Source organism: Hibiscus syriacus, unplaced genomic scaffold (genome assembly GCF_006381635.1).
Source record: "Hibiscus syriacus cultivar Baekdansim isolate YM2019G1 unplaced genomic scaffold, ASM638163v2 tig00111131_pilon, whole genome shotgun sequence".
Taxonomy (NCBI): Eukaryota; Viridiplantae; Streptophyta; class Magnoliopsida; order Malvales; family Malvaceae; genus Hibiscus; species Hibiscus syriacus.
The window spans coordinates 448,502-520,590 of record NW_024062991.1 but is presented as its reverse complement, the minus strand read 5'-3'; the positions used below and the strand labels follow the sequence as shown (position 1 = coordinate 520,590).

The 72,089-nt window shown below is 34.6% G+C and overlaps 2 protein-coding genes and 1 pseudogene across 3 annotated transcripts; 1 reads left to right on the top strand and 2 right to left on the bottom strand.

Moving 5' to 3' along the window:
* Positions 1–32,864: 32,864 nt before the first annotated feature.
* On the bottom strand, positions 32,865–37,073 carry LOC120154446 (annotated as a pseudogene).
* Positions 37,074–38,921: 1,848 nt separating this feature from the next.
* LOC120154447 (SKP1-interacting partner 15-like) lies at positions 38,922–40,921 on the top strand. Of its 2 annotated transcripts, none has more exons than XM_039166203.1 (2): positions 38,922–40,315; positions 40,903–40,921. In XM_039166203.1, exon 1 carries the CDS (start codon positions 39,029–39,031, stop codon positions 40,136–40,138), a length of 1,110 nt encoding a protein of 369 aa, XP_039022134.1. In that variant the 5' UTR covers positions 38,922–39,028; the 3' UTR covers positions 40,139–40,315; positions 40,903–40,921. The 2 variants fall into 2 exon arrangements, with proteins under 2 accessions (XP_039022134.1, XP_039022133.1); XM_039166202.1 differs by lacking the exon at positions 40,903–40,921 and adding an exon at positions 40,395–40,863.
* Positions 40,922–42,398: 1,477 nt separating this feature from the next.
* Positions 42,399–46,594, bottom strand: LOC120154466 (transcription factor VIP1-like). Its single transcript, XM_039166214.1, has 5 exons — positions 46,589–46,594; positions 45,331–46,010; positions 44,894–45,026; positions 43,277–43,361; positions 42,399–42,943 (listed from the first exon to the last, which is right to left on the bottom strand). Exons 1-5 carry the CDS (start codon positions 46,592–46,594, stop codon positions 42,714–42,716), a joined length of 1,134 nt encoding a protein of 377 aa, XP_039022145.1. The 3' UTR covers positions 42,399–42,713.
* Positions 46,595–72,089: the final 25,495 nt, after the last annotated feature.

The window sequence follows — 72,089 nt, the reverse complement described above, 5'->3', positions numbered from 1 at the left end:
CCGAACATGATAGTTCTCGAAGTGAAGCGAGAGATGATTGGCCCACTGAGAGTAGTAATTCACCTGCCCTGGCCAGGTAAGGTGAAGAACAGGCACCTTCTGGAATACCTGTACGTGAACAATATATTTTCTTCAGGACGTTAAACACTTTTCTGACACGTTTCCAACCTCCTGCTCCATCAACACCCAGAGTAAATGTAGCAAAAGAGTTGAGAGGATTAGGAGCTCCCGAATTTAAGGGAGAAGCCGAAGAAGGTCCAGTTGTGGCGGATCTTTTGGTTAAATGATTTGATAATCATGCTAGATGGTCTTCATTGCTCTGAAGTGGAGAAGATTGATGGAGCGGTGTCTTTATTAAGGGGACAAGTGAGGATATGGTGGACGAACGTTACTATGAGAATGTCAAGTGACCAGTTGACTTGGTATCTGCTCTTGGATGAATTTAAGCACAAGTATATTGGAGATCAGTTTATTTTGACAAATGAAGCAGGAGTTTATCAACTTGAAACAAATGAATCGCTCAGTATATGAATACGAGTGTGAGTTTAATAAGCTGAGTCGATTTGTAACTGAACTTATTCCTACAGATAAATACGCTTGTGAATGTTTTGTGGAGGGTTTGCGCCCTAGATTGAAAGAGATATTAATAGTAATGAACTTGTCCTCGTTCCAGGAGGTGATTAATCATGCTAAAGCTCTTGAGAGAGCTCAGAATGAGAGATTTGAGGACTCAAGAGTTCAGACATCTAAGAGGACTGGTGCTTCTTCAAGCACAACACCACCAAAAAGAAGAAGAGATTCGAGATTCTAACCTCAAGCTAGATCAGAATCAATTGCATCCTATGCTAGAGGAGCAAGTCAGATGAGAGCTCGACAGACGCAATCAGTGGGATCCGGTACTGGGAGAGCCACTCAAAGTCAAGCGAGACAATGTCAGCATTGTAGGAAAAATCATTTTGGAACATGTCGAATGGCTTCCAGAGTTTGTTTTCGATGCAGAGATGCCAACCATTATATCCGGGATTGTCCGTTAATGGTTGGTGAGACTGTACCATCTGAAAGAAATGTTTCTGCCTCACAACGAGGATGAGAAAGAGGTAGAGGAAGGAATCAGTCTGAATTCTCTGCACAACTTGAAATTCGCTCAACTGCACAGGTATAGAATTTAAAGAAAAGTGAAGATCGTGATGATCCTGATGTTATAGCAGGTACTTTCCAGTTGTATGATAAATTAGTATTGATGTTGATTGATCTGGGTTCCAATTATTCCTATATTAGCAGTAAATTAGTAAAAGAACTAAGAATTCCGTTAGAAGCTACAAGTAATGAGGTGATAGTAACTAACCCTTTAGGGCACAGTGCTCGGGTAAATAAGATCTGTAAGGGATGTCCCATAAGGATTCAGGGAATTGAATTTCCTGCTAATCTTATGGAACTACCTTTTGATGAATTCTAAGTAATTCTAGGAATGAATTTATTGTTTCGTTATTATGGGAACGTTGATTGTAGATTGAAAAAGATAACCCTAAAGAGTCCAAAAGAGATAGAAGTGAATGTAATCAGTGAAAGAACTAATCCTTTAGCAAATGTAATATCAGCAATGGTAACAAAGAAGTTGATGCTACAAGGATATCAAGGATTTATTGCAAATGTGGTAGATACAATAGTTAAAGAGAAAGGGTTAGATGAGATTCTGATAGTCAGAGAATTCCCTGATGTTTTCTCTATGGAATTGCCAGGATTACCTCCAGATAGAGAGGTAGAATTTCAAATTGAAGTAATATCGAGAACAGCTCCTATTGCAATGGCACCTTATCGTATGGCTCCGAAAGAATTGCAGGAATTGGAGAAGCAATTACAAGAGTTGCTAGAGAAGGGATTTATTTGACCAAATGTGTCACCTTGGGGAGCTTCATTGTTATTTGTTAAGAAGAATGATGGTTCAATGCGTCTCTGCATTGATTATCGACTGCTCAATAAGGTGACAATCAAGAACAAGTATCCCCTTCCTAGAATTGATGACTTGTTCAATCAATTAAAAGGAGCTTCGGTATTTTTGAAAATTAACTTACGTTCTAGTTATTAGCAATTGAAGATTCAAGAGAAAGACATTCCGAAAACAACCTTTAGAATGAGATATAGAAATTTTGAGTTCATTGTGATGTCATTTGGAGTAACGAATGCACCTACTGCTTTCATAAACCTCATGAACATGACTTTTTAGCCCTATTTGAACCAGTTTGTTTTTTTCTTTATTGATGACATACTGGTGTACTCGAAATTCCATGAAGAGCATAGCGCATATCTGAGGATAGTTTTGCAAATTCTTAGGGATAAGAAGCTTTAAGCTAAACTGTCCAAATATGAATTTTGGCTAAATGAAGTAATTTTCTTGAGGTATGTGATCTCTGCAGATGGGATTAGGGTGGACCCTCAAAAGATAAAAGCTATAATGGATTGGGAAGTTCTAAAGAATATGTCTGAAGTTCGGAGTTTTCTTAGACTTACTGGTTATTATCGAAGATTCGTTAAGAATTTTTCAATGATAGTGTTACTTTTAACAAAGCTGATGAGAAAGAGTGTGCCATTTATTTGGACTTCGGAGTGCCAAGAAAGTTTTGAAACGTTAAAGAGAATTTTGACAGAAGCTCATATATTGGTTCAACCTGAATTTGGAAAGAATTTCGTGGTATACAGTGACACGTCCCATAATGGATTAGGATGTGTATTAATGCAAGAAGGGAAAGTGGTAGCGTATGCATCAAGATAATTAAAACCACATGAAAAGAATTATCCAACTCATGACTTAGAAATGGCTGTTGTAGTGTTTGCTCTCAAGATTTGGCATCACTACCTCTACGGAGAACGTTGTTACTTGTATACAGATCATAAGAGCTTGAAGTATTTGATGACTCAAAAAGAGCTTAATTTGAGGCAAAGGAGATAGGTCGAGTTTTTAAAAGATTATGATGTGATAATTGACTACCATCCGGAAAGGCTAACGTGGTAGCAGATGCTTTGAGCAGGAAAATGTTTGTAGCTTTATGAGCAATGGACGCAAGATTATCTTTAACTGGAGACGGTGGTATATGTGCAGAGTTAAAATTTAAACAAACGTGGTTGGATCGAATTGTAGAATTACAAAGTAAAGATGAAATGTGTTTGAAAAGAATAAAGCAAGTAAAGAATAAAGAAATTAAGGATTTTTAGGTTAAGTTGGATGGGAAATTGTATTATAAAGGAAGAATTGTGATACCAGACGATGAGGAATTGAAGAAATATCTATTGACAGAGGCTCATTACAATCCGTTGACGATACATCCGGGTGGAACCAAGATGTACATGGATTTAAAAGATCGGTATTGGTGGTCAAGAATGAAAAGAAGTATCATCAAATTTGTGTCTAAGTGTTTGGTATATCAACAAGTCAAAGCTGAGCATCAAGTTCCATTAGGATTATTGCAACCGTTTTCCATTCCACAATGAAAGTGGGAAAAATGTGATGATTGATTTTGTTTCGGGGTTACCCGTGACTCCGAACAAAAGAGATTCAATTTGGGTAATTATTGATCGATTGACTAAGTCAACACATTTCCTTCCGGTTAGAACATATTTCTCAATGGAAAAGTATGCAGAACTGTACATTAGAGAAATTATTAGATTGCATGGAGTGCCTGTTTCTATAGTTTTGGATCGAGACCCTCAATTTACTTCAAGATTTTGGAAATCCCTACATGGAGCGTTAGGAACTCGCCTAAACTTCAGTACGTCTTTTCATCCTCAGACTGACGGACAATCAGAGAGGACTAATCAGATCTTGGAAGATATGTTGAGATCATGTGTAATTGTGTTCAAAGGGTCGTGGGAGAAATATTTACCATTGGCAGAATTCGCTTACAACAATAGTTATCAGTCCAGTATCAAGATGGCACCCTATGAGGCATTATATGGGAGGAAATGTTGTACTCCATTAAACTAGTATGAGCTTAAAGACCGAAGTGTTCTTGGTCCGGAATTGATTCAAGATGTGGAAGAAAAAGTTCGAGAAATTCAGAACAATCTCAAAGTGGCATTTGATCGACAAAAGTCCTATTCTGATCTTAAAAGAAAAGATATTGAATTTGAAGTTGGAGATAAAGTTTTCCTTAAAGTATCTCCCTAGAAGAAAGTATTACGGTTTCGACGTAAATGAAAGCTTAGTCCTCGGTTTATTGGACCTTATAATATTGTAAAGAAAGTAGACATATGGCATATCAATTAGCTTTGCCACCTGAGATGGAAAAGATACATGATGTATTTCATGTTTCAATGCTTTGAAGATATATATCTGATCCATCTCATATTGTGACACTGGAAGAGATCGAAGTTCGATCTAACCTGACTTATGAAGAGGAACATGTTCGAATATTAGCTCACGAAGTAAAACAACTAAAAAATATTACTATTCCATTGGTCAAAGTATTGTGGAGGAATCACAAGGTAGAGGAAGCCACGTGGGAATGTGAAGAGGATATTCGACATCAGTACCTCATTTGTTAGTGTAATGAAAATTCGAGGATGAATTTTCTTAAAGGGGAAGATTTGTAACATCCTTAATATCGGGTTAGTGATTAAAGTGTAAGATTTTAAAATTCAATGGCCAAATTAGATAAATTGAAAAATGAAGGAATTAATTGAAAGATGTTGGTGTAGGATGAATTAACAAACGAATGAGAAGTAAAATGGTAAATGGGTCTTTGAACAAGGAAAATAATTAAATAATAATTATTGGTATTATAATACCAAACAAAATTTCCAAACAATTCTTTCTTCATCTTCTTCTTCTCCAACGTAAAGCACCCAAGCAAAGGTGAGTTGATTTTCTTTTGGTTAATCCTTAAAATTCAAGTATGGTTTTGGTTAAGGAAGACTTAAGAAACATGATGGAGATGAAAAGGGTTATAGAAACTCACAGATTTATAAGTTATGAAGGATTAAAGATAAGAAGTGGATAAGTGAAATTTTGAATAAGAGGGTTTAAATGAATTTGGAGGTTGAATTTGGCTTATCATATATGAGAATAAGAAGTTATAAGTGTAAGAAATAAGTTTGGATAACATGAAAATTTTGGTATGATTCTTAGTTTTAAGAATTTGGATGAAATATGGATGATTATAAAGTGTTGGAATGATAGAAATTAGTTAAAGTTGTTATAGATGAGTTTAGTAGCATAATAAGGGTTGTATACATGAAAATTTGGGTGAAGTGTAGATGATTTTCGGGTAAAACCAGTTTATTCTAGACAGGTGCATCGGTACACTATGAATGGGTACCGATGCACAAAGACCAATTTTGAAGGTGCATCAATACATTAAGAGGTGCATCGATGCATGGGAATTTCAAACCTAATTTGTGTACTGATACACTCATAGTGCATATGTACACTCCTAAAGGAAAAAGTGAATTTTTGGCTTATTAAATTAATTTAAGTTAATAGCATCGAAGTATAAGGTTTTGGCTTCTGATAATCATCTTGAAAATTATATGTATGTAGATATCGAGTCTAAACGAGTTTCGGAACAAGTGCAAGTAAGATTGATCAAGGGAAAGGCAAAGAGATCTAGGTGAGTGCATATGCATAGCATGAATATAGTAGTATATTCAGTTCTAGACTTTTGATAAGTCTAGATGTAATATCTTGATATAGAATTATATTCCATATTATGATACATGACATGAATTCATATTATATGCATTATGTGACAATGTTCTAAGTGAATATGTTTGAAAAGTTACATGAGCTATGTGATAAGATAAGAATTTACATGTCTACGAGATATAAACTATGTGAATAGTGAAAGCCCATGTTATGTAGATGAGAACTATAGGTATAGTTGGCATGCCAAGAGTAGAGGGTCTGCGCGGTCCTTCGGGACAATTCTACGTGGTCCTTCGGGATATATATGTATTCTTTGGAATATGTATGAGGTCTTTTGAGACACCTACTTTATCCTTGGTATATGTATATGATTCTTAAGGAATTTTTATGTGGTCCTTATAGATAAATCTTATATGGCACTACGATGCATTTCTACGAGGCACTTCGGTGCAACTCTACGCGGTCTTTCGGGATAAATTCTACGTGGCACTTCGGTGCAATTTATACGAGCTGTGGTGACATCATTTGTGCACAACCTCACAGTACTCACATACCTCAGGTTCTCAGTATTGTGTCATGGGCTATTGAACTTATTATATGAATTCATGATGATTAATTTGATCAGATTATAGGTAAGATACATGGTTATGCAATTTACATGGATTGAATATATGGTTTCATGATATTGCATTTCATTATGACATTTTCATTATATTTTATTGTCATTATTATTATGCCTCACTAAGTCTATGACTTAGCGTGTAAGCGTTTTACACGTAGGTACTGAAAAATAGAAAGGCCCATTATAAGCTCAATAGAACAACATATCTCCACTTGAAGATCAGATTAGAAGTAAATTACACAGTATGTCTTGTTATGTGATAAATAGATTGGCATGTAAACAATATCGGTAAATTAAGTATGGATGCTCTGATCCAGTTTTGTAATGTTTTAAACGTATTTATGTAAATGATAACTTTATAGTGATGAAAGCCTTAAATTTTTATGAGTTTTATATATTGGGTTGAAATTTACTGTAGCAGTGCATCGATGCACATTTTAATTTGATGTTTTTGTGCATTGATACACTGTAGCAGTGCATCGATACACTGTAGCACTATTCATTACTGTTTACGGTACTATTTAAACAATATCGATACTATTCATACAATATAATACTATTCATAAAATATTTTTACCTTAAACTTTTTATAATGAAACATAAGTCAACAATATATTATCGTATTTTCTTAATATAAGTCTAAATGTTCTGTTATTTTGTAAGAATATTATTTTAAAAAGTTAATGTAACATCTCATACTTGTATCCGCATAGGATACGGGTTGGGGTGATACAAAGAGTAATTCATAATAAGAATCTGACCTATTATGTTACATGTCAATGACATAGAAATATACAGGAAAAAATAATACATCAACCTTTATTAAGACGTTTTCCATCACTCCCACAAGGTAGATCACAAATCAATTAGCCAATTGTATTGTTATTCCTGTTTCCTTCAAAGTCTTGTTAGTAATCATTTTATAAATAGAAAATGACAGAACATTGATTAAAGCTCCTAAGTCACACATTGCACGTTTAATTTTAAAATTAACCATTTTACAAGGTATAGCGAACATACCTTGATCCTTCATTTTTTGTGGGAGCTTTCGTTGAAAAATACAGAGACATGTTCTCCCAAATTTACCTTTTCGTGCCCCATGAATTTCCTCTTTGTAGTGCAAAGTTCTTTTAAAAATTGAGCATACCTTGGTACTTGTCGAATTACTTCAAGAAGAGGTATGTTGACTTGAACTTTTTGGAACACCTCTAAGATCTACCTTTCTTCAGCTCTTTTTTCACGCTTCTTCAACCTTGATGGGAAGGGTGGTGGCGTGATTTCATGAGAAGAAAGAGAAGGATGTGAGTCAGACATACCTTGTATTTCTGAAGGTGGTGTGTCCTCTTATTCTTGATGTGCGACTTTTTCTACTGAAACTTCGGGTGAAATAACTTTTCCACATCGAAGTGTGATGGCACTAAATTCTCTCTCAGATTTAACTCCGTTTAAGAAGGTAGTCTTCCTTGTGATTCTAATTTTCCCACAATTTGAGCTAGTCGACTTACTTGGTTATCTAACTCTTGAAGATGTGTTTCGGTTCAGCTTTGGAATTTTTCCTGGGATGCAATGAACTTTTCTTGTGAAATTGCTAACTTTCCTATGAGTTCCTCCAATGATGATTTTTGTGTTTTCTATTGAGAATGAGGTCTTGGTTGATAAGTTGGTGTTTGATTTGCCGCATAGCTGAAGTTTGGGTGGTCTCACCATCCTGGATTATAAGTATTGTTGTATGGATTGTATTGTCTTTGTGGAGGACTTGGAAAGTTCCCTACTGCATTGATTTCTACATTGCCTCCTTCTTGTATTAGTGGGCAACAATTCGTTGGATGATCTAGCTTTGTACATATCCCACATACTCTTGTTACTCCAGATTTTCCTGAAACAAGTGAATTAACTACTTTAGTTAATTTGTCTAACTTATTTTCAAGGAAAAATGTACTTATCTCATGAACCCGTCTGCTGGGTTCACTTGAAAACTGTAACATCCTCCATACCGGGTTAGTGATTAATTTGTGAGATTTAAAAATTCAGTAACCAAATTGGATAAATTGAAAAGTTCAAAGAATTAATTGAAATGTTTTGTGTAGGATCAATTAACAAAGAAGGAGGAACTAAAGGGGTAAATGAGTCATTTAATAGGGGAAATAATTAAATATTAGATTATGATATTTAAATCCACGTGGAAGGCAAATGGAGAGAACAAAAGTTTCCAGATTTCTCTTCTTCTTCACTTCTTCTTCTCCATCGTGAGACCAAGCTAAAGGTGAGTTTTCTTGTTGATCAAATTCTTGATGAAATTAAGATTTCTTATTGATCCTTAGATGATAACTAAACTTAAGGAAAGCTTAGATTATCTTAAAACCATAAGATGAGGAGTATATGAAGAATTAAAGAAAGGAAGTAGAAAAGTGAAATCTTGGATTAGAGTTCATAATAAGAATTAGAAGTGGGATTTGACTTGTCATAAAGCTAACTAAGAAGTATGAGGTGTTAGAATTCAAATTAGAACATGTTGGAATTTGGGTTAGATTCTTAAATTCTACATGGAAAATTGGATCTCTAAGTTTTAGAAGTATGGAATGGATAATAATTAGTTTAAGTAAGAGTATGCAAGTTAAGGATATAAAAACAGGGGATATATAAAGTGTTGAGAAGATTAAGAAGAGATTTTCGTGCTTAAATGACATTTCTGGGCTATGTGCATCGTTGCACATTCAATGTGCACCGATGCATCAAGGATAAATCCAAGAAATTGTTCAAGGTGTATCGATGCACATGAAGTGCATCGATGCACTCTTTTAAAATACAAACATCGAATGCCATCAATGCATCGATGCATAAGGAGTGCATCGATGCATAAGGAGTGCATCGATGCACCCCCTTAAATATAAACATCGAATAGGATTTATGCATCGATGCATGGTGTAGTGCATCGATGCATACCTCCATTAAAAGATGAAAATGAATTTTCTTTTAGCCTAAGAAATGATAGTTTAGAATATACTAATTAGTATATTGATAAGTATCAATGAATTACAATGTAGATATCGAGCCTAAACGAGTTCTGGAACAATCGACAAGTAGGATCAATCGAGGGAAAGACAAAGTAATCTAGGTGAGTGCATATGCATAGGATGAATATAGTATTATAATCAGTTCTAGACTTATGATAAGTCTAGATTCAATATTTTGATACATGATTACATTCCATATTATGTGACATGAATATGCATGAAAAAGTTATATGAGTTATGTGATAAAAGTATGGAAATGATATGTCTATGTGATAAAGTTATGAAAATAATATGTCTACGTGATACAAATTATGTGAATTGTGAAAGCCCGTGTTATGTAGATGAGAACTATAGGTATAGTTGTCATGCCAAGGGTAGAGGGTCTACGCGGTCCTTCGGGATATATATATATATTCTTTGGAAAATGTGTGAAGTCTTGTGAGACACATACTTGATCCCTAGTATATGTATATGATTCTTAAGGAATGATATGTGGTCCTTATGGACATTATTAGATGGCACTACAGTGCAATTCTACGCGACACTCCGGTGCAATTCTACTTGGCACTTCGGTGCAATTATACGAGCTGTGGTGACATCATAGTGCACAACCTCACAATACTCACATACCTTAGGTTCTCAGTATGGTATCATGGGTTAATGAACTTAATAATGTGAACTTATGAATGTGAATTTGATAAGTCTATGTGTAAGAAACATGGTTATGGTTATTGCATTGTTTACATACATATTATCATTGCAACCCATCTCATTTTGACAACTCTTTTATATTTTATTGTTATTATTATATTACCTCACTAAGTCGATGACTTAGCGTGTGAGTGTTTCACACGTAGGATCCGATAAAGTAGATGATCGAGGTTAAGCAGCTGGACAACATTACTCCTACAACTATCAGATCAGAAGCAACTTAATCAATAGGTCATTTTGTTATGTAAATAGATGTTAGCATCTAACTAAAGGGTTAAGTTGTGTATGCTCTGAGTATTTTGGTAAAAGTGTATTAATATATGTATATTATCATATTTTCTTAATATAAGTTCAAATGTTGTTATTTTGTAAGAAAGGTGTTTTAAAAAGGTAATGTGACACCTCGGACTAGTATCCGGGTCAGATAAGGGTTAGGGGTGTTACAAAAACTGTTGAGAGTTGGCTGCCATGGTTGAAATAAATTCTCTTGTTGTTGTTGGGGTCATGTTGACTAATGCTCCTCCACTGGCGGCATCTACCATTTTCATCTCCATTGGTAAAAGGTCTTCATAAAAGTATTGAATTAACGTTTGCTCACTTAATTCGTGTTGCGGACAACGTGCGCAAAGTTTTTTAAATCGTTCCCGATAGTCATAAAAACTTTCTTCGCTCTTTTGTTGAGTGGAAAAAATGCTCCTTCGTAACTCACTTGCTTTAGCCATTGGAAAGAACCTGTCAAGAAAAATTTGATTCATATCAGCCCATGAATTAACTGAATTTGGAAGTAAATAAAATAACCAATCTTTAGCTAAATCGGCTAAAGAAAAAGGGAAAACTCTCAATTTAATTTAATCTTCGGTGACTCCCTGTGGTTTCATGCTGGTACAAACCATGTGGAATTCCAACAAGTGTTTGTACGAATCTTCAGTGGGAAAACCGTGGAAAGTGGGAAGAAGATGAATATGTAACACCCCCCAACCCGTACCTGACCCGGATACGAGTCCGAGGTGTCACATTGACTTTTCAAAACATGTATATTCATAAAAACTATATGAAATTTTAAACTTTTGTTAACAAAAAAGTCATATTTACATTATTGAGTTCAAAACATTATAGATTTGATCAGAGCATACGTAAATCTACATTTGTTTACATGCCAACACCTTTAATACAACAAAATACCTACTATGCGATTTACTTCTGATCTGATCTCTTGTGAAGGTATGTTGTTATGCCGATCTCAAGTCTGGTCCTCGAGCTTCTTAGTACCTACTTATAAAACACTTACACTCTAAGTCATAGACTTAGTGAGGCATAAACATATAATAAAGAATTTCTATAATAATAAACATATAATCTAGTATCTAATAACAATTATACATATTATATTATAAATCCACACTGTCATATAGGAATTAGTATAAGCAACAATAACATATTAACATGTAAACATGTACACACTCTTTACATCTTTTTATAAGTCCATGCACACTATTGAGAACTCAAGGTATACGAGTACTATGAGGTTGTGCACACATATGCTGTCACCACTGCTCGTATAAAATCCACTAAGTGGCATATGAAATCTGTGTCCCGAATGACCTATCCATATGTTCCAGAGAACATAGGTAACTGTCCATATGTCTCGAAAGACATAGGTAACCCTCGACTCTTGGCATGTCAACTATACCTATAGCTCTCATATCATATAACATGGGCATTCTCTTATAATCACATGTTTCTCCTCTTCTATCACATACCACATGTATGTGTAAACATCTATCTCATATCATATAACATGTATCACATATACATGTAATCACACGTATCATGTCTCATAGTTTATATTATTTCACATATGTTCATGTAACCACTTATATCATATCTTGTTCATATATATTTACATATACATCACATAGCATATAGAATAAAAAATAAACTTATACATGTATTCATGTACATATTTTCATATAATCCGTATATCAATGCCTTATAACTTATCTCACATTTTTACATAATTACTTATATCACATTAATTATATACTATTTCCATGTATTCACTTATATTGAGTTCACTTATCTTATAATACATATTCCTATAATTACTTATGTCAATACCACATAGATTGTATTATAATTTCATATATTCATGTACTTCATTATCACATATCACATGGCTTATAACTCGTTCTTATATCTTCTCATAAACATATGCTCTTATAACTTCTTGTATAATCCCTTATACCATATAATATAACTTATAATTGATTATCTTATGTTCACATATATTTATATCAAATATTTCTTTAGCTTATAGCCTATGTCACATGTTCATTTCATTCCTTATGTCTTTATCACATAGCTTATTTCATATTCTTATATGATCATAAAGATCATTTGTACTGTTTCACATAACTTATCACACTAACATATACTTATACAGATCATGTAACATACGTAGTAACATGTTATCACGTATACTCATGCTATCACGTATACTCATGCACACATATAAATCATAACAAACACATACTTCTATGCATTTTTACTATTGGAAATAGACTTATCGCAAGTCTTATTTCCCATTAAACATCATATACTAAATAATGTGCACTCACCTTGGCCTTGATTGAATTGAATCGATCCTAAGTCTTCGATTGCTCTGGAACAAAGTCACGTTCAATATTTACATAATTATACATTGACACACACACACACACACACTGTAACACCCCAACCCGTACCCGACCTGAATACGAGTCCGAGGTGTCACATTGACTTTTAAAACCTTGACACTTAAAGAAAATTCCCATGAAATTTAAAACTTTATTTAAAACAAAATACTTTAATTTACATAGAAGAGACTACAAAATACAAACTCGATCAGAGTGCTCATAATTAACGACTTATTACATGCCAACACTCTATACACAACAAAATACATACTTTGTCGATTACTTCTGATCTGATCTTCTAGTAAAAATACTATCCTTGCCACTTCTATTCTTGCTCTTCACGTTTCTTGGTACCTACGTGTAAATCACTTACATGCTAAGTCATAGACTTAGTGAGGCAATAAATAAACATGTAACAATAGTTTCATGAATATGCATTCTTACCATTTGATCATGATATTTCAATATGCATGGATATATTTCCTATGACATATATAACCAAGTCATGCACACATGAAACTTACCTTTATGCATCACTTTCACTTTAATTTATATTTCAATTGTCGTTGTTGTTGCCCATGTATATTATTGATAATAGAGGTATGTGAGTATATTGAGGTTGTGCACCAATGCTGTCACCACAGCTCGTATAAATTCCCTCATGGGGCACCGAACATTTGTTCAGTATTCGTCCCGAAGGACTACTATATATGTCCCGTAGGACCACTACGTCCCGAAGGACTACGTCCCGAAGGACTACGTCCCGAAGGACTACAATACCCTCGACTCTTGGCATGCCAACTATACCTATAGCTCTCGTATCATATACTATGGGAATTTACGATGAGTACTTTTCTCATCACTTGTTCTTTCTTTTCTGTCACATACCACATGTATGTGTAACCATGTATTTCATATCATATCACATGTATCATGTATTGCATATTTATATATCATTTCATATATTCACATAACTTATCTCATTTCACATTGATCATGTCTCATAGCATATATCACATATGCATATAATCATGTATATCATATCATATATCTTATGTTTCATGCTCTTATGTCTATGCATATCACATAACATATATAATAACCTATACCCATTTCATGTATTCATGCATATATAAGAATCACAAATCAATTAACATTTTAAGAGTCACTTTTTGCCATAGTAACTCCATCACTAGCTCATCGCAAGCCAATGTTCAATAATATAAGTACAATTAAAATTGCACTCACCTTAGCCTTGCGTTGATTCGATTATAATCCTTTGATTATTCCGGAACTTGTTTAGGCTCAATATCTACATAAATATAACATTTCAAAACAACTATCAGAAGCCTAAACCTTAAACTTGATGTTAACAACTTAAGCCAGATTATTGAACCCAATTTCATTTTTCCTTTATGGGGGAATCGATACCCCCCCAGGGGGGAATCAATACCCCTCGGACATACTGGAAATTTTCTCGTTCTAGAAGGGGAATCGATTCCCCTTCATAGGGTATCGGTTCCCTATGCCAGAAATTGTATTTTAAGCCTGAAAATCATCAATTTTCACTTAATTCTTCTATTTTAAACCCCTATCATGTCATTAAACTCAACAACCATTACTTAAACCAACTTATATCCATGAAAATCATCTATAACTTCAAAATCCTATTCTTCATATGAAATTCAAGAATCATACTCAAATTTCAATATGTTCTATATACAATTCTAACACTTCATATTCCTTAATTAGCATGATGACAAGTCAAATTTAACTTCAAATTCAACTTATCAACTCTATTTCAAGATTTCATATAAAAACTCGTTTTCTTAAATCTTTTTTAACTTCTTCATCTTTTGATTATAAGACAACTTAAGCTTTCCTTAAGCTTAGTTATCATCTAATGATCAAAACCTAACCTTTAATTTAACAAATAACCAACAAATCAGAAAACCCTTACCTTTGCTATGGCTTTCTCTCGTATGGAAGAACAAAGAGGAGAAGAAGAGATATTCTTCTTATCCCTTCCCCCGTATATATCCTCAACATAATACAATTTAATCATTTAATGGTTAAATGACTATTTTGCCCTTTAATTCTTTGGATAATTACTAAAAACTTTCAGGAAATATTTCCGAACAAATCATCGGACTATACAAATATCCTACTTAAATCACCAAACTCTAAAGTTTTATGATTTAGTCACTAACCCGTATTTTGGGATGTTACACACACACACACACACACACACACATATATATATATTAGTATTCCACTTGATATACTCTAATATTTCATTTCTTATACGAAAAGAAAGGTTATTTTCATCTTTTATTTAGAGTAGGTATTGGTACACTCTACAAGGTATCGATACATCCCTTAACATGTGTATCGATACACTACCTATGTATCAGTACACAAATAACATTCGATATTTTCATTTTAAGGGGTGTATCAATACACTTCATGTGTATCGGTACACTCTGAATATTTTCTGGAAATTTTAAAATTTTATTAACACAAAAGTCATATTTACATCATTGAGTTCAAAACATTATAGAGTTGATCAGAGCATACGTAAATCTACATTTGTTTACATGCCAACACCTTTAATGCAACAAAATACCTACTATGCGATTTACTTTTGATCTGATCTCTTGTGAAGGTATATTGTTCTGCCGATCTCAAGTCTGGTCCTCGAGCTTCTTAGTACCTACGTGTAAAACACTTACACTCTAAGTCATAGACTTAGTGAGGCATAAACATATAATAAAGAATTTCTATAATAATAAACATATAATCTAGTATTTAATAAAAATTATACATATTACATTATAAATCCACACTTTCATATAGGAATCAGTATAAACAACAATAACATATTAACATGTAAACATGTACACACTATTTACATCTTTTATAACCCCATGCACATTATTGAGAACTCAAGGTATACAAGTACTATGAGGTTGTGCACACATATACTATCACCACTGCTCGTATAAAATCCACTAAGTGGCATATGAAATCTGTGTCCCGAATGACCTATCCATATGTTCCAGAGAACATAGGTAACTGTCCATATGTCTCGAAAGACATAGGTAACCCTCGACTCTAGGCATGCCAACTATACCTATAGCTCTCATATCATATAACATGAGCATTCTCTTATAATCACATGTTTCTCTTCTTCTATCACATACCACGTGTATGTGTAAACATCTATCTCATATCATATAACATGTATCACATATACATGTAATCACACGTATCATGTCTCATAGTTTATATTATTTTACATATGTTCATGTAACCACTTATATCATATCTTGTTCACATATGTTTACATATACATCACATAGCATATAGAATAACAAATAAACTTATACATGTATTCATGTACATATTTTCATATAATTCGTATATCAATGCCTTATAACTTATCTCACATTTTTACATAATTACTTATATCACATTAATTATATACTATTTCCATGTATTCACTTATATTGAGTTCACTTATCTTATAATACATATTCCTATAATCGCTTATGTCAATACCACATAGCTTGTATTATAATTTCATATATTCATGTACTTCAGTATCACATATCACATGGCTTATAACTTGTTCTTATATATTCTCATAAACATATGCTCTTATACCATATAATATAACTTATACTTGATTATCTTATGTTTACATATATTTATATCAAATAATTCTTTAGCTTATAGCCTATGTCACATGTTCATTTCATTCTTTATGTCTTTATCACATAGTTTATTTTATATTCTTATATGATAATAAAGATCATTTGTACTGTTTCACATAACTTATCACACTAACATATACTTATACAAATCATGTAACATACGTAGTAACATGTTATCACATATACTCAAGCACACATATAAATCATAACAAACACATACTTCTATGCATTTTTACTATTGCAAATAGACTTATCGCAATTCTTATTTCCATTAAACATCATATACTAAATAATGTGCATTCAACTTAGCCTTGTTTTAATTGAATCAATCCTAATTCTTCGATTGCTCTGGAACAAAGTCACGTTCAATATCTACATAATTATACATTGATATATATATATATATCAGTATTCCACTTGATATACTCTAATCTTTCATTTCTTATACTAAAAGAAAGGTTATTTTCATCTCTTATTTAGGGTAGGTATCGGTACACTTAATAGGGTATCGATACATCCCTTAACGTATGTATTGATACACTACCTATGTATCAATACACAAATTACATTCAATGTTTTCATTTTAAGGGGTGAATCGATACACTTCTTGTGTATCGGTACACTCTGAATATTTTCTGGAAATTTACCTTTGATGTATCGGTACATGTTGAATATGTACTGATACACACCAGCTCAGAATCCACATTTAATGCACGAAAATTACTTCATTTTTCAGCTCAACACTTCCTATTTCATTCCTTTACATATTCTTAGCTTACATACACCTACTTAAACCAAATAATACTCATTCAATACCTCTTTAACTTCAAAATCCACTACTCTACATGGAATTCAAGAATCATACTAAATTTTATACTTGTTCCAAATTTAATTCTATCACTTCCTATCTCTTAATTTAACCCTTGACAAGTCAAATTTAGCCTCCAATTTAACTTATTAACTCTTCTTCAAGATTTCATTTAAAAACTCTTTAACTTTACTATCTTCTAATTCTTCATTCTTTGATTTTAAGATGACTTAAGCTTTCCTTAAGCTTAAGTATCATCCAAAGACCATAAAACAACCTTAAATTCAACAATTAAACAACAAACAAAGAACTCACCTTTTGCTTTGACTCCCACGTTTGAAGGAAGAAGAAGGAGAGAAAGGTTGTTCTAGATATTTCCTTTTTTCTTTTCCATTTCACTACACGTGGATATATACCCCCATTTTCTTAATTTTTAATTCATTTCCTCATCAAAAGACTATTTTTCCCTTCCATTCTTCCTTCTTTAAAATTTAATCATATATAAAATTTCTATATAATTCCCTAAACTTTTCAATTATTTCTACTTTAGTCACTAAATTCTAAAATTTTACAATTTGGTCACTAACATGTAGTTTGGGATTTTACAGAATATGTCCCGTATTTAATTGAAACGGAGTCCCGCCACTAGGAAAATTGATGCATAATGGTGTCTTAGTGATAGGAGCTCTGGCTAGCTCTTGGATTGTTTGTTCTTCTTTTGCCATCGGGATGTTGTATGCATCTGGATTTGATTCTGCTTCTAAGCTATGCTCTTGTTTTTCTTGTCTTTCTTTTTTCTCGAAGCGTTTGTGCGTGGATTCTTCGTGCTCGTGCTTCGATCTCTAGATCTAGATCTACTAATTCACCTGGGTTTCTTCTGGTCATAAATCAAAAACTAGAAAAATAAATCAGTGTTTGCCGTTAGTCCCCGACAATGGAGACAATTTGATAACCGTAATTTATTATCAAAATAATTCTGGCTTCTTAATTAAATAGAAAGGATAATGTAGTATAGAGAAGCAGGGTCGATCCACAGGGACTATGGTTTTTGTGATTTAGTAAAATTGTTTCTTGATTTTAGGAAAAGAGAGAATTTCAGGTAAAGTTGAAAAGATTTAATTAAATAAAATAGATAATAATAAATAAAAGGGAAATAATAAAATAATAAATAGTAATAAATATAAATATAAAAAAAGGGTTTGAAATTATTTAAAGAAGTATAATGAGATACAAATTAAATAAACAAATAAACAAAATAAATAAATTGGGATAAAGAAAACTTATAGTGAAAGCAGCCTTAGGCTTCAGCTTCGCCTCAAATTCCTCAGATCATCGAAACATATTTTTTACTTCAAGATTCACGTCGGCTTACAAGGACAATTCTTCGTTGCCAACACGGATTGTGTCGTTTCAACAATAACTGATTACGATCTCAGTTTCCTCTTAGCAAACAATTTTGCTAAGAGTGTTATCGGGAAGTTGAATATGCTTCAATAAGAAAATCCTTCTTCAAACGTTAACCATAACAATATCCGGACCAATGTCGAAATCGTTTTGATTTGAAAAGTAAGCTCAGAAAACAGAGAGAAAATTTGAAGCGATTTAAGCACCTTACAATTCTGACATTTGAAATTGAGCCTTAGCTTCAATCTTCGGCTTGAAAGAAAATTAGCTAAGCATGACCAATGTCATACTTAGCATAATTGAAAATGAAATTCTAAAAGAAAATAGGAGAGGCTGGCGCAAAATAGAGAGAAAGCCAGAGAGAAAAGATGATTTAATTCTCAGAAGTGAGAGATATCTTTCTAGGCTCACCCATAGAGGGTATTTATAGCCTTTAAATTACTAAAAACAAGCTAAAACAATTCCTAAAATAATAACTTAAATCCTAATTAAAACTCTTAAAACTATTTAAACTAAAATACCTAAAACAAATATAAAATAAAATAATATTTAAAATATAATATCCTAAATCCTAATTGAAATAAAAACCTATTTAAACTAAAATACAAAGATAAAATATAATGTTTAAAATATTATCCTAAATTTGAGTTTAATCCAAATTCGAATTCCAGAAACGTGTGGTTTAATTCTTTCGTGCTTCTAGAAACGCTGATTGGATCTTCTAGAAGGTTCTGACGCCATTGCCTCGTATGATGTTTCATGCCCGAATTCATGCCCACTAGTCCAACTTTGATTCTGAAAATAAAAAAATTGCATAATTCTTTTCTTTTAGTGAAATTTCCATAATCTGACGTTCTGTACAGAAAATGAATCAAAATGAACAAATAAGCCACAAAAACCAATGATTAAGGAGTAATTTAAGAGCAAAATGTTAACAAAATTAAGCACTTATCATTATGTTAATTTTTTTTTTCTTTTGAAGTTGGAATTTTTGTATGTTATTTGAGAGATCATACGTGTAACTCATGTTTTTTTTTCTTTCCTTTAAGATAATCTTGGTTCAAACACCAAAATTAGAACAAGAGTTTTCTTTTTCTGTTCTCTTTCACGATGGTAAAATATGGTAGTACTAAAAATAGGGTTTTAGATTTCTGGGATATCTGAATTTGTACAAAAAAAATTAGGTGAGTTTGTAAGGGAATATTTCTTGTCGTGAATTTTATTTTATTTATGTTGGTATCAGGATTCATGTAGTCTTTACGCTTTTGTTCATTAGAAATGAGGGGTAAACTCTGGTTTTGAACTAATTAGATAGATTTTCTGTGCCTAAACAAGAAGCAACATTGGTGAACTTTATGTAGGGTAGTCTTGGATCATTTTCTGATGATATAAACCTATACGAGAAAGAAGATGATGCGACAAGTGCATTAAAGGGACCACTGGTGCTAAAGCCTGAGGTTAATGGTAAAAGCTTAAATCCGGGTAATTTACCTCTATTTCCACAGGTGAGAATTTTTTCCCCATTGTGATTTTAATGTGGAGAAGAATTAATTATTTTGTTTTACTTTCCCCCCGCCCCCATGTTTCTTCAAATCACCATTACACTGAAAAGAAAAGAAATTATATATAAGCTAAAGTTTATGTCAAGTTTTTATGTTTGAATTTACTCTATAATATATTTCTTTATTTTTTGCTATATATAAGTGTATATTTATATAGTTTTTTATAAAGCAAAGGTGGATGAAGCTATCATACACTGGTGAAACGCTAGAAAGTCTAGGTTCCACAAGTGTAATTTCATTTGTTAAATCCATTATTGTTGAATATGAACTTGGTTGGTATGAGTGTTTCTTAATTGTGTTTTTGAGACCATTTTTTACTTTTGCATGTGCAAAGTGCATCATATATAAGGAACAATTATATTATATTCTTTTTGGTATTAAGCTATTAGCTCTTTCATGTTGATTTATTTCTCCTAACTTTAATATTAGAAGTAAAGTAGGTGATGATTTCCCTTAAACTGTATATAAATTATTTCAATGAGAAGTAGTATTGCAGTAAAACTTACTCATCTAAAATTTTGATGCAGCCTAGAACTTTTGATCTCGTGGGTATGATTATCTATGATATAGCTTTATCGAGGAGGAGTTGAAAAGAAAAAGCACTGCAATTAATCTTGTAAATGTGATTTTTTTTTAATTCTCTCATACTACTTTCCAGTTAATGATGTTAAAGTACATTACATTTCACTTGAATGCTTGTAAACTTTGATTTAATTATGTCAAATATTTGTACTTAATCTAATTCGAAATTAAATTTTAAGGTGATTGTTATTGGATATTGCTACATGATATTAAATTTGGATAATAAATAACATAAAATAAGGTGGTTGTTATTGTTGTCGGTAGTTACTAATATTGTTGTTTGTTTATTGCAGATATTATGCCTAGGAGAAATTTAAGTGATTTGCAGATTGTTCGAACTCCTCAAGAGGAGGAAGAAACAAAAGAGTCGATTGGTGTACATAAGTTTCGAATACAGTTGAAGAAACTATAGAAATTGAAGGTAATGTTCGACTCTTTATTTAAATAGTGACTGGTTTTCTTATTGACTTGATTTTGAAAACCTAAACTAAATTATTTCTTATGTAGCTGAAAATGGTCAAAGGCGCAAGAGTAGAGGTCGTACGATAATGAAGGAATTATACCAACTTCCTCTTGGGGACCGCGAGAGAGTTTCAAGTAACGATGTCGGTCAACCTATTGGGACAGAAGCACATGTTCTATCAGGTTACCTAGGCATTATTGCACACAATGCAAGTCTTTTACCGATCAATTATGAGTCATGGCGTGAGATGCCTAACAGTATCAAAAACCAGGTCATGGATTGCATTAAGGTAATAATTTCATTGAAATAAATAATTCATTATAGTTCAATAGTAATATATATTTACTTTCAACACTTGTGTAATTTATAGGAGAAATTTTCTTTTGAGGTCTTAGATGATTATTTGAAGCAAGCGTTAGGAAAGAAATGGAGAGATCACAAAAGTTTCTTAAAAAAGAAATATTTTAAGAACAATCTCAGCCTTGAAGGAAAGCTGCAAAATGTCCTACCTATAATGCTCAGATATTAATGGGAAGATACAATCAAGTTTTGGAGTTCAAAGAAAGGAGATGTATGATGTATTTAAAAATAATATTATGTCACTATATTATTAACTTTATAAGTCATGTGGAGTTCAAATAGTAGGACCGAGAGCACGTTGGTGTTGCTAGCAGACAACAACAAAAGTTTACTCACACTGCTGGATCGAAGAGATTTGCTCATGTAGCTCATGAACATGTATTCTTTTTTTAATTATGATTATTCATATAGTCATTTTAAGTTGGTAGCATATAGTAATTAACATTTTTTCTATTATTTATTACTTTTTTGTAAGTGTTAATTTATATTCTACATTGTAGGAAATCACGTCCGGTAATAGAGTTGGACGAATAAAGCTCTTCGAAATGACACATACAAAAAAAGATGGCTCTCCTATGGCTCCTAAAGCTGCAGAAATTATGGCATATTTACTGGACATAAAACTTGCATAATATTATATTTATAGTATAACATTTTTATTTTAAATAATGTTTGAATTTGTTCTAAATTCTTAACTGATTATCAGGAAACATTAAGCAATAAAAAGGTAGAGTATGAAGCTACGGCTTCATCACATGCTTCTATTAATGCGGACGAGATTGAAAATCAAGTTATTGTTGAAGTTTTCGATCCTAAAAAATATAGTCGAGTTTGCTGTCAGGGATCATTCGTTACTCCAACCAAATATTTTGGATCTAGCTCGTCTCAGTACATGTCATCACACAGCCAGTCTTCTCAACAAGAAGTTAATCGATTAAAACAACAGCTGAGTCAAGTTGATGAAAAACTTGTTCAAATGAAAGCCGAAGCTGAAGCGAGTGAAGCAGAGAGAGAAGCAACATTTCAGAAAAAATATGTAGAACTTCAAATTCAAATTGAAGCTATAAATCAGATGATGCAGCAGAATCAAACGAAGAATTCATCATCCTATGTGTTTTCTTAGGTTAATGCTTTGTTTATGTTATCGAAAAATGTTGAACTACATTATATTTAACTTGAATGTTTGTAAACTTTGATTTATTTATGTTTTTGTGTATTATTACTTAATTTGAATCGTAATTAAATTTAAGATGGTTATAGGATATTGTTACAGGTTAAATTTGGGTAATACAAAATAGGAAGAAGATATGTTGAAAATCATTTTTGATTAGTGACGTTTTAGGGGCAAAACGCCACTAACAGAGTGCATATTTTAAATGACCAAAAATATTGCGGCATTTGTGCCCGAAATGTCGCTAAATATCAAATCTGTTACGGCGTTTGTGACTAAAAATGCCGCTAAATAGCAAACCTGTTACGGAAAAACGCCTATAAATATCAAACCTATTACGGTGTTTCTGCCAAAAAATGCCGCTATATGGCGAACCTGTTGCGACGTTTGTATACTAAAACGCCGTTATATAACCTGACCTTTAGCGACATTTTATTATACAAACATCGCTACATAACCTGACTTTTAGCAGCGTTTATTAGTAGAAAACGCCACTAACAGCTGCGACATTTGTATTAACGACGCTTTTTGCGGCGTTTTGTTTTGTAACGATAATATTTTTAGCGGCACTTTTAAACGTCGTTATAGGACAAAAACGCCGCTATAGACCAGTTCTGTTGTATTTCTTGGGGGCTTGAGCAAAAAGTTCTTTTCCATTGTTGTGTGATCTAGGGGTCTGGGGCAGGATGGATCCAGTACCTTTGGCACTATTGGATGTTTGGTTTCCTAGACATAATCTTTTGTTCCTTCCTCAAAAAAATAGGGTTAAAACAAGAAGCTATAATAGGGTTACTCGAGGTATGGGTCTTACAGTTAACTTTGGTTTTGGTTGCTCTCCTTTGTCTTTTCTTCATAACCATCCAGAGGCCATAAGCAGCCGATTCAGCCAGATGCTTTTTGCGGGAGTCTGCTGCTTGGTGCTCGACTCAGGATCTGTGCTTGACTTTAGGGCAGGGCAATTTTCTTGGATATGGCCATACTTATCACTTGAGAAGCAAATGGTTGGCAATGATTCATAATCAACTATTTCGGTGTTGCCATTGATGATCAATTTGAAGATTAAGGGTTTTTGAAGATCAACAGAAATAGCCATACACGCAAAGCGACCCGTCTGCCGTTGTCCATTTGATAATCTATGCGAATCACTGGTCCGATGCATTCACCAATTTCCTTAATGATGCTTCGTTTGTAGAGGGTGACTGGTAAGCCCGGCAACCTAATCCAAGCGATCACTTTCCGAGGAAAGGGTTGAAAGGTAGAGAAGTCCACGGACCAAGGTTCGATAGTTAGGTAACTCCCAAAGATTGCCCATGGTCCATCCGAGATGACCTTCAAGAAATCCTATTGATTCCTGAAAGTGACCAAAAATAATCATTTTCAATTTCCATAAGGCGAAACGGTTGAACTGGATTCCAAAGATCGTAGAGTTTTCTGCGCAGCGTGTTAGCCGATATGTCTCCAAGCAGTTTGACAACGAAGGATTGAAATCTTTCAAAGAAATCAATTGAAGGGATTCCATTGATCATAGAACGCAATACATCTCCTTCAAGTATTTCTATTTCGTCTTCCTCAATGATTTCCTCCTCATCAGGAACAGTAACAAACTTACCAACCAGTTTCTCTTTTTAGGAGGAAACCCCAGGTTCAGAAGTCGACGGAGGCAAACAGCTTTTAGAAGTATCCATGAGGATTGAAAAATCAAAAACCACATGGGCTGCTAGTTAGCAGCCGGTGGCTTTGAAAAAAAAATATTAAAATCCAATTTTATTGATTTTTTATATGGTCAAATTATAAACTTTAGTCATTAAACTTTAGGGTATTTACAAGATTAAGTCCTTAAGATTTAGCTATAAATACCATATCCCATTTAGCTTCAAAACCATCCCAAAGCATTCTAGCTTTCTTCCAATACTAGAGAGAATTTAGAGAGTTTCTTGAGAGTTGTTTTCTCCTTTTTATCAAGAGAGAATTATCATTGTTTTCTCCTTGATCGATTGAGAGAAGTTGTAATTCCTATTTTCTCAAAGTGAAATTATTCTACCGTTGCCCGTGGTTTTTACCCTATATTATTCAGGGGTTTTCCACGTAAATTTTGTGTCTCTTTTATCTTCATTTTTATTTTCTCAAATTATCAGTTGCGATTTTGCTCTATCCGATAGCCGTCTTCCGCAAGAATTGGTATCCGAGCTAGATTAGAGTGTGTAATATCTTCTTATTGTCTTTGTGGTTGCCACCAAAAGGTGGATCCTCCAACATAAGAAAATAAGAAGTTATTACCCATTCTTTGAAGGTTCCAGAGAACTATTCACGATAGTGAAATAGTGGGAGCTATCCGTAAAAGAAGCTATGGCAACGAAATTTGATATTGAAAAATTCAATGGGAGAAATTTCTCATTGTGGAAATTGAAGATGAAGGCCATCCTAAGGAAAGACGGGTGTCTAGCGGCTATCAATGAAAGGCCGGTGGATTTCGCAGATGACATCAAATGGAACGAGATGGACGGAAATGCTATGGCAAAACTTTCATCTAGCATTAGCAGATGAAGTATTGTCAAGCATCGAGGAGAAAAAGACAACTAAGGAGATATGAGATTATCTCACCAAATTATACGAGGCCACGCCGTTGCACAATAAAAGTTTCCTGAAGAGAAAATTGTACACTCTCCGGATGTCAGAATCTACTTCAGTGACGGAGCACTTAAACACACTGAACACTTTATTTTCTCAGCTTACATCCTTAAGCTGTAAAATAGTAGAACAAGAACGTGCTGAACTTCTACTTCAAAGTCTACTGGATTCGTATGATCAACTCATCATCAACTTGACAAACAGTAATGTCACCAGTCTAGTCTTCGATGACGTTGCAGCTGCTGTTCTACAAGAAAAAAATCGGTGCAACAATAAGGAAAACAGACAAGTAAATCTACAACAAGCAGAAGCGTTGACAACGATGAGAGGGAGATCAACAGAACGTGGCCAAAGCAGCAGTCACAAACATGGTAGATCGAAGTCAAGAAGCAAAAAGAATTTAAAGTGCTACCACTGTGGAAAGAAGGGTCACTTGAAGAAGGATTGTTGGAGTCTAAATAAAAAACTCCAATCCACAAGGCAATACCGAAAACACTTCAGATGATGGAGATGCTCTATGTTGTGAAACGTCAACCACCGTGGAAGGCAGAAAAAGATTTACAGATATATGGATCATTGATTCGGGAGAAACATATCACATGACCTCAAGAAGAGAATGGTTCCATCATTATGAACCTGTCTCAGGAGGATCTGTGTATAGTTGCAATGATCATGCCTTAGAGATCATTGGCGTGGGAACCATCAAATTAAAATGTATGATGGAACAATTAAAGTTGTTCGAGATGTGCGGCGCGTGAAAGGCCTGAAGAAAAATTTATTATCCTACGGATTGTTGGATAATAATGCTAGCAAGATTGAAACACGGAAAGGAATCATGAAGGTGTTCCGTGGAGCGCTTGTGGTGCTGAAAGGTGAAAAGATAGCTGCAAACTTGTACATGCTGAAGGGAGAGACATTGCTAGAAGCAGAAGCCTCTGTTGCCTCATATAGTTCAGATTCTACAATGTTATGGCATAAGAAACTTGGACATATGTCAGAACAAGGAATGAAAGTCCTTGTGGAGCAAAAGCTACTTCCAGGCTTAACAAATGTATCACTTACTTTGTGTGAGCATTGCATAACAAGTAAGCAGCACCGGTTGAAATTCAACACATCAAATTCTAGAGGCAAAAGTATTCTAGAATTGGTTCACTCTGACGTATGGTAAACTCTAGTAACATCCCTAGGTGGAGCAAAATACTTTGTCTCATTTATTGATGACTACTCCAGGAGATGTTGGGTGCACCCTATTAAGAAGAAGTCAGACGTGTTTTCAACTTTCAAAAACTTCAAAGCGCGGGTGGAACTTGATTCTGGAAATAAGATCAAGTGTTTCAGAACAAATAATGAAGAAGAATACACAAGCGAAGAATTTGATGACTTTTGCAGGAAAGAATGCATCAAAAGACAGTTCACAGTGGCGAACACTCCTCAACAAAATGGAGTGGCAGAGCGGATGAACAGAACCTTGTTAGAAAGAACAAGAGCAATGTTGAGAGATGCAGGCCTAGAAAAATCATTCTGGGCAGAAGCAGTCAATACCGCCTGTTATTTGGTGAATCGAGCTCCATCAACTGCAATAGAGCTGAAGACACCAATGGAGATGTGGAATGGTAAACCAGTTGATTATTCAAACCTCCATATATTTGGAAGTATAGTGTACGTGATGTATAACTCCCAAGAAATTTCAAAGTTGGATCCAAAATCCAGGAAATGCAAATTCTTGGGGTATGCTGATGGTGTAAAGAGGTATCGCTTGTGGGATCCCACTGCCCATAAAGTGATCATCAGCAGGGATGTTATCTTTGTAGATGATAAACTACAAAGAAAAGAAGACGATGATAACGCTGAAAAGTCAGAGACTACACAGATACATGTGGAAAAGGAGGTTGAACAAGGAGATTCTTTTGAGGCGGAACCATCATATGATGAACAAGAACCAGAGAGTTCTGAAGCTCCAACAACTCGTCAATCAGATCGTGTGAGAAGACGTCCCAATTGGCACTCAGGTTATATTATAGAAGGTAATATTGCATACTGTCTTTTAACAGAGGACGGTGAGCCATCAACATACCAGGAGGCAATAAACAGCTCAGATGCTTCACTGTGGATGATGGCTATGCAAGAAGAAATTGAAGCCCTTCATAAAAATAATACATGGGACCTTGTGCTGCTACCACAAGGAAGGAAGCCAATTGGTAACAAATGGGTTTTCAAAATCAAGCGAAATGATGACGATCAAGTGGAGAGGTATCGTGCAAGACTGGTGGTCAAAGGATATGCTCAGAAAGAAGGTATTGATTTCAATGAAATTTTTTCTCCTGTGGTTCGACTAACAACAGCTCGAGTAGTCTTGGCAATGTGTGCTACATTGAATTTACATCTGGAACAACTAGATGTTAAAACAACTTTTCTTCATGGAAATCTTGAAGAAGAGATTTATATGCTCCAGCCTGAAGGTTTTGAAGAAGACGAAAAGAAGAACTTGGTTTGCAGGTTGAACAAATCTCTATACGGTCTAAAGCAGGCGCCGAGGTGTTGGTATAAGAGATTTGATTCATTCATTATATGTCTTGGATACAACAGACTTAATGCAGACCCTTGTGCTTATTTCAAGAGGTCTGGTGATAACGATTTTGTTATATTGCTGTTGTATGTGGATGACATGTTGGTTGCAGGACCCAACAAAGATCATATTGAAGAATTGAAGGCACAACTGGCTAGGGAATTTGAAATGAAGGACTTGGGATCAGCAAACAAGATTCTAGGGATGCAAATTCACCGAGACAGAAGTAATAGGAAGATTTGGCTTTCACAAAAGAATTACTTGAAGAAGATCTTGTCAAGATTCAACATGCAAGATTGTTAGCCAATTTATACCCATCTTCCTATTAACTTCAAATTATCCTCCAGTATGAGTCCTAGCAGTGAAGAAGAGAGGATGGAGATGTCTCGAGTGCCGTATGCATCGGCAGTGGGAAGTTTAATGTTTGCTATGATATGCACAAGACCAGACATTGCACAAGAAGTGGGAGTGGTTAGTTGGTACATGGCGAATCCAGGAAAAGAATACAGTGAAGAGGATCCTGAGATACATCAAAGGAACCTCAAATATTGCATTATGTTACGGAGGATCAAACTTACTAATAAATGGTTATGTAGATTCTGACTATGTAGGGGGTTTGGATAAAAGCAAATCTACTACAGGATATGCGTTCAAAGTTGCTGGTGGAGCTGTAAGCTGGGTTTCAAAATTGCAGTCAGTTGTGGCTACGTCCACAACAGAGGCAGAATATGTAGCAGCTACACAAGCCAGTAAAGAAGCAATTTGGTTGAAGATGCTATTGGAGGAGCTTAGGCACAATCAAGAGTATGTCTCTCTATTTTGTGACAGTCAAAGCGCCTTGCATCTAGCAAGGAATCCAGCATTTCATTCAAGGATAAAACACATACGAGTTCAGTACCATTTCATTCGTGAAAAGGTCGAAGAAGGGACAGTAGATATGCAGAAGATTCATACCAAAGACAACATAGCAGATTTCATGATGAAGGCGATCAACGCTGATAAATTTACCTGTTGCCGATCCTCTTGCAGCCTGACGGAAATATAAGCAACATAAAGGTACAAGGTAGAAAGAATGGTGTGAAGATATGATTGTTCCAATCAAATCTTCAAGTGGGATATTGTTGAAAAATCAAAAACCACATGGGCTACTAGTTAGCAGCCGGTGGCTTTGAAAAAAAAATATTAAAAGCCAATTTTGTTGATTTTTTATATGGTCAAATTACAAACTTTAGTCATTAAACTTTAAGGTATTTACAAGATTAAGTCCTTAAGATTTAGCTATAAATACCCTATCCCATTTAGCTTCAAAACCATCCCAAAGCATTCTAGCTTTCTTCCAATACTATAGAGAATTTAGAGAGTTTCTTGAGAGTTGTTTTCTCTTTTTTATCAAGAGAGAATTATCATTGTTTTCTCCTTGATCGATTGAGAGAAGTTGTAATTCCTATTTTCTCATAGTGAAATTATTCTACCGTTGCCCGTGGTTTTTACCCTATATTATTCAGGGGTTTTCCACGTAAATTTTGTGTCTCTTTTATCTTCATTTTTATTTTCTCAAATTATCAGTTGCGATTTTGCTCTATCCGATAGCCGTCTTCCGCAACATCCATGAGGGTTGAGTCAAGAGCATCGCAGTTATCATTTTGATCCAAGGGGGCATCCACGATGAGAGGGCCTCCATCATCCAGTGATTCCTCATTGCGCCGTTGTGGTTTTTTAGGGTTACGAGGATCTCCACTTTGCTTCGTCATACCATTTGTTAATTTTTTGTTTAATTATTAATTACATATATATATTGATTAGTATAAGATAATTATGAGATAATATTTGTTTTTAAAAATTAATAAATTAATAATAAATAGACATACACCAGACACAATTGTTTGGATCTTTTAGGGAACAACAATCTCTTTTACATTTTACTAGTAAGGTCTCTTTGGTGGATTCTTTATATATTTTAGTATAACCTATGTAAATGGTCACTAATGTTTGAGTAAGTTTTTGTTTTCACTATTGATGTTTTAAAATTACAAATTGGTCAATAACGTTATCATTTGTTACAAATTAGATACTCGACGTTAACAATTGTTACTATGCGTGACGGGAAGCTAACATGACATGTTAACTGCTGACTTGGTACCTTTTGACCCCATACCTCCCTTTCCACCTGTGAGAAAAACATGAAACCCGTCAATGCCCTCTTCGATGCATTTCTTTTTCCTCTCCTTCTTTCCGTCATCTTGTCCCTCTCTACCTTTCTTCTTAGGCCTGTAAACGAACCGAACGCACACGAACGGAGGTATGTTCATGTTCGTTCATTTAATAAATAAACGAACATAAACGAACACGAACATAAACGAACAAAAAAATTTGTTCATATTCGTTCATTAAGGAATATAGCTTGTTCATGTTCATTTATGTTCGTTTATTTAAATGAAAAAAAACATAAACGAACGTAAACGAACACAAACGAACGAACATAATAAATGAACATAAACGAACAACACAAACACAAAAAAAAACTTATTCGAACACAACAAATGAAGGTAAAAAAAGTAAACAATAAAAATAACAACTTAAAATTCTTTAATATAACCTGCAATTTTAGAGTTCGGATACGAAAAAAAATGCATAAATCATAAATAAGCTATATGAACATAATAAAGTCTTAGAGTTAATTTGTTCAACAAAACAATCTTCTTGAAATCCAAACAACTTCAATAATCTTCGTAACATATTCAACTTGTCATCTGTTTGAACATGAATGAACGAACATAAATGAACATAAATGAAAATAAATGAACGAACATAAACGAATATATAATCGAACGTTCACGAACGTAAATGAACGAACGAGCCATTTGTTCGTGTTCGTTCATTTAATTAAACAAACACAAAATCTTGTTCATGTTCGTTCATATAAACGAACATAAACGAACTTCCCGCCATACGGTTCATGAACGGTTCACTGAACGTTCAGTTCATTTACAAGCCTATTTCTTCTTACTTGCTTTCTAAGAAGAAGAAAAAAAAAGCACCAGCTTCCTTCTTGGGTGGTGGTTCCTTTTTGGAAGGTTTCTTCAAGAAATTCAAGCTACCAAGAAGTAAAATTTATCCAATTTGCTCGTGTTTAATCAGTCAACCAGCTGGCTCCATCTCTTCCAGTAACATCATCAACAATGGCGATCACCCAGTTGCTCGCGTAACTCGCCAATAAAAACGTCAAGTAAATCAGTGAGTTCCCAATGCTTCTCATTCTGCTGGTTCCATCTCCGAGAAGTCGATAAGGATAAGCTGCAGTGCTAACCACATGACCGACATCGAAGAAACTTCGTCAGTGCCATCTCCGTCGAAGAAATTTTCTAATTACTTTTATTTTTTTCAAATACCCACCACCATCATAATCTCTGTCAAAGAAATTTTCAACTCTACTTAAAAGGATATAGGTGTTTGCATGAAGAGCAATACCATAATGAAGAACATCCTCATTGTTCATGAAGTGTGGCGTGTGGACTAAACTGAGTTTTAATATGCTCTCATCTTGCATTCCAAGGAAAAAGAAATAACTTGGTATCGCCTCTTGGTAAAATGAAAAATCCTCGAATCCCATCAGTGGTTTCATGTCTTTAACTTTGTCATTGCCAAGCATATCCCCTGCAACGTTCAGGAAAAACTCATGCAAGTCCTTATCGTTTACGGTCGGAGGGAAAAGGGGTATCGATTTATCGTAAAATCAATGGTTGCATTGCACCTTTAAACTACAATTTGCACTTTCATAATCTGTCAACTTGACTAAATCAGATTTCGGGGATAGTAAAACCATAACATATATGAACCTTTTTCAAAACTTTCAGTAATTCACAAAGCTTTTCTTGTCCATTTACCTACTCGACCTGCTGCTTAATTTGTATTAATTCTGGGTTTGGGCATGATTTTCTCGATGGCGAGAACCAGGACTCGGTCGTAGAACAACAACCATATGGCGATGGCGATGAGTGTAATGATGTCAGTTAAACCGACGAAGATTTCAAAAAGAGAACCGAATAGGGGGTCCATTTTAGGGCTTGGGTCACTGTGAATGTCCCCTGTTGTTCATGGTAAGGAAGCCAAGGATGTTGGTTAGCCATATTGGGATGATGTTTAAAAGGCATTAACACGCCAAGTTCATAGAGTGGGATTGAAGAGGAAGATTGGTTAAAATGGTGGTCAAAAGGCATCAAGTCAGTTTTCTGTCACTCATAGTAACAACTGTTAACGTCAACTGACCGATTAGTAACAAACAATAACGTCAGTGACTGATTTGTGACTTTTGAAACATCAATAGTAAAAACAAAAATTTACTTAAACATTACTCAAACATTAATGATCATTTACGTAGTTTACCCTATATTTTATCACTCACTGGTAAAAGAAATGTTGTTCTCCTTAAATGATTAAAATAGTTACATCTGCATGATGTGCTTGTCGATAGATTAAGAAAACTTTAGATAGATACTACCTTATAATCACCTAAATTATTAAAAAAAAATAGAATACCAATTTGAAAGATTAAATAACCTTAAATTTCAATATTTACTTTTACGATTGTATCAATCCGAAAAAATTTACTTGTAAGATAATAAGTTACACGACACTCGATGCTAATATTTTCATTTTATTTATGGAGTAGTAATTTTTCCTAACAATTCTTACGGTCACTTTTGGAGGTAAAAGTTACAAAAGCCGTAATCAGTATCCCAAACTGAATATCACTTTTTTCAGGTAGCTACTACATAAACCATCTAGCTAAAGTTAAGTTTGGGATTCAAAATTAAAAGTATCTAAGGATCAGAGTTTCCAGCAAAGATGATTGCAATGCCAACTGCCTTTTTGCAATAATGAATAGGTGTGGTTCAAACACCCAATAAAAAAATCCCTATAAAAACTAATGAAAATCCATCATTCAACAAAAGTTGCTGAAATTTCAAAGAAGCTGAAAACTCACACACACAGCACGCATATATCCAAATAACCATTGGATGAAACTCTATCTATTATTTTCATTTTAAACTGTTGATTATATGATCTGCACAGAGAATATGTTGGAAGAAAATGAAAGGGGAAAAATCATGGTTAAGAGAGATACCTTCTTGATGGCAGGGGGTGATGGGGTAGCAGTTGAATTATCTGTCCAATTTTTTTCACCCCAATGCCACAGCATACTTTCCCAGAAGCATAATTCTTCAAAACATGCTTTTAAACGCTTTCTTTTATCTTAATTTTCCAATGACCATCGGTGTAATTACCTTTCTCGGCCTGCCTCCGATCCCACTCCAGCTGTGCCTTCTGCTTCGATCGAAGGAGACAGTACTTGTGTAAATTTTGTGGCATCGCATCGTGTACCTTCCACCATGTTTTGTGAGCAACATCGCTAGCAAACTCCTGTAGAATATCAGCATTCCAGTTGCAATCATAGTCCCGGAAGCATAGCCACGGTTTGTTTCCCAGATAATGGATGACAAAAAGGATTGGAGGATCGGCTCCAAAGAGGCAAGTTTTCATCTGTTTCTTCTCCTCCTCGTCACCATCCCAGAAGTGCTTCAAGAAGTTCACGTGTTTCGGAATCCGGTGCCACCAAGTAAAGATTTCATTTAGATATCCCTGGTCACCACCATTGTAGGATTCAATCTCATTGATGTGATCCATTAGTAGCTGGAATGTGCAATTTGATGGCTCAACAATCATCACACCCGAATTGAAGAGTGTCGCATTATTTCCTATAGCAGAAATTTCTGGCATTTCGAATAAGAAATCAATATTCCTAAGTATAAGAAGGTCAGCATCAATGAAAATAATCTTGTCATAATCCGTCAACTGCCAAAGACGGAACTTGCTGTAATTCCACTCATTATATGCTTCTGGTTCGGCTTTCGGATTCCTGATTCTTTGGATTGTATAAATTTTCCACTCAGCAGCCTCCAAGCCACCTCTATGATAATCACTGATTGAATCATCAACAAGTATCACAAGGTCCCTAGTTGAACCTGACATGCGGATAATTTGAGCAGCTGTAATGGCCCCACAAACATATACATGAGCAGAGTGCAGGATTGTTGCATATGCTTCGCGGTGTGCTCTCTCCTAATGGAAAGACTCTGTCAAAATATATTCAGTTAGTTTTAATTTAAAGCCTTTCAGACTTGGTAAAACAAGAAATTTCAGATAGCTTAAGCCTTAGTAATCCATTAAAATGCTTTGGACTTTAATTCATCATTCTGAGATGGAAAATATCCAGATCAGAAAGTAAAACATAGAGTGAAATTTAAAAGACTTCAATCTTGTCACAGCTATAAATTCAAGTTAAATTAGCAGTGCTTCTTATCTTAGTGAAAAGATTCTAAATGTCTAAAAGTTGATAGTGATATAAAATTTACCACCAGCTAGCTCCAGTTGTAATGAAGAGTAGAAGAATATGTATGAACAAATATATTGAAGCAACTAGTTTGAAACAAACCTTTAGCCTGAAGAGGAACCGAAAGTTCACATGATCCAACTGGCAGTCGAGCCTTTTCTCTTAACCTATGTAGGTTGGGTGTATACAGCCAAGTATTCCCTTCATGTGCAAAAAGGTCCTTGCAGGTAAAAAGATTTGGAAGCGGGAAGCGGTCAGTCAACAAAAGCACATGCACTGGGTGTAACCCCTTAGCAGATGCAGCAAGCCTCGCAGCTGCTAGCTGAAAGTGTAGATGTGAGACGTCCCTTGACCACTTTCCTGCCTTGTTGCAAGGAAGCTTGACAGCAATAAGATCAATCTGTGGTTTTCCAGGAAACTGAAGACTAGGTAGAGAAGGACATTTAGGAACCTCAAATTCTTCTTCTTCATCTATCCATTCAGGATAGAGGGATTCCCAAGTTACATTGCCTGTCACATGGTCCAATTGCAGAACAACATGCTCGGCATTTGGTAACAGCTGCTTCCATTGATCAGTTTTAGTATTATTGAAGTTCAATAATCCAATTCCCTGATATTCATCCCTGTCAGTCAGTTTCTCAATGACATTTGAGATTTGATCCCTGTTGACATCCAATGTTGATATATAACGTGGATCTGCGGCAGCACCATCTCCTATTGATTTGTCTATAAAACCATGCCTGCATGTGACAAATCCTACTTGAAATATCTGGGAGAAGAATAAGAGTAATCTCCAACATATATGCTATTGAACTCACTTCTCTGGCCTTCCGGTACTGGAAATTTAAGGTGGTCAATCTAAAATCCAAGATATTGGGGTTGTTACCCATGCTAGTTGGATAGCTAGTTAGATACAGTGACATACTCAAATGCATACTCTCATAAATATACACATACTAAATAATACACAGGGTTTGTTTTCAAGCAGAAAATAATTAAAGTACATGAGAGCAAACTATAGGCTAGATATAACAATTAACAGAAAGATACTTTGATGGTAGAAATATACCGAGATGCAAGATTGGATGGAAGATCTGAAATGTAAACTGCAGGAGAGCGAAGGAGAGTGATGAGAGATCCAACGAAAAGTATGACCAGAACGACTTTCAAAGTAGATATCTTACAATTCCAGTTCCTGTACCGAATAGGAACATGGAGAGCCTTCTCAACATCTCTAAAAACTTTTTTTCTTTGGAACCCTCTTCTGTTTGTTTCTTCACTGTGAGAAGGCGGTATGAATCACATCAGTCCATTCCCATAAAGAAATAAAAGAGAGGTGATGTTTTAGAAAACCAAAAAGCCAAAAGTCTTATTGCGGTGTTATTAGAAATTTTCATAACTGAATACAGGTTATAGAATAACGAGGTACAGGATATGATCCTCTAAATAAATGGAAAAGTTTTAAGATAATTCAACATTTTTATTTTGAGTTTATATCCGTATTTGAAACTCGCCAGAGTTCAGAAAAAGTCACTAATGTGTAATAATATAAGCCAAATCTAATGTCAGGATATAAAGTCAAAGTATCAGTAAGCCAATTGTAACTATAAATATGTGAAAGCAAACTCCAAACATTTTCATAGCTCAGGAAAGCTAGTATTGCTTAATACAAGCATACTAATCATGAGCTTTCTCTGGCTTCTACAATCTCACAAATTATTACAAATTGAGAATGCGTTTCAAATTCTAATTCCAAAGAGCTTTACGTCCCATAGCACTAGAATTTCTAGAATCCACTATGCGAAACAAAAAAATCCAAATCTTATTGCATCTTAGTTAATTCAAAAAGCAGTTAGATGATGAACAGTCATAAGGACCTAGGCTTTCTTCAGATGAGAAGTCAAAAGATCATAATAGATTTATTTTTATTAAAACATTTATTTCGCCGAAAATTTCATTCTCCAGCAAAGACTACCAAAAACAATTCACATAAACAAGAAAAAATTATTAAAATAAGAAGAATTAATGTAAAGAGTTTAAAGCTTAACTGGTTAAAAGTCAAAGAGTACGGCCCAAACCTAGCTCTATCTACTTCATATTTGATCTTATTTCCAACAGCTAAAATGCTAAAATAAAGTTCATAAATACCTACCGTACTAGGAAACTTACGCAACTACAACTACAATATTTATGCTGCAAATCAAAGGAACGCTTCAACTAAAAAAATACAAATCACAACCAAATTGAAACAGATCTTACTGCAGTTTTTTCTAGTCAAACAAACACAAGTGCTGAAAAGCTCAGTAAACAAGCAAATCAAAGCAATAATTTACTATAAGATTCCAAGTATTTTAAATTATAACAGTAATCGGAGGCAATTGTGCAAGTCAAAAGAAAAAATAAACAAAAAATACAAACGGCAGCTCAATTTAACAGATCTTACTGCAGTTTTCTTCGCCAAACAAACAGCAGCTCTTAAGAGCTCAACAAACGGCACATCGAAGTAAAGACTTACTAAAAGAAATCAAGCTTTTTTAGATGATAGCAATAATTAAAAGCTTTGATGAAGAAATGAGACAAGAGAGTAACCGACGCGGGGGAAGCGGCAACGCGGTGGCGGGGCTCTTTGGGGCTCAGTGAAGGGCCTCTCATCTTCAGAGATCACCTGAAACTGAAATAATAGCAACAATAATCATTTGCTTATACTCCGAGATTTATATAGCCCTTGACTGAACATGTTTTTCTCTTTGTTGTATGATCCAACGCTGTGAAAAATGGAAATGAGAGAGGCAACGACACTTATTAGTGCTTAGAGAGCGAAAAAAAAAAATATTTTGTTTATTATTTATATATTTTTCTGGTAATAGTAGCTGGCTTTTTGGATTGGTTATTTCAAGACAAAATTAGTCAAAAAGAATCATTAATGTCTGTCTAATCATGTGTATAAGATTTATTAATATATTCATGTTTAGCAAATTATTCATCGACGGTGTTTTCATCTTCCATTAATTCTTAATTACTCGTAAATGAATTTAATTTTTTTTATTAAAATATCATCAAAATAAAAATTAATATAAAACTAACATATATTTTAATTAGCATCTTATTTACCGCAAAAGATTTTGCAAGCGGGTCTTGTAGGAAGTATCTTCTATCTATATAGCGGTAACACAGATACATGTTAGACTAAAATGAAAGAACAAATAACATAGACTATAAATATAAAAAAAAATTATATGAATTTTGTTCAAAAAGAATAAAATAATTGCATAAGTACAAACTAGACAATAATAACACATATGTATTAAGCATTATGTTCGACCACTAAATAAATTCATGTTTAAAAAGTTATATTTAAACTTTTGAAAACATATATATATTTAAATAATATGGGATTTGAGAAATTAATGTAGTTTTCAAATCTCACTTTAGTTAGATATACGAGTATACAATTGTTTAAATATAACTTTTTAAACGTACATTTATTAAGTTATTTGAACATAAGATTAATATATGTGTATTGTTATTGTTATTTGACTCATATTTATACTGTACTTATGTAACTATGTGTTTTTGACAAACATGGAGTGCGTTTATTATTTTTTTAACAAAGTATACATAATTTCTCTTCCATATATTTAGCCCCTATTTTTTAAGAGCGTTGACTCAAATTTGAAAACAAATAGAAAATAAAAATCCTAATATGAAATGATTTTCAAATGGGCGATATTTAGGTAAAAAATAATAGATATTATGTGGTGACATCCTTTATAAATTTTAACTTCTCAAAATAGTTTAAAGTATTTTTTATATTATTTATTGATAATTTAATTGCATACTTTTTAATTATATTTTTAAATCTTATCTCATTAAATTCTAAATATAATTTCTTAATTTGTAACTCTTAAAATAAAGTTGTTACTTCGTTATTGATTACAACCCTAAAAATATGCTACTTGGATTTGTAGAGATTAGGAAAGGATGGAGGATCTTTTTCCATATCATTTTTTTTAATTTTTTTTTCCATATCAATTACTTCACAGCATTGACCTCCCAATAATAATTACTGGTAGGAAACAATTGGCCCTTTCGCTCACTTTTGTTAGTATTCTCCCTTATAATTGATTTATTAAAGTGTATGGCCCTACATTTATTGATGTAATGTATATAATTTAATGCATGTTGAGTTTTAATTTAGTTAATATTATTATAATAAATGAATTTAAATATATAATGTTTTGTTTTAAAGATTCGGAGGTTATGATAATTTAGACATGGTATGTGTGTGGTCCAATAACTCCGTATTCTTTTATAGCATATAGGTGGCTTGATCCTATCAAAGCCGTTTCATTGAACCGAGTATCCGAAAAATTAATTTACGGTCTAGTTCATCATGTCACTCATAATTTCAGTAAATTACATTCATTAATTTTAAAATAATTTTAAATAATTATTTATTCTTTATTTATACATAAAAAATACATAAAAAAATTTACCAGATAAAAAATATTATTAATTAAACCACATGATATATTAGTCGGGTCTACCGGAGACTAACTGACAAGGGCGTAGACTCATTTGCTACCTTTCGGAAAATAAAATAAAACACGGCCTGTTTACGCAACCCCAAACCCCTAGTCTCCTCCCGTTTTTTTTTTAGATCCCGTGATTCCCTGCTTTGCATCATATTCCCCTTCTCTGTTCTGCGTCCACGAAAATGGAGGAGTCGCCGATCAGCCGTCTCCCCGAAGACACTCTCCATCAGATCTTCTCTTCCCTCTCGCTTCGCGAAATCATGATATGCCGCTCCGTTTGCAAGCTCTTTAACCAAACCCTAACCTCACCGTCTTTCGTGCATCTCATCTCCAGCCGATCCCATCTCAACCTCCTCGGTCTCCGTCCCCCACACCACCACCATAATCATCACATCCGCCACACGTCACTCCATTCCTGCATCCACGTCTACGATCCCGATCAGAACCAATGGCTTCGATTCAGCCTCGATTTTCTTCCCTTCCGATCTCATCACCCCGTCGCGTCTTCGCTCGGTCTGGTTTACCTCTGGGCTGATTCACCAGACTCCAACAAGTCGCTCATCGTGTGTAACCCCTTGACTCGTCAATACAGAGTCCTCCCTCAGCTCGGCTCGGCTTGGTCACGCCATGGCTCGGTGCTAGTTGACTCAAGGAACCGAGTCATGGTCTTAACGGAACTCGCTGCTCTTTACTTCTCTTTTTCTCAGAAAACCCAGCAATGGCTCAAATTCTCTTCGAATTTGCCTTCGAAACCTAGAAGCCCCATCGTGATTTCCAACTCCGTTTTCGCCCTATGCGACGTGGGATCGCCGTGGAGAAGTAAGTGGAAATTATTCTCTTGCGCTGTCAAAAACTTGTTAAATTTAAATTTAAATGTGATGAACAATAACTGGGAATGTTTAGAAAGGCATGAATGGGGGGATATTTTTGATATAATGAAAAGACCGTGTTTAGTACCTGGAAACGGGAACAAGATCTTGATGATTGGAGGTTTAAAATCGAGTTATTCCTTTAACCAATCTTGTTTAACGATTTTGATATTGAGATTGGATCTGGAAACAATGGAGTGGGAAGAGGCAACAAGGATGCCGGAGGCAATGCACCGGTGGTTTTATGATAGTAAATTTAAGGTGTTTGGAGGAGGGGATAGGGTTTGCTTTTCCGGGAAGAAAGTTGGGAAGCTGGCTCTTTGGGATTGCTGCAACTGGCGGTGGATTGATGGGGTGCCCGGAAATGGTGATGAGCTTTTCCGGGGATTTACTTATGAAGCTCGGCTTACTACAGTTCCTTAAATTGATGCTCAGCATGTTCTTACATTGTTTACCTCTTTGATTCGTTTCTGTATTTCGTTTGAATCACTGTGAATGGCAATGGATTGAGAGAGGGTGCCTCATGCCTGGAAACGGTGGCAAGCTTTTCTGGGGAATTACTGTTTGAGCTCGGTTACTGTGGTTCCTCAAATATGCACGGTATGTTCTTCCAGTGTTTGCTACTTTGAATCATTGTTGTTTTTTTGTTTATGTTCTTCTCCTGAAATGAATGATTCAGGGTACTGCAAAAACACTGTAACCTGTTTTCCAGACCTAAGAGATTCAAGAGCCAAAAGTGGGAATTATGTTCAATTTGTTCTTAGACAATGCAACTTGTCAATTATGATCAAAACAAAATCCCTAGAATTTTACATTTCTTCTATTACTATTTTCAATGCTTGATTAAGACCTTGAGTGTTTTTTATCTGAAACTAATGGAAGAAGCGAGTCTTACAAGATCACTGTATGAGCCATTGCCAACACTAATGGCTTTCATCGCCATTTACTAATCTGTGCGTTAGTTAGATAGTGCAATTGCTAAGAAGAACATAGCTAAGTGTATATTGGAACGTTTTGTGATTTATGGTTGTTTTGGAATCAAAAGTATGAAGTCATAGTTCCTTTTGATGTTGTAGTTTTTTCAAGGATGTATTATAAGGGCTCCTGCTGTAGAGATCTGAATTAGTTCGAATGGTGCTTTAGATATATTCTTTTTGGCTGAGAGATTGCTCTTCTATTGGTTTCAGGAATAGGGATGGGTGGCTGTGGGAAGTAAGAATTAAAATAGTTGACCTTAGTCAAAGTAATGGTAGAAGGAAAAATTTTGAAGTTTCTAACAACTCTCTACTCTTACTCTCCTCTCTGTATTCCATCTTCTTATCCTCTTTTTTATCCTTCTCTTGTCCTCTGTTTCTTCTCTATTTCCAGGTTCCGTGTTGATTTATATGAGAATAAAGATTCAAATGAATCCAAAATATAAATTACAGTTTAAGTATGAAGTGGAAATTAGCATAAATATCAGTTCCAACACGATTAAAAATCAGTTTTTTTGTACAAGTTCAAGTATACTTGCAAGTTCATACGCAAGAAAGAGGAAAAAATATATTTGTTCATATGATTTGGCCATATTGTTACAATTACTTTTATCTCATTTGTTTTTGAATTTGGTCATTTACCACATTAGGAGGAATTCATAGCATACAAATAAAAGCAAACATAAGGCTTGTTCCTCAAGACAATGCATGGTGAATAGAGAAGTGTCTGCCTTAATAGTATGAAGCTAATAATACAATTATTCTAGAAAAAACTAACCTTCAAGATGCGTTTGGAGGTTGCCTTTAGCATAATTGTTGTGGGCGGGAGAGTATTAATGGTTCTGCTATTTCTTCAAGAATCTTTATCTTGTGAACATTTGTTGTATGGTAAATCATTAATGTTGTCTATATATGATGGGCAGCCATTGTTACCTTTTATTTTAGATACTAGTCACTGTTAGTTTGGTAGAACTTTAATATGATTTAGTAGCATTGGGATGCAAGTGTTGAATATGGATAGATATGCAGTCAGACAAGCCACATCCAGGGACGAAGCTACTCTAAGAGCCCTTCCCATTTTTTTTTTTGGTATAATGGAATTTTTAGGTCATTTTCAATTTAAATATTAGTCAAATAATACCTCTGTTCCTCCTAATTTTTTAGATTTAATTACTTAATAGATTCTCATCTTTTGAGTTAAAACAACTCAAGTCCTCCTGGAATTTTATCTCAGCTCTTTTACGATGGAGTTTTATCTATGCCAAATGTGTTGGGGTACTAGCTGGTATCAAATATTGGTGGTATTTGGAGAGAAGTGAAGAGTTTGGTCAACACAAGTTTGATGTTAATATTTCCTTTTGAAGTAGGTGGAAAGAAAGTGGGTAAGGAGCAAGGACATAAAGGGTCGGGATTAAAGCACATGATTTTACATGTTATTTCGAGTGGGTGCATGTGGCTTGTATTGGGATAAGTAAAGCGATGGTCCAAAATTAGCAAGCTTAGCATGTCCCTAGTACTAATATTCAACCAAACATCTTTCTTTGTTAAACTTTCATTTGGTCCTAACTCAGTGCTGCTATTGTCAATAGTGTATATGCTTCCATATTCTTTGAATCTATAGAAACCATATGTTGTTTTTTTTCTCGTAGGGCCATCCAGTAGCATCCAATAATCACAATGTGCCTCAATGATTCTAGAATTAAGCCAGGTTGAGCTAAAAACGGAAGATATCCTTTATTGTAATATTCAATTCAGAATCTAAGTTACACAAGCATCGATGTTTTTGTTGTAATGAGAAAAAGAGACTGCTGAGTATGAAACTCTATAGTATATTAAGTGAAGATCATACCAGCCCTCATTTCTCTTACCCTTATTATTGGTGGTAATAAAGTCATGAAACCTATGATACAGACCGATCCTAGTAGCACTCTTTCACAACCCTAACCTATGATACATTTACATGTATACTTTGTACAAGATATGCATCTTCTTATGTTTTCTGAGCATTCTCTTCCAACATCAAACTATGCTCCCCGGTTAAAATCCATGAACCAAGGCTGTGGCTGCCCGTCGTTGGTGGATGACTGAGGCATCTGCTGCTGTGGGGTTTGGTGGCCGCTGAAGTGTTGCAGAGATGGTTGGTGAGGGAAAAATTGGGGCAGTCCGCCATTGAAAGGGTTCCCATTAAGAGCTGACATTTGACCGGCTTGTATCTTAAGCCGTTGCACTTCTTCCCTCAGCGCTTCATTTAAAGCTTCAAACCGAAAAATATAAACGCTAATTTTAGCATGCACCTAAATTTGGTGAACTGCATATGAAAATCGTATGGACTTCGGAAGCAAAAATATGACATTATTTCCCAATTAAGTCCCTTACCGATGTTTTCCTCAAAAAAAAAAAAAGTCCTTCACCGATGAATGCATGAATCCCAAATTATGCATCACTTAACTATGAAACGGTAGCGTTTTGATGATTTAACCAATTTCATTATAAACTGACCAAAACAATGTAGTCAAACTCAGTAATCCACCACCAGCAAGTATAATTGCAGTATGTGATGCAAAAATTAGGAAACAGTATGCCATACCGTCTCTAAGCTGAGCTTGTTGCTCCATGGCCTCTAGCCGTAATTTGAGTTCCTTATTCTCAGTAGTCAATCCAGTAGTGTCTCTCTGCATCGTAGGATAAAAATATTAGAATCGGTTCCCTTCACTGTGGAGGCAATAGACAAATGTTAGCCTATTCAGATGCAAAACGGGTGTTTACCATGTTGCAACTTCGGCAGAAATAACTCAATAGAACTCTAGTAATACTAAATACATCATTATGTGCATGATTATGGGTACAAACTTTCACCTGATATGTCCTATGTTAAAGCTACTTCCTATATTACTTGAACTTGAGGGTAAGTGTCGGATAACAGTATGACACAGGTATACCATTATACCTATGCCGCAGAAGTGTCAGATATAGATGTTTGACGAGGATGATTTAGAAAAAAAATGAAGAGTCGTAACAACATATCCGTATCAATTTTCTTTCCTCTGTCTTATTCAAGGATTGATCAATGATTGTTATACAAGGAATTTGTCTCGGAAAAACATGTAAAAATAACAGATAGAAAAAAATCTCAAGAAGGAGCGAAGTGCCCAATTGGACCGAACATGAGTGAAAATGTGAATGTGAGTTATGGGTATCATCAGATTTTTCTTCTATATAGAGGATCTTCTAAGGTCATATCCTGGTACTCGTGTTTCTAGACATAGGTATTTCAAAAAAAAAAAGGAGAAAAAGATTGTTTTTTCAGGTAAAAAGGAAGGAAAAGTTGAAGTAACATAGATGGCAACCTTAATTAGATTAGACAAAAAGTAATATAGGACCTTATATTATATTCACCCATTCTTCCAATGAAGAGAATTCTATGCATCTATACAACGAATAAGTCATTTTAAAGGAAGAAAACAAACCTTGGAAAAAGTTCTCTTAAATTCAAGTAATAAATTAAATAAACTTATTCTGATTGTAACGGTGGTACAACCAATGACGGAACTATTAAAGGACCAAAGGGGCCACGCCCCCATTTTTTTTTTTTAAATAATATATATATATATATATATATATATATATATATATATATATATTATACTAAATTCTTAAGTTGATTCTTAAAAAATACATATAACAAGTTATTAAATTTGGTTATTTCAAAAAACTTGTATACCATTTTAAAATTTAAAAACTACTTAAATATCATTTATTAAAAATAATTAACATTCAATCTTTTTTATTATTTTATTTTTAAATAAATGGAAATCTATTTTTTTTCATTTCTGATTTCAAGATTTATTATTTTTTTTTCCTATTTGGTTGTTCATCTTATATGAGTTGAGTTGAGGACTTCAATCAAATTATTAAGTGTTCGACTTTTAATTTTGTTTTAGTTAAAGATAATTTTTTCAAATATTTTTTAATTTAATTTATAATGTTGAGTTCCGGTTAAACCTATAATTGAATGGGCAAGCATGCGTTTCACGCACATTCGATTCCACTAACAGTTACAATCTTAACATTAAAAAAGAAACATTTGAGTGCATGAACCTGGGAAGCATCAAAAGGATCACATTTTATGGGGAAAACGAAAAAAAGATCACATTCTTTAGATGTGTAGAGTAAGCTAAAGCAGAGAGGCGTAAGGAGTATTTACCTCTAACATTGTGACCTGAGCGGAGAAATTGGTAGCTTCTGTTTGAAGGGTCTGAACTTTCCTCTCCAGCTCACTGGTGTATCGAATCTTCCTCTCCTTTGATCGAGCCGCCGATTGTCTGTTAGCCAGAATCCTATTGTACACAAACCAAACCTAATTTTATATGACTGAGATTTAAGATTTGAAGCTCAATTAGTCAATTCAAGAAAGAAAATATCAAACTCCTCGTGTTTGGTGCTCAAATTAACCTTTTTTTAATATATAAAAAAAAGGTTTAATTAAGCTATTCGAATCAAGTGTAAAGAGAAAATGAAGATTCCTAACAAAAATAGTGTACGGAACCATATTTATTAACTAAAAATAAATTGTATAAAAAATCCAATTAAATTAAAAAAATTAGTAGCAGAAAAGGTAGAATACCATAACCGCAATTCTACCTTTTAGCTCTCTTGGGATCAATAAGGGCAAGCTCAGCGAGTCTATCAGGAGCAATAGCCTTCTTAGCACCGTCAACGGCCATCAAAGGCTCAATCTTAAACGAAGCCGTACCATCCATCGAGTTACTATGCCTATGCCTATGGTGAACCCTCTTCTCTCCGTCCCCTCCTTTCCCGCCAAATTTCTCATCTCCAGCTCCTCCGGAATTTGCGGGCTCAGTCAATCCGAATCCGTCGAAGAAATCAGAATCAAAAGAAAGACTACGGACATGGTAAGATATGCGCTTAGGGTTGCTGCGGGAGGGCTGACCGTTGGAGGAGGAGTCATCGGAGGAATCGGTAGGAACGGGGATGACAGGGGGCGGGGTGGGATTGGAGGTTGACGCCGGGAGGTCAAGGGAGGAAAGATCGACATCGGAAGGGTCGAAGAGGAGAAGATCGTCGAAACGGAAAGTTGTATCGGAGTGGGCACGCCGATGGTGAACTCCACGCGGAGGCATTTGGTCTATCTCCACCGTCGACTTTTGCTCCGCCGTTTGGATAAAGCAAGGCGAAGGATAGTAGGCGTTGGTCGTGGTTGAATTTAAAAGCAGAGCGACATCTGGGTTGCGAGAGAGCTTGGGGCAAAGGGATATTTGGGTGAAGAACAGATAAAACTTGTACAGACAAAGAGTGTTGAACTAATTATTTTTAATAAAATATTAATAATAATTGAAATTATTTTCTATTTATTTATTGGGTTGACTCAATTAAATATAATAATCAAAATTTTGTTAATAATATCATAAAATAATAAACACATTTTGTTAATAATATCATAAAAATTAGGGTAAACTATGCATTTAGTACCTAAACTATAGTTTTGACATGTTTTAATAATTAAACTTTCAATTTTTTCAAAATTATATTTATCATTTAGTTTTCATTTTAGTACCCATCATTAAAAACTTAACGCGTTTAGTACCTAAACAATCAATTTTGGTCTGTTTTAATACCTAAACTTTCATTTTTTTTTAACTTAGTTTTAAATTTTGATCGGGGTGCTAAAATAAAACAAAAATTTAAAACTTTTAACAGCGAGTATTAAAATGAAACAAAAATTAAATTTTAAATATGATTTTGAAAGAATTAAAAGTTAAATTATTAAAACAGACTAAAATCAATAATTTAGATACTAAATACATAATTTATCCTGAAAATAATTATCGTAAGCTCTCTTTCTTTCCTCTTTTGTCATGTTTCCATGCGTATCTTTGACCATCATTTGGATTTACTATTTTCGGGTTTTGGTCATCGAACAGACCATGTCTGCCTTTGAAATTCGGATCCAATCGCCCTATGGAATCAATCAAAATTTTATCTTCCCTGAAATTATTTTAGTTCTTTATTATATATGTAATTTAATTTGATTAATTTAAATTTTTTTAATTTTTAATTTTTTAAATTTTAATATAAATTGTAAATATTTAAATATTAAATTAAAAAACATAAACTAAAATTAAAATAACACATAATTAAATAGATATAGTATTCACCAACAATTAGTTAATCAAATGAAATTTAATATTAAATCTCTTAAGTAAGATTAAGAGTTCAAAATCTAACATTTACAAATAAAATAATTTGAGTTTGAAGGTCATCTCATAATAGATCTTTATAAACTTGATTTAAAACAGTGGATAGACTGGATACAATGATTAAATAAAAAAAATGATCCACCATTTGTCCTACTAAACCAATTAAGAGAATGAATTTATTTTTCAACTAAATGTCGGTTGTGAGTATATTAAAAATAAAACAGCTGGCAATTCAAGAGTTTCTAACATAAAGACACAAAACACAATAGAAAGTCTGAAAAAGGAAACTCAAAAGGCAAAACAAGCTAAAAAAAAAACAAAACACAACCCGACCAAAGCTTCCTCTATCTTGATGAAACCCAGTGGCGAACACAGAGATACTAAAAAGAAATCCCCAATATCGAACTGAAAAGCTTGAAAACATTGTGGAAACCTTACTCTAAGGTAGATCGAACCACCTTCGATCCTTCGCTACTTGCTCCATAACTAAGATCAGAGCTTCCTCGACCCGAAAGGGTTTTCGTTGCCTGCTGTGGAATCTTTCACGAAAAGGTGATCTGCCAAATTCCCAGACCGGTGGGTAAACCGAAACGACACCTCCTGCATGGATGAAGCCAACTATTGGCTATCAAAAACCAAGGTTCGTACTTCAGACCAATCTTTACTTCGACTCTGAAATTTTTGAATTATGGCATGAGAATCACCCTCATATTCGACATGCATGAAACCCAAATCTCTAGAAAAGAATATTGTGTGCACGAAGACCGTCGCTTCAGCAGCCATCGCCGAGGTAACACCACATATTCTCTGTCTTGCAGCCCCTAAAATGTTCCCTGCTTCATCTTTGATAACCACACCTGACCATGCTTCCTGACTGATGTGTGAGAAACTTGCATAGAAATTAGTCTTAACTTTCGAAGGTGAAAGAGGGGACCAACGAACCTCAGTCATTGAAGAGGAAGGTTGGAGTGCCTGGGAGACCTCAACGAACTCCTTGCAATGAGCCTGAACGAAAGCTGCAAGTTGTCTGGTAGGCGTAACTTTACTTTCATGATAAACTTGTTTCTAGAGGATCAAAGTGCCCAAACTATAGCCAACTAGCCAATCACATAAATATAACAATTAATTTAAGATCTCACAATGCTTCTTAACTGGATAGTTGTTAAAAACTAAGATAATCACTCTTTAACTGTCCATTACTGACCAATCACAGGCCAACTATAGCCAAGTACTCTAAGAAACGAATTTAAGATTTTTTAAAAATAAAATATTAATATGAAATAACATAAATATAACAATGAATTGTATATCTGTATAGGTTTAATTGTTACTGTTTGAGAAAGTTGTAGTTCAAATCCTTGTACTTGCTCTGAGTTGAGCCCAAAATCCTGCTATTAAAGCTTTGTTAGGATCAAGGGCATATTTTAATCTTTAATTTGTTTTTGTTATAGATTTGAGTAGTGGAGGTCTCCATGTTAATAAATAAATAAATAGTGAGGGTGCATGAACAATAACAAGATTTGTCACTTTGGTTGCCCAATTAGAGTGAAGAACAAATAACAATACATTCCTTACTGTTGGGATATTCGATGAAGCTCAATTGAACAACCGAATAATTTGTCAAGAGGGGTGAATTGGCTTGAGAGTTTAGGGAGTAAAAAGTATAAAGATAGGAAAATTTGCACAAGGATTTATAGTGGTTCAACTTCTCAACCAAGTCTACATCCACTACCTAAGCTCCTCACTTGGGATTTTCTAACAAATTCACTAATTTGTTCTTTCTTTTTACAAGATAGAGAGATAACCTTTACAACTCCCTAGCTTTTCAAAGACTAAACTAGAACCAATCCCCTTTACAAGGTATAAGAAATGTAAACAAGAAAAACCTCTCCAAAGGAATGTGTTTACAAAGATTTAAGCTCACAAGAAAACAGTTAAAAGATTTGCAATGAGCTCAAAACACTACTATTTACAAGAGAAAGAAAAATACGAGTGAAAAAGCTTTTCTCTTGATCTCAATTGCTTGGATAGGTTTTGGTAACCTTCATCAAGTGTCCTCAATTTGTTTTTATAAGTTGAAATGAGTTTGTGGTCGTTTCTAGCCATCATGGATGTTTTGGAGCAGTTGAGGATTAATTTGTTGCAAAATAAAACTATCCAGGACAGGGAGTATCGGTACTCCTTTAATGAGTATTGGTGCTTCCTTTACAACAACAACAACAACAAAACCCAATTCCCATATGTATGGGGTAAGGGGGAGGTAGGGTAGTAGGCTGCCCCCAACGCCAGGTTGAGAATAACTTCCGTGAAAGACCTCTGGCAGTCAAAAAATTAAAAATATAGATAAAATGCAATGCATGTATAAATAATTACATAAATACATAGCTAAACAGTATTCATATGCAGTCATTAATACCATATGTGCTTCTGTAATGAGGATTAATCCCTGCAAAATAATCCATGCGAAAGAATCTCTGTATATAGACAGAAACATAAGACCCGGCTAAATTTATACAGAGGAAACATGACGAGAATGATACACAGAAGACAACGATATCAAGCCCAGTTCTAATCATTCATAAATACCAGAAAAGTATAAAAAGTAAAAGTCATGGAAATTACTACAAATGCCTTTAAAAGAAGACAAAGATGATACACCCTATAGATTGGACCCACACTACTCGACTACCCTAGTCTTAAGCCTCCATAATTTCCTATCATAGGTCATGTCTTCGGTAAGGCCTAAATCCATCAAATCAGATCTCAAGCAGTCATCCCACTTCCGCCTTGGTCGTCCTTTCCTTCTGGCACCGTCGACTGTAATCGACTCTACCCTCCTGACCGCATCTGACGGTAGTCGCCTAAGAACGTGCCCAAACCACCGTAGTCTTCCCTCCCTCAATTTTTCGGAAACAGACACCACCCCTAAGGACATCCTAATAGCATAGTTTGTCGTCATATCCCACAGAGTCCTACCACATGTCCATCGAAGCATTCTCATTTCAGCGGCCTCTATCCTCCTTACGTGATCCTTCTTGGGTGCCCAACATTCTGATCCATACAACAGCGCTGGTCTTATTGCCATTCTATAAAATTTTCCCTTAAGTTTTAGAGGCACCTTCTTGTCACACAAAACTCCACTAGCGGCCCTCCACTTTAGCCATCCCGCCTTTATACGGTGTGTAATGTCATCATCTACACCCCCATCTTTATGTATCATAGACCCTAAGTACTTGAAACAATCCTTTGAGGGAAGAACGTGTCCTTCTATGCATACTTCTACATCTCATCGTTTTGGTTCCCATTGAAGTTTGAACATAAATACTCTGTCTTTTCAATATTGATCCTTAAACCTTTTTCTTCCAAAGCAGTCTTCCAGGTAGCCAGTCTACTATTCAACTCAGATTTTGTTTCAGCAACGAGGACAATGTCGTCAGCGAAAAGCATACACCAAGGTACACCATCTGGTGTCGCACAATAGATGTCGTCCATAATCAAGGCGAAGATGTAAGGGCTAAGAGCCGACCCCTGGTGGAGTCCGATTTCCACCGGGAATGCCTCGGTGTCACCAACTGTAGTCCTGACGTAAGTAGTAGATCTACAGTACATATCACGAATCGCCCGGATATAAGCAGTTGGTATCCGTCTCGTTTCCAAAGTCTTCCAGATCGTATCGCGAGGAACGCTATCATAATCCTTCTCAAGGTCAATGAACGCCATGTGAAGATCTCTAGACTTTTCCCTATATTTCTCCATAAGCCGTCGAAGTAGATGAATCGCCTCCGTGGTAGACCTGTTTGGCATAAAGCCAAATTGGTTTTCCGAAACCCTAGTAACTTGTCTCAACCTAGCCTCTATCACCCTTTCCCATAGCTTCATGGTATGGCTGAGTAGTTTAATACCTCTGTAGTTACCACAACGTTGGGGATCTCCTTTATTTTTATAGATTGGTATCACCGTAGACTCTATCCACTCCTCTGGCATCTTGGCAGTCTCTAAAATAATATTAAAGATATTGGTCAACCACTTAACTCCCTCATCTCCTAGGGCTAACCACACAGTAATAGGAATTTGATCAGGACCGACAACTTTCTCCCTTCCCATCTTTCTAAGAGCCATTTTGACTTCCTCAAACCCAATCCTACTTGTAGGGCAGTCATTGGCCGTAGTATGATGGTCGGCTGACCCATCAACGATACTATCTCTACATGGAGAGGCACCGTCATTAAATAAGCCAAAGAAGTAACTACCCCAAACCCTCTTAATATCATGATCTTTCGTTAAAAGAACACCATTGTTGTCCTTAATAAACCTAATGTTACCTAGATCCTTTTTCCTAATCTCCCTAGATTTTGCAAGTCTGAAGATGCCATTTTGTCCTTCCTTGGTGTCTAATCTCTTGTACATTTCCTCATATGCCTTATCCTTTGCTTTAGCTACCGTTTTCTTGGCTTCCCGCTTTGCCTCCTGGTATCTTTGTTTAGCTCTCGACCTTTCTTCGTCGTCATTGCATTGAAGAAACTCCTTGAAGCAAGTTTGTTTTGTCTTCACCTTAGTTTGGACTTCGTCGTTCCACCACCACGATTCTTTATGTTCCTTGGCCTTCCCCGTCGACAACCCAAGGGTGTTTTTGCCCACCTCTCTGATGGAATTTGCCATATTTTTCCATAACATATATGCGTTATTTGAGTTTGTAGTTTCAAAACCTGTATTAGACAAAAGATTACTCCTAAATTCATCAGTTGTCGCTCCATATAAGTTCTTCCAGAGGATCCTAGGTTTACCCAGTTTAGCCCTCCTATGAGTGCTCCGCCCGTTGGGTACGCGGAACACCAAAACCAACAATTTGTGTTGTGATGCACATGCCTCTTCAGGGAACACCTTACAGTCAATGCAAGCCCATCGTTCCCGATTTCTAACCAAGATATAGTCGATTTGGGTACAATGTCCCCCGCTATGAAACGTAATCAAGTTCGCATCTCTCTTATTAAATAAAGAGTTAGTGATCACCAAATCCTGAGCAGTAGCAAAATCAAGCAACGTACGCCCCTCATCATTCCTGCTACCATAACCGAAACCCCCATGAACACCGTCATACCCGTCGATTGCACTACCTATATGGCCATTGAAGTCTCCCCCTATGAAAACTCTTTGGTCCTCCGGGATGCTCATAAGTACAATATCTAACTGATCCCAGAAGCAACGTTTCTCCCCCTCCCCTAGTCCAACGTGTGGAGCGTACACTGAAAGGACATTCACCACTTCCGCTTCTATAATAACCTTAATCATCATGATCCTATCCCGGTATCTACAAACTTCAACTACATTTTCCTTGAGACTAGAGGATACCAAGATACCCACCCCATTTCTAGCGTTATCTACTCCTGAATACCACAACTTGTACCCATTACACTCTCTGGCGCGAGCCCCTTTCCACCTAGTCTCCTGAATACATGCAAAATCTATTTTCCTATTACTAAGTACGTCGGTCAGCTCCAGCAGCCTAGCATTTAATGTACCTACATTTAACGAACAAACTCTAAGTCTAGTCTCCTTGACACCACTCCGTTAAGCTCTCCCCCTATACGCCCTATGGGATCTAAAAGAATGACATGACCTCAAGTAATCATCTATAATCGAAGCTATGAGGGACTATGAAAAAGAAATCCAAAGAAGAAAGAAGATGCACCAATAAAACGCTAGAGAATTGAGGGTACTAAGAAGCCTAGTTGGTTACTTAATAGGATTTTAAGATAAATTTACACTATCTTACTATGAGGGACTATTGGTGCTTCCTTTGTTATATTTAAATAAACTAGCCATTAAAGACCGTTGGAATTGACCAGTATCGATACTATGATCATGGTATCAATAGTAATTTGTAAAGTAGTACCGGTACCCCTTTGGGTAACGGTACCTATTTTGCATTCTGGAATTTGAGCAATTTGAAAAACGATTGGTAGTATCGATACTACCTAGAGAGTATCGATACATCTTTTACCTTTGGTTTCGGTACAACATGAACAATATCGGTACTGTTCATGTAGTATCGATACTGTAAGAATAGTATCGGTACTACGTACTCAGAAAAATATTTTGTGTTCAAATTCTAGTTTAATAAACTTTGAATTATTTTTGAAAAATTTTAAACAAATTCAACCAAGTCCAAAAACATTTTGCCTTAATTTGTTGTGACAAAATATTATAAAACATAGTTCAACACTTACCGACCATAATATTTGAAGTGGGTTCAAACAAGAAGGAATAATCATATCGACTTTCATTTTCATTTTAAATAATCAATACTTATTATATAATAGTTCAAATACATCAATTCGGTTATAAGATTACCAAATATTTTTATTTTAAAGCGTGTCTTTATATTTTTCATGTTTTATAGAATAAGTTACACCAAGTGTTACTTATTTATTAGTATGATTACAAATGCTCACCCAATTCCAAAAAATTACCAACGATTCATTTAATTAATCGATTGTTATAAACATATTATTTGATTGTTCTAAATAAAATGGATGTCAGAAAAATATTTTTATTGGATAAAATACATTGCATGCCATTCAATCAATAGTAATATTACAAATGGGTTATGCAATTATTACTAATATAAGAAATATGTCATCCAGTTTTAAAATAGTTCACTTAATTATTTTGAGGGAAAAAAAATCTATTTTAGGTTTTGGACTTCTCAAAGATCGGGGCTTCATTCAACAATTTGAGTGGTGGGGAGGCTTTCGTTAGTGAGAGGAGGAACATATCTTAAGATAGAAATCATCTTATGATGGACGATATAGATTAAAGTTAAAAGATTTTAATCTTGAAGTACTATTTTTATATATTTGAGTAATAAAGTGGACAAAATGAACGAAAATAAGGAAAGGAAGTCAATCAATAAATTCATAATTCCTTCTTTGAATTTAATTTTATAGGTGTGCATATTCTTCAAAATTGATGTGAATCGGTAGAATGGCAAATAGAATCAATGAAATTTGGTTATTTTCTTATTAATGTTTGACGCTGTCCAAAAGAAATTTGATCCCTCCGATAATTTTGTATGGGTCTAATTTTTTTAAAGGAAAATCTTTTAAAAATGTAAAAGATAAATATTATTAGGGTGGCATATTATTAAAAAATACTATATTATATTATTTAATTAATTTAATATGAAAGTAATATTGCAGTATTTGATTGAAAAAATATAAGATTATATGAAATTAAAATGTATTAAATTTACATATTTTCTGTTTAATAAGCTTAATTTTCAGTATTAAATTTAAAATGTTTGTATGAAAATAAATGTTTAGATTATATTCCTTGTTTACTCCAAGAACTTAAAGTTTACTTAATTCTTTTTTGATAGAACGCAATTAGTTTTGTTAATAATAGAAAATATTCATAATTACAACAAAGATTTACAAGTATAAAATATTCATAATTACAATAAAGATTTACAAGTATAACCGTAAACATAAACTAAAATATAATTAGGATATTTTTCTATAATTATTGACACGAAAACCTAACCAAAATAAAGATGCGGACAAATATGACTGCATCAACAAACAAACCACAAAAGATGAAGAAACTATTGAAAAACTACCGACAAATCGTAAATTAGAGTTAAGCGACGTGAAAAAACTATCTACAAATATAAAGCGCGTATCCAAATCAATCCAAGGGTCCAAAGCAGGAAATATTAGCATGATAATATTAGCATGATAATAAATAAGCGTCATCTTGATCAGTCATGACGATATCAAATCCAACCCTAAGAAAAAAGATAAACGAAAATAATAGTCAAACGATCAAAAATTATAAAAAAAATATGTCATAAAAATAAAGATAAACATGTCAAAAAAATAAAATTATTTTTATTAAAAAATTTAAAAGAAATCAGTGCCGCTGCAACTAAACAAAATCAAATAAAAAATTGATTTGATTTATTGAGAAAGGAAGAAAAATGGGGTGGATTCCACATGTCACATTTATTGATAAAAGCTCGACTCTAAAAGACTGTAGTCATTTATGTATGGGTTTGTTCTTGGTGCTGTCCCCCTTGAACAGGTCAAAGATTACCATGTGCCATTCTTTCCAAAAATAAATTTCATTTACTTTAGGCATAATAATAAAATTAATCATTTTACAACACGACCATCGTTCGATTGAAACAAAAAATAAGAAAACAAGCAAGGGCGAATACACCAGACGAGAGTTGTGAAATAGATTCTGTGGCAGAATAAAATTAGATTTTTATGTTAAAAAATAAAAACATTTAAAATTAATTGTCTGTTTGAAACATATATTAAGTTCAACAATATTCCGACCAGCAACCGGCAACACCACCATCAAATGCTTCTGCTAGTCCTCTCTTGGTTGGTAATGGTAATATCAATTTACTCAGACATGATGCAGTGCAGAATAGACACAAATCATTACTATACAAGTTTGTAGACACTCATTTTAGTCCATTTTTTATTTATATATATATATTATAGTTTGGAAATGATTTTTGAAATATATATATATATATATATATATATTATATAGTTTTTTAAAATATTTTGAAAATATATATAATATATAGTTTTTAAAACATTTTGAAAATATACAATATATAGTTTTTAAAACATTTTGAAAACATATATATTATATAGTTTTTAAAACATTATGAAAATATACATAATATATAGTTTTTAAAACATTTTAAAAATATATATGAAAACATATATATATATATATATATATATATATATTATATAGTTTTTAAAAAACATTTTGAAAACATATAATTAATATATAGTTTTAAAACATTTTTGAAAACTATATAATTTTGAAATTCTTTTAAGAAAAATATTTTTAAATATTTTTGAAAATATATATTATATAGGTTTTTGGAAAATGTTTTTTATATATATTATTATTATTATATGGTTATTTATTTTTATTTATTTTTTATTTTTTATTTTTAGTAATTTTATTTTATTTTCATTTTCTTTTCCAGGTCCAACAAGGGTCTAATATGTCCAAAGTGGGCAAGAGCCCAAATCCGTTCAGGTCCAGCATCGGTTAAACGGGCCTGAACCAACCCAGATCCATTAGGGTTGTAAAACCCTAATATATCAAGTCAACAAGTCCAGGGCCGCAGCTGATCTTGAACCATTGGATTTGACCCAATCCAATGGTCCAGATCAAGGGTTCCAAAAGATAGAAAGTCACTGGTCGGCCGAGGATTTCGGCGATGTGCAACACCAAAATCGGAGCTACCCGGACTAAACCATCCGAGATCATCGAGAACAACCCCAGAATATCAGGGATCAACTCCAACCACAATCAGAAATGGCCCCAACGGGAGCCTATAAATATCAAGGCATCAATGACGAGGACAAAACCATCGAAACCAATAAACAGTCGGCCAAGGCGTTCGACCGAAGATCTCGAACTGACCCATCCCGAGATTCCAGCCGGCCATACGAAGAACATAATCCCGTGGCCATCAGAAACAACCCCGTTGGGGGGCTATATAAATACCACTGGAACCAACGATCGAGGGACATCAACAGTAAGCCAACCATCGAACATGATACCAACAGAGAAAACCGAGAACCCAGTACAGAAACGAAACAGCATCAACACTGCCAAAAGAGAGCCACAAAAAAAAACAATACCGAGCAATCAAAGCCAAACAACACACCACAACACCAAAAAGCAAGATATACAACAAGAATTAAACCAAAAAAATAGAACGAAAAAGGAAAGCATTTTTCGTCGGAGTCGAGAGGAGTATGTCGGGAAGGCGAAGGGTTTCGTCGGCGAAGGTAAAATACCGAAGTCTTTGCCCTTAGATCTAAGCCGATAGGGGCTTCGTTGTGAGAATCGAATGGTGGATTTGAGTTTGGGGTGGTGTGAGGGTCATTTCGGTGGGTTCGGCTTCTTTTCCGGCCGCTGGCGATGGCGACCGAAGTGGCAGCGGGCTATTGGGCGATGGTGGGATATCGCCTAGGTGAGAGAGGGTTGAGAGGATTAGGGAGAGCTGAGAGGTGTTATTCTAGGAGAAAGTTGAAAAATGAATGAGTTTGGGTTTTTTTTGGGTTTTATATGCAACCCGTGTACCTAGATTTGGACACGCGTTGTGACCCGACCAGAGCAATGGATTCGCGCGTTTTTAAATTTAAAAGGGACAATTCCCTTTTTGGTCATTTGCTTTATGTAAGCTTTTATTTTTGCCCATTAATTCCATTTATGCCCCGATTTTATTTCAAATTTCACCTGACATTTTATTTTTTATTTCAATTTGATACTTTGCTATTTATTTTTTCTTTTTTTCTTTTTTCTCTTCCACATTTTATTTCTTTATTACTATTTAATAATTCATTCTATTATATATTACCATTATCATTATTATTTACTTCTTATTATTTTTATTTTGCATTTCTTTTTGGTTTATTTAATATTTTTATTTTTAATTTGTATTTTTTTATAATTTTTTCCCTTTCTCTTGATTTATTTAGTATTTATTTATTTATTTATTCTAACATTTTTAATTTTTTAGAGAAATTCTCAATCGATCAAAGTGATCGGTGTCGACTCTACCCCAATTATTCAAGTCGAAGCCCTATTCCGAGCCCACCCGAAAGACGACCACGACAACTTGGCGACTCCACTACAGACAGGTAAGTGAGTCAAGCGAGAATTAATTTTCGGTTGTCTTTTTATACGAAAATAGTAATTTTTAATTTTAATTTATTCATTCGATTCCAATTATTTACCATTTATTATTTTTCAAATAAATAGTTGTATTGATATTTTTTTCAATGATTTCAGATTTTTGAAAACTTTCTATATCTGGCTCTATACTCGAGCTCAGAACCCTTTTTAAGTAGGGGTGAAAGCAACGCCTTCGTGAGAATTTATTCTCCGCACAGGCCTAGCAAGTAACCTTCGGGATTCATAAACCTTATGTCTTCGTGTGAATTTATTCACCGTATAGACATAAGGGAATGTATCATCTCGAGTTTAATTTAGTCCACACAAGCTTGTAATGGGCTTAGGACTAAGGGTCTGGCAAGCCCAAGGGGCACCAACAAGTAGAACTCGGGTACCTTTTTTAGAACCTAAACTGGGAGACTACAGGGAATTAGAACCCACCCCAAAACCTTATTTCAAACCCTAGGATACTTTGATATTATCTCCTATTTTACTTTCTGTTCAAAGAATGTGAACTAGAAATTTATGTGGTTAGGACTTGTTCGAAATTAACTTGTGGGATAGAGACCATGTCCGGGTAGGAATACTAAGCATTTGAGGTAGATATCATGTGGGGTAAGACTTTTATTTTCATGATTGTTTTTTATCTTTACCTCGCTAACTCTTTTCATTTTTGTTCTCTTTTATTTTACTTTCATCTTTTGCATTATTCATTCAAAAGAGGTGTTGATCCACAAAAAACGTGTTCGTTAAATGTAAATAATTTGCATTAATAGACAAAGGGGTTATAATACAAGAGATGAAAAACTCAGAAGTCTAACTATGGATCGGGATTTACACTGTGCACACCAAAAGTCAACTTTTTGAGCTTGCAAAGGTTGCAGGGGCAGACGAGAAAAAGGTTACTTACCTGGAGAGTCCATTCAAAGACAACAAGAACAAGGTGGCAAAGCGATAGCTGAAACTGGAGGCTACTGTTGACGAATTCAAGAAACAAGTAGCTAAACTTCGGATAGTTCCTATCGATGGAGGACTCCAAAGGCGCATTCGTTAGGAACAGACTCAGTAGAGAGTGAAAACCGGAGATGCAACCATTCGGGACTTTTTGGAGCAAGCAGCTCAATACTTGCACAGTTTAGCTAGAGAAGCCGGAACGGTTCGACAGGGCATTCAACCAGTGACAGAAAAAGGCGAAAGATAAATCAACCTGTCAGAAGCTGTTCGAGGTCTATACCTTTAAAATGTTTTTTGTCTCCTAAGACGTAACATTTTTGTCCCCAATAAGGATTATTTATAATAACACACATTTTTGAATCAATGCCTCGAACATTGCATGCATTATGCATTTAAATATATTTTACATTTTGTTATTTTCATTTCTTTACATTTACATTAACTAATAAGAGTTGGACAGACCTCATCCACATAACACTCGTTCAAACAAAAAAGAGCGGGAATTTTACGATGAAAGCAATGACACTCCCGGAGTAAAAATTTGTGTGTCTGAGGGTATTTCAAAAGATGCCATGACAAGTAAAGCAATTGAGAAATGGGGCGCAAGTGCAGATGAAGGCCCTAATCCAACTAATGAGGCATCCTAATGAGGCCTTATTCCATTTTGCAGCATCCTGTTTGATTTTGTTTTTTTTTAACTTTCTAATATTTCTTTTTGTGACTTGCTTTTGAACTTTGACATATTTCTTTCTTTGGATATTTCAATGAATTTAACTTGAAATTCTTTGAATATCAACTGAATCAAAAACTCTGTAAATGATCAGAGTTACAGATCTTTGACAAAGTAACATGATTTAAAAGTGGTAAAACAAGGACTTTGACCTAACGCAGAAGATACGCTCAAACACCGTACCATTCTCTTGCAAATAACCAATATAACCTTCTCCCTTCATAAGGCTTGGTATTTAGATGTGCATAGGAGCGGATAACATGAGACATCTTTTGCGTATGACATTACTATACTCTTTTTTTAGGACGTTTAGTGATGATAATTATCTTCACAGATGGAATAGTCGAGTATGCAAATCTAGTTTAGGTCAGTTGCTTGGAAATTGAACTCTAAAGATGAGATTCTTTGACTTTAAACAATACCTAGACTATAAAAGGTTCTTCTAGACAAACTTAAGAAATTGGATCCGTATACTCAGATTATAATATTATATATGTACAATAAAGCTTGAGTTATCCCTCTAAAGCAATTGGTTAAACGCCCTGACTTTATGGATAAGATTCAGCTAGCCTGATAAAAGTGATTATAAAATACAATAAAGCTTGAGTTGTCCCTCAAGAGAGAAATTGGTTAAACACCCCAGCTTTATGGATAATATTCAACTAGCCTGATAAAAGCGATTATAATATCTATACAATGGTATTAAGTTGTCCCTCTAAAGCAATTGGTTAAACGCCCCAGCTTTATGGATCCAGCTAGCCAGACAATGACCAATTAAATAAGGAGTTTCCGTAAAAGATGGACTAAGGGAGTTAAGGAACACCTGTTATAGTCAATTTCACACGAGCACTCAAGAATTTCATTTTTAGACCGATATTTCTGCACTACCTTTGTTAGACAAGCCTACGAAGCTTGAACAAATAGAATGTTTCAGAGAATCAAAATAAAAGGTCTGGTAAATGATCATGCTAGTTGCAACATTTTGTCCGCATCCAATTAAAATTCCAAGAAAAAGACATATTGCAATGACCGAAAGAATGACATTTTTATGGCTAAAACCTTAGAAAATAGGAGGCCAACCTAAAGCCAACTCATCCCTTTGAACATTTGTCAAAGAGCTATAACTCTGAAAACATGAAAGAGTTATTGATTCTTTTGATATCCTTTGAATTTATGTTTATGATTTGATTCTATTGCATGGCTGAATTGAGGAACAATGTTTTACAGGATTATTCCCTTTTAAAATAAGAGAAAAGAAAAAAAAACATTTTCAAACAAGGCAGTCTCAAATATGGAAAGTTGTAACCCAAGAAGAAAATGGGGCACGATCGATTCCAATGACCAGATTGGAAGACAAAGCACGAGACTCCATCCAAGAGATAAAACATAACTCATTCATGTTGAATGCATCTTAGACATACTTAAGAGCATCACATTCATCATTTTAGCATACATGATTTTTTTACAGCTTTTAGAGTCAATTTTTGACTTCATGATGAAGGATACTTGATTCAAAAGTGCCTTTAAAGAAAGATGGTGGTTGCTTAACTCAGCAGTGAGAAGCTATCGACTTGACACATCGAAAGATTGATAGATCTCAGAATCAATTTCAGATAGGTTCGAGAGCCAATTCATAACGAATCCAATTCAGCTCACTCAACAATGGGTAGCATATTTTCTGAAGATACTAATTTTTCATCAGTTTGTTTTTATTATTGTTATTGTTATTATTATTTTATTTATTACCCAGTGGGTCACATGGCCGCCGTTCATCAGTCAGCCACTGCCTTCGCCTCGACCTTTGCTGCCACACTGCCGCGACGCCAACCAAAGCCTCCAGAGATCCCAACACAGCCCATGTCGCAAGCTACAAGGTGATTCACCACAATAGTTTGGTGACTCACCACAATAGTTTGGTGACTCACCAAAAACCTCCATATTACCCAGTCTGAAAGAGGCTCAGTGGTGGCTATAAGAGCCACCGAACCTGCGAAACGAAAAAGAAAGAGAGAGGAACCCATCAATAATAAACCACTAAAATATCAAAGAAAAAAATAGAGAGATACTTACCGAGGAAGCCACGCCATCACCGAAGTAACTACGTGCCTCTATGTGCCACCAGAATAGTCGAAATACCGAAGGTATTTTCTTAGATATAGTAAAATCGGTGATTTTTAGGATAAAAGAAGGTCAGAATTGAGTTTAGGGTATTCAGATCTAGCTTTTGGGAAATTTTGGTATTTTTCGACCACCGATTGCGGTGCCCGACGACGGAGTTGACGGCGGCAGACAGTTGTCGGCCGATGACCGGCTTCCCTCCTGTGAGGGAAGCTAAAGAGAAGAAAGAGAGTTTTAAAACTCTCTCAGTTAGAGAGAGAGATGAGAAGAAGAAAAATAAAAAAATGGCCTTAAGGCCATATGGTTTAGGGTTAAATACCCCTCCCCGAAAGACGTCGTTCTGGGGAGGGGCTTGGGTGTAATTTGATAAGGGTAAAACCCTTTCCGTAGCCATCTTAAATTTATAAATTTATATTTTAGTCATTGGTTTTAAATTACAAATTTTTTAATTCGGTCTGTGAATTTTATTTTCTTTATAATTTAGTCCTTTACATAATTATATATATTTTAGCTAAAATAACCGAATTAGCCATTATGATTTTAATAATTATTATTTTAATCATGAACAACATGTTTTAATTAGTTTTAATTTGATGTTCGATTTTTATATATATTTAATTTAGTCCCTAAATTAAATAAATGTAAAATAGCATGTTCAGTCCATTTTCTGATATTTTTAAATAAATAAATATCTTACTTTTATAAATTATATCTATTTTTTTATTTTTAGATAAATGTTTTAATATTTATTTATTTTTTTATATTAAGAAAAGAGCTGTCTTAAAGCACCTAGATGTTCTTTTCTGATATTTCTAAATAAATAAATATCTTATTTATATATAAAAATTATTTTTTTCTTAAAATTATACTAATAAATTTGAAATCACAAAATTATGAATTAAATATATCTTTGAATTCTTAAATTTCTAAAAAATAAAGACAATTTATAATGAATAAGTACCAATTTTGGGCGTTATAGGAGTGCTAATCATTCCCTAAACGTAATCGACCACGAATCTTTTTTTACTAAAATCTTTGATTATACGCATATCCGTTTATCTTTTAAATTATGTTTTCTTAAAAACTATTTTAAAATATTGTTTTTAGGTATTCGAACTACCTAGCCCACAAAGGTCGATGACGACTCCCAAAATATTTTTTAAATCAAAATTATTTATTTCTTTATATTATTTTTCCCGCCAGTAAAAATTCGTGCCCGGACGAAAACCGGTTGCGACAACTTGGCGACTCCGCTGGGGAATGGTCAATCTTTAAAACCAATTATAAGTTGTCTCTATTAATTATAAATTAAAAATTCATATATTTAAGTTATAATTCTTTTTAAAAATTTTATATATACTTATTATTTTCATATATTTATATATATTATTTTTTATTAATGTTTTTAGTTTTATTTTCAGTTATTAAATTTTATATTTATTTGTTTGTCAGAGGTTTGAACATTTCTCCTCACACACAACACTTGCATTGCATAACATAAGCTTTATAATCAAGCTTGTCCCTTTTAAGTGTGAGTGAAAGCGACGTCTTCGTGAGAATTTATTCTCTGTGTCAGACTTAGCAAGTAGCTTTCGGGGTTCATATGCTCTATGTCTTCGTGAGAATTTATTGTCCGTGTCAGGCATAGAGAAGTGTATCCCCTCGAATTGAACTCGATCCACTTTAGTCTGTGATGGACTAGGATTGAGGGTTTAGCAGCCCAAAGAGGCTCTAACAAGGACAATTCGGGTACTTTTACTCTTAGAACTAAAACTCTGCATATAATAAACCCTAAAAACTCTTCCGATCTAAAGCCATGCCGAAATTTTGTCCAAAATAGGTATACACAAAGGAGAAATGAATTCTAACTTTTTCCTTTTAATTTATTTATTTATTTTTCTGTTAAATAAATTGCATGTGAATTTAGATTATTTAAATTATGCTATGTAAAAAGCATGTTAAATAGAAATATCTGGGTAGACATTAAATTAAAAAAAATTTCTTCCTTACTATTTGAACTAATTCATTTCTTTTTATGTTTTCTTTTATTTTTGTTTGTATATCATCATGAAGGATTAAATGTATTGACCTTCGAGTTAATCGTCTCATTGGAAAACCTTCATCTATGGATAAAAAGTGTTCAAATCTAATAGTTTCAAACTCAGAAGTAAGACAGTAGGCTGAGGACTTACAGAGACAAGGGGGAGACAGTCTGCAGGATGATTATGTACCCGAGTTGGCAAGTTATGCTCCAGTTTCGCTAAAAAGAAATGATATGCAAGATTTGCGAGGCATTTGGGAGAGTTGGGATTCAAATAGAAAGTTGTAGTTCTACCAGTTTTACGGGGACATCCCATATTTGCTCTATGTCAAAGTTGATGATGGCTTACTTCGAAGTCTAATTCAATTCTGGAATCCCAGTTATAATTGCTTTACATTCAATAAGGAGGACTTTGTTCCTACTATTGAAGAGTATACAACTTTGCTACATATAGAAGGGGCTTTGGAGAATCGAATTTATTCATGGTCAGTTAAAACTCAACCTTTCCGAGTTAAATTAGCAAAGATTGCAGGAGTACGAGAGAGGAATAGGTAGTAGCCCGCACGAAACAAAAGGGCGAGGGAAAAGGCATTACTTGGACCAACATCAAAGAAATTATTCAGAGTCATGCAGATGATAAAGTACGATTTGATCTCTTTGCTTTGGGTATATATGGTATGGTCATCTTCCCGAAAGCATTGGGATACATTGAGGCCGCAGTAGTAGATTTGTTTGAGCAGCTACCAAAAAGGGTCAATCCTGCTTCTGCAATTCTAGCAGAGACTTTTCGATCGTTAAGCGCTTGCAGAAGGCTAGGAGGTGGACAATTTTCGGGATGTGCACCATTGTTATATGTATGGATCCGTAGCCATTTTTGGAGGACAGAAAAGGTTTCATACATTCACTTTAGTACGAACTACTCACCGTTGAAAGAGTTTCTGGAGCAAGAATGGCCGAAAGAAGTCACGAAAGATATGTGGATCAATGCCCTTCGAAATCTACAAAGCGAAGATATCATTTGGCATGCCCTGTGGAAAAATACAAAGGGAATTCTTTTACAAATGTGGTGATTACAATTGGGTGATGCTACTCGGTTTATGGGGAGGAATTGGATATGCACCACTTCTGGTTATAAGCCAGTACGAGGGTCATCAATTTGTTCCTGTTACTACTGGATTATATTCGTCTGATTTCACATTTCATAGCAAAAAATACAAAAGAAACATCATGGATGTCGTTACAGCTTGGAAAACAACTTTCTGTATTCGAGCCAAAGCAGCGAAGATAATGTTAACTCTTGATTTTGATGAATGGAGGTCTGTCAGGAAAAATGAAAATATTCCTCTACCAGATCAAAATGAGGATATCTCTATGGAAGATCGTATTCGGTCAGTTCCATCAGAGATTGAAATCCTAAAAGCTGAGTTTGAAGCAGAAAGAGAAGGTTGGTCGAAAGAATTAGAGCAAATGAGACGAGATAAAGCTATAATGGGCATCGACGTTGACTTTCATTCAGCACAATGTGTAATGCTGAGGGAAAACAAAGGAAAAGTTGACGGGGAATTCAGAACGTTAAAGAAGAATTACCATGAGCTACACAAATCCTGAAAAGCATCAGGATCGAGTAAAGCAATAGTACAAATGACCAAAGAATTGAACATTGAGAAATACCGAGTTGAAGATTTGATAGGAAAGAATAGTCGTTTACTCAAAAGCCTTAAGAAAGGAAAGTAGAAAATGGAGGATCTTGAGATTGACAAAAGGGAGCGAATTATAAAGCACAAAGCCAAAAATCGCGAGATTATGAATGAAATGTAGAAAGAAAGAGATCGAGCTAAAGAATTAGAAGATATGAAGAATGACATGTTTGAGAGATTTAAGGATGAGAAAAACACCATGTTCAAGGGATTTGAATCTGAAATGAACAATCTGATTGCCGAACTTGAAGTCAGGGGCCAAAGGATTGAAGAGTTCGATGTTGAAAAGGAAAAATGGGAGTTGAAGAGGAAGAATTTCAACACCAGACTTGAAGTAGAGCAAGAAGTGGCCAGCACTTGGATGCAACGATGTAGAAACAAGAATGTGCAAATCCAGAAAACCAGTCAAAGAACACAAGAAGCACGAACAAAACTTGAAGAGGATTTGGATCAGTCTAGAAACAAAAACTCAGAGTTTAATGCTTACATTTTGCAACTTGAAGAATCATTATTCCAAGAGAAGGTTCGTCTAGGACCTAGTGATCTTAAAGAGAGTTATGAGGAGAACGCTTCACTACGAAGACAAATCCGAGATCTTGAAAAAACTCTGCACAGTTGTCAAGTCAGAATCACTGAATTAGAGCAGACTCTCGAGGGAACTAATGAACAATGGCAAAAATCTACTGACTTATTTGAAGAAAGAAATGAAGAAAGAGGCAGTATAGTATTCGAGGCCATGGTACAAAGGAGCGAAGTTGCCAGATATATTGGGGAGTTAGCTACTGAAGCAAAGATTATTGAGCATCACGTTGATCCAGTTTCTAAGTATGGAAAGAAGATAACCTGGCTAATGAAAGAATTCATAGAGCTTAATAGGAAATCTATGTCGTATCTGTAGTTATGAATTATTATAAAGAAACTTTTGTATGCCGATGGAAGTTGTTCTATGACAGTTAACTTTGTTGGGATCTATACCTTTTGCATACATTCATTATTCATTGCATTATTTTCTTTATAGTTTTTATTTTACACTAAGATAAACATTCATTAAATAAAATTAAAAAATATATATAATAATATTAAAAGGATTTTCAATCGCAGTTATTTTGGCCAAACGAGAAATTCAACATCACTACGGTACTAGATAAGCTAATAAGAAAATCATGGAGGATAAAATACAATGTCTTGAGGAACAACATAATAAAGAACAGGTAGAAATGAGAATGAAGTTAGAGAAAATTGAAGCTAGCATTGCAAACTCACAAGACAGTATGATGCAGAAAATAGAAGATATGCTCAGGAAGCAAGCTACAATTGGAAAAATTCATGAAAATCCTGTACCTTTCGACCATAAACCTATGTATCCTTTAGGTTTCACGCCGGAACCGGTTTATCATTCTGGCATCACACCTGTACAAATCCATGCTCGCACATCGGTACTTCAAGAGACTAAACCTAATGAAAGTCAACAAGTGGATCCCGCTTCTTCAAGCAAAAACCCGCTTATATCAGATATGAAGATAGGGGAATTTAATGCTGAGCATCTGATTCCAGATTTGAATGAGTTGAATGAGAAAGAAAAAGGCAATGAAGAATTGACCAGACATATCAAGAGCTTAGAGGAAAGAATAAAATCCGTGGAAGTAATTGAATCGTTCTATGGGTTTGACGCCAACGAATTGAGTTTGGTTCCGGACCTAATCCTCCCCATCAAGTTCAAAGTTCCTGAATTTGAGAGATATAACGGTACTACATGCCCTTCGTCCCATATTACCATAGTTTGCCGCAGAATGGCATGTCATGTGAAAGATGAGAAATTATTAATTCATTGCTTTCAAGATAGCTTGACAGGACCAGCCTTAAAGTGGTATACTCAACTAACCAAAGTCAATGTTAGATCATGGAAGGATCTGGTAAAAGCATTCCTAGAGTAGTACCGCCACGTTAAAGATATGCTCCCTGATAGATGGACTATCTAAAATCTGGAGAAAAATAACAATGAAACATTCAGACAGTACGCCCAGAGATGGCGTGATACAGCGGCCCAAGTTCAGCCACCTCTATCAGAAAAAAAGCTACAGTTATGTTCGTCCACACTTTAAAGGCTCCCTATTTAAGCCATTTAATGGGGAATGCAACCAGAAATTTTGCAGATCTGGTCATTTCTGAAGAACTCATTGAAAATGTAATGAAAAGTGGCAAAATTGAGTCAAGTGAGGGGTCTAGTTCCAAAAGACCCATGTACCGAAAAAAGGAGAACGAAGTTAGCAATGCGAATTCTTACAACAAGGATACTTCGAGAAGTGTACTATAACCCAGCCAAGGGTTAATAAGGAGGAAACAAACACTAATCGAATGGAATCCAAAGGATCTCGTAGGGAAAATGAAAGGCTTTCTTTTACACCCTTACCAGTACCATATGCTGAGATCTATGATTCGCTGCTATCCGTTGATTCCCATGAAACCACCATTTCCTCCATGGTACAATGTGAAAGCACACTGTGTTTATCATGACAGAATTACGGGTCACTCTGTTGAAAACTATTTGGCATTCAAAAGGGTGGTCCAAAATTTAATTAATATTGGAAAAATGGAATTCAATTCACCAGCTACATCAAATCATCCGCTGCCAAATCATGGAGATAAAAACGTGAACGCAATGCAGGAAGAGAATAGAAGGAAATAAAAAATGGATGTTTTTGAGATTAAATCTCCCTTTGGTTGGATATTTTAACAACTCTCCCTATCTGGTATGATTCAGCAACAATTCAAGCCAAAGCATAATGAAGGCGAGAATTATTGCAAATATCATCAAGAAAATGGACATGGAATTCAACTATGCCCTGAATTTAGGGATTTGGTGTAAAAACTGATGAATGTCAAAGAGATAGAGTTCTTTGAAGAAGAACCAGGAAAAAGAGAAGATGACGTTTGCGCATCGGAAGATTCTAAACCTAAGTAGAGAACAAGTGATCCCGTGATCATCACTGTAAAGGCATCTATATTGAATCCTGCACCATCAAAGCCGAAAGTAGTCATCATAACTCCTTTACCATTTCCATATAAGGATACCCGCAGGGTACCTTGGAATTATACTACCAATGTTTCAATGGTAGAAGGATATGTTTCTCTGGAAACAACAGAAGAGAAATCACAGAGTGTGGATTTGACATCTGAAGCAGTAAGTGAAGTAAGATTCTTTACAAGAAGTGGGAGATGTTACTCTCACGAGACATCGAATGTATCAGAACAGACAAAAACAAAAGGAAAAGCTACAGTAATACCCCAAAAGGTATTTGATGATGAATCCCAGCCAACAGTCAATGAGCCCGTAACAGAAAAACAAGCACAAGAATTCTTGAAATTTTTGAAACATAGCGAATATAGTGTGGTTGAACAACTACATAAACAGCAAGCGGGAATTTCAATTCTTGATATGTTGATGAATTCAGAAGTACACATAAATGCTTTGATAAAAGTTCTTAATCAAACATTTATTCCTGAAGATATATCTCTCAACAAGCTTGACAGGATTGTGGAGCAAATAGCTGCTGATAATTACATCACGTTTACTGATGATAAAATACCAGAAGGTGGAATGAGATCAGTGAAAGCTTTGAATATTACAACACATTGTCATGGCTATGTGTTGTCAGTAGTACTGATTAATAATGGATCTGCTCTTAACTTAATGCCTTTGGTTACATTGCAAAGGATGCCAATAGATAAATCGCACATGAAGAGTTATCAGAATATAGTGCGAGCTTTTGATGGCACTCAAAAAGAGGTGCTTGAAAAAATGGAAATATCACTGCTGATTGGACCAGTCGTTTACAATATTAACTTTGTGGTAATGTATATCCACTCTACATATAATTTTTTAATAGGAAGGTCGTGGATTAATTCTGCAGGAGCTGTTCCTTCTTTATTGCATCAGAAACTGAAGTTCGTTGTTGACGGTCAACTGATATGTGTAGGAGTTGAGGAAGAAATCTTTGCCTCTGTAACGAGTGATGCTTCGTATATCAAAACCAATGATGATGCTCTCGAGTTCTCTTTCCGAGATTTGGAATTTGTCAATGCAACTTTTATTGCTGAGGGAAGCAAAATTCCACATCCCAGATTGTCTGATTGCATCAAAATGACTGTACGATAGACTTTAGGCATTGGAGCTAAAACTGGGAAAGGTTTGGGAAAGAATCTTCAAGGAAGTTCAAGTCTAGTAAATATGAAGATGAAGAAAGATCGTTTTGGGCTTGGATTTAAGTACGCCCAACTTTCAACAAAGAAACAAAGATATGAAGAGAAGAGGTGAGGATAGAAGGGCCAGATTGAAAGGAGAAGAAATTCAGTGGGAACGCATATCTTTCCCTCATCTAAAGTTTACTTTTAAATCTGGAGGAATGGTTAATGTAGAACAATAGCTTGTTGATGCTCTTAAAGAAGAAAAGTTAACAAAAGATCAAAGCATAGTTGAAAAAACTATGGGAGGGTTATTTATCAACATGATTACAAATTACCACAAGACTGGCAAATACTTGGTTGGGATTCGCCCTTTTCTTCCTGGTGAAACACTCAACAATTGGACTGCTGAAGATCTCCCTGTAGTTTTTAGTATTAACACAGAGTAATACTCAGAATCAATCTTTATGTTTTAGCCCAAGAATATAAAAAGTTTTTGTTATCATGTAAGGGCAGTTGTTAAGTTCACTTAATATCAAATATAAGAAGTTTTTTTTAAATTCTCAAATAACAATCATTCTTTATACTTTAAATTTTTACATTCATTATTTCTCATTCTTTATATTTATTTCATAAATTTACTATATCCTTTCAGAAATATGTCCGACTTAAATTTGCAGGTGTCACAATGTTAATAGCCTGATTATTCCTAAATTTAATCATGAGATAAATTTAGAGCGGCTCATATGTCTGGAAGAAATCAATGAGTGTGAGGATGAAGTAGAATGTGATGTTCCTACTGAATTGTTAAGACTAGTAGAAAAAAAAGACAAACAAATTTTACCTCACAAAGAAGAAGTTGAGACTGTAAATCTGGGAACCGATGAAGAAATGAAAGCAGTGAAAATTGGTACTACTTTATCAACCCAGATAAAACGAGAATTGATAGATCTCCTCCAAGAGTTCAAAGATATATTCGCCTGGTCTTATCAAGATATGCCTGGTCTGAGTACAGAAATAGTGGTGCATAAACTTCCAATCAGTTCATAATATAAACCTGTTCAACAAAATCTCATACGAATGAGACCAAAAATGTTGTTGCAGATTAAAGAAGAAGTGGTGAAGCAGATCAATGCATGTTTCCTACAGGCAGCCAAATATCCAAAATGAGTAGCCAACATTGTCCTAGTACCAAATAAGAATGGGAAAGTCCGAATGTGTGTGGATTACAGAGATCTCAACAAAGCTAGTCCGAAAGATAGCTTTCCATTACCTCACATAGACACATTGGTGGATAATACTGCAGGACATGCATGGTTTTCATTCATGGATGGGTTTTCAGGGTATAATCAGATAAAAATGAACCCTGAGGACATAGAAAAAACAACATTTGTAACCATGTGGGGCACATTCTGTTATAAAGTAATGCCATTTGGATTGAAAAATGCAGGGGCAACGTATCAGAGAGCAATGTAACTCTGTTTCATGACATGCTGCACAAAGAGATTGAAGTATATGTGGATGACATGATTGCCAAGTCCAGAACCGAAGAAGAACATATTTAAAATTTAAGAAAGCTTTTCCAAAGATTGAAAAAGTATCAATTAAAGCTCAACCTTGTTAAATGCAATTTTGGGGTGACATCAGGAAAGCTTTTGGGATTTGTAGTTAGCCAAAAAGGAATTGAGATTGATCCAGATAAAGTAAAAGCAATTCAAGATCTTCCGCCACCCAATACAAAGAAAGAAGTTCGAGGCTTTTTGGGAAGATTAAATTATATATCTCGGTTCATTTCTCAATTAACTGACAAATATGATCCAGTGTTCAAGTTACTCCGAAAGAACAATCCTGAAGTCTGGAATGATGAATGTCAAGAAAATTTGGATATTATTAAGAAATATTTATCCAATGCCCCTATTTTAGTATCACCAGTGCCTGATAGACCGTTAATTCTCTACTTGACAGTCTTTGAAAATTTGATGGGATGTGTACTGGGACAACATGATGAATATGGAAGAAAAGAGAAAGCCATTTATTATCTGAGTAAGAAATTTACTGATTGTGAAATTCGATACCCACTAATACAAAAATTATGTTATGCCTTGGTGTGGGCTACTCGAAGGCTCAGACAATACATGTTATATCATACCACTTGGCTGATATCTAGACTTTATCCTTTAAAGTTTTTAATGGAATCACCAGCTTTGACATGCAAAATGGCTAGATGGCAGATGTTATTATCCGGGTTTGATATTGTATATGTCAACCAAAAAGTGATAAAATGAAGTGTCATAGCTGATTTTCTGGCCAATCGTGTATCTGATGATTATCAGTCTCTGAGTTTTAACTTTCCAGATGAAGATTTGTTGTGCATATCCATGAGTGAAGAAGTCAGAACAAATGATGAATCTTGGAAGCTTTATTTTGATGGAGCATCCAATGCCTTGGGAAGAGGAATTGAGGCAGTGTTAATTTCTCCAGAAAATATCTATTATCCTTTCACAAGCAGACTGAAGTTCTTTTACACCAATAACATGGCAGAATATGAAGCTTGTGTCATGGGATTGAAGGCATCCATAGAAAGGAAAATTAAATTTCTCAAGATATACGGAGATTCATCATTAGTGGTGTATCAATTATGAGGAGAATGGGAAACAAAAGATCCCAAATTGCTGGAATACCAAAATTTCACCCTCGAATTAGTGAAAGAATTTGAGAAAGTCACTTTCAATTATCTC

Bases quoted from the DNA above. Each gene is read 5' to 3' on its own strand.
- LOC120154466 (XM_039166214.1), bottom strand. The intron at 45,027-45,330 runs GTAGAATTGCGG...TGTGTACAATAG, and splicing joins GATCCCAAGAGAGCTAAAAG to GATTCTGGCTAACAGACAAT. The intron at 42,944-43,276 runs GTATGGCATACT...TTCGGTTTGAAG, and splicing joins ACAAGCTCAGCTTAGAGACG to CTTTAAATGAAGCGCTGAGG.
- LOC120154447 (XM_039166203.1), top strand. From the start codon at position 39,029: ATGGAGGAGTCGCCGATCAGCCGTCTCCCCGAAGACACTCTCCATCAG.